The following is a 61,234-nucleotide window of genomic DNA, read 5'->3' on the forward strand; positions in this document are numbered from 1 at the left end:
GGGCATTTAGCCCATTTACATTCAGGGTAACTATTGAAAGATAGGAATTTAGTGCCATTGTATTGCCTGTAAAGTGACTGTTACTGTATATTGTCTGTGTTCCTTTCTGGTCTATGTTGCTTTCAGGCTCTCTCTTTGCTTAGAGGACCCCTTTCAATATTTCTTGTAGGGCTGGTTTCGTGTTTGCAAATTCCTTTAGTTTTTGTTTGTCCTGGAAGCTTTTTATCTCTCCTTCAATTTTCAATGACAGCCTAGCTGGATATAGTATTCTTGGCTGCATATTTTTCTCATTTAGTGCTCTGAATATGTCCTGCCAGTCTTTTCTGGCCTGCCAGGTCTCTGTGGATAAGTCTGTTGCCAATCTAATGTTTCTACCATTGTAGGTTACATATCTCTTCTCCTGAGCTGCTTTCAGGATTTTCTCTTTGTCTCTGAGACTCGTAAGTTTTACTATTAGATGTCGGGGTGTTGACCTATTTTTATTGATTTTGAGAGGGGTTCTCTGTGCTTCCTGGATTTTGATGCCTGTTTCCTTCCCCAAATTAGGGAAGTTCTCTGCTATAATTTGCTCCATTATACCTTCTGGCCCTCTCTCTCTTTCTTCTTCTTCTGGGATCCCAATTATTCTAATGTTGTTTCGTCTTATGGTATCGTTTATCTCTCGAATTCTGCCCTCGTGATCCAGTAGTTGTTTATCTCTCTTTTTCTCAGCTTCTTTATTTTCCATCATTTGGTCTTCTATCTCACTGATTCTTTCTTCTGCCTCATTTATCCTAGCAGTTAGCGCCCCCATATTTGATTGCACCTCATTAATAGCCTTTTTGATTTCTACTTGGTTCGATTTTAGTTCTTTTACTTCTCCAGAAAGGGTTTCTCTAATAACTTCCATGTTTTTTTCAAGCCCAGCTAGTATCTTTAAAGTGATGATTCTGAACTCTAGATCTGACATCGTACTAATGTCCGTATTGAGTAGGTCCCTGGCAGTCAGTACTACCTCTTGTTCTTTTTGTTGAGGTGATTTTTTTCCATCTTGTCATTTTGTCCAGAGGAGAATAGATTAATGAGAGAACAAAATGCTAACAGGGTAACAATGTTCCCAGAAAATATACTCTAAACAAATCAGAAAAGACCTGAAGCAGTGGGAAAAGAAAGGGAAAGAGAGAAAAAAGAAAAAGAAAAAAAAAAGAAAAAGATAAAGATAAAAACAAACAAAAACAGAACAAAACAAAAAAAACCAGAATGTGATCAAATATGATCAGGCTGGTATATAGATCAGTGCCACACACTAGATTTTGGGTGTATTTTGGTCTCTTAGAAGAAAGTGCCTCCCAAAATTTTAAAGAAAGAAAAACTTATATATGTACAAAAATAAGGGTTGATATGATGAAGGGATGGAATATGACTGTAAAGATGGAAATTATAAAAAATTTTATAAAAGTAATTGAAAAGAAGTTGTTTGAAAAAAGAAAGAAGAGGATTTTTAAAAAAAAGAGAAAAAAAAAGGGAGAGAATGTGATCAGGCAGGGGAGTAGAAAAAAACCATACACTAGAGATTTAGGGTATATTTTGATCTGTTAGAAGAAACTATCTCAAAATTTTAAAGAGAGAACAACTTATATATATATGCCAAAAATACGGGTAACTACTATGAAGGGATAGAATATGACTCTAAAAACGAAAAATAAAAATGAAAATAAAAAAATTTTTTTTTTAAAAAGGGATTGATAAGATGTTGGTTGAAAAAGGGAAAAAGAAAAATTCAAAAAAAAAAAAGACAGTTAAAAAAAATTAACTTTGAAAGACTACAGAATCATGGTAAAAAAGCCATGGATTCTATGTGCAGTATTCCCCTAGCGCTGGAGTTCTGCCGTTCTCACTGATCGGTAAACTTGGTCTTGGCTGGCTGTTCTCGCTGATCTTCTGGGGGAGGAGCCTGTTGCCGTGGTTCCCAAATGTCTTTGCCGGAGGCGGAATTGCCCCGCCCTTGCCGGTCCGGGCTAAGTAATCTGCTCGGGTTTGCTCTCCGGAGCTTTTGTTCCCTGCAAGCTTTCCGTACAGCTTTGGAGGCGGAGAGTGAAAATGGCGGCCTCCCAGTCTCCGCCCCGGAGGAGCTGAGAACTCGGGGTCCCGCTCCTCAGTGAGCCCCCAGAGAAAAGCCGTCAGTCACTCCCGTCTCCCCGGTCTCCGGCCGCACTCCGTGCTCACCCGGCCTGTGACCGCACGTTTCTATCTCTGGCCCCCGACCCCGGGTGGAGTCTCCAAACCCAGCAGATCCCCGCGGTGCACTCCCGCGCCGCTCCTCCCGGGGGAGGAAGGGGAGTCTCCCCGAATCTGCCGCTTGTTGGGTCCCTGCTGGAGGAGCAGTGGCCCGACTGTGCCGCGGATCACGGTTTATGACAACCCCGAGCTGAGAGCCCGTGCCTGGGCTCCGTCTCTGCAGCCGGCTTCCCCGCTCCGATACCTGGGAGCTCTGCCGCACTCAGGCACCCCCGGTCTTTCTGTGACCCCGAGGGTCCTGAGACCACACTGTCCCGCGAGTGTTCCACCCCCCGCTTAGCCACTGGAGCGACGTCCCTCAGCAGAGCAGACTTCTAAAAGTTCCGATTTTGTGCTCCGCGGCTCTATCACTTGCCAGAAGCGGCCGACGGAGGCCCCTCCCCCGCCGTCTATCCTCCCGAATATCGCCTCAGATTCACTTCTCCACACGTCCTACCTTCCAGAAAGTGTTCACTTTTCTGTTCAGAGAGTTGTTGCTATTCTTTTCTTCGATCTCCTGTTGAGTTCGTAGGTGTTCAGAATGGCTTGATCCCTATCCAGCTGAATTCCTGAGAGGAAACGAAATCCAGGTCTCCTACTCCTCCGCCATCTTGCCGAGGCAGATCGTTAAGTGTGTTTTGACAAATGCATAATACCCTACAGTCACAATGGCAGGATGATACAGAATGGTTTCACTGTCCTGAACTCTCCCCTGCCTTCACCTAGTTGGTCCTTCCTCCCTTCTTCCAAACCCGTGGCAATTGCCGATCTTTTGAACTGGTTCTATAAGTTTGCCTTTTCCAGATGCTGTAGACCTGGAATCGTACAGTATGCAGCCTTTCAGAATGATTTGATTTGTAACAATTTGAATCCTCTGTCTTCTTCTCTCAGGGAGTCAAGCCAGAGGTTGGTCACGTCTCTTCACCTTTTCACAGAACAGACTTTTGTCTGCACCGATTTTCTCTATTGTTTTTCTATTAGGAATTTTATCGGCAGGTAGTCTTTACACCCAGCGTGGGGCTGGAACTCACAGCTCCAAGACAAAGAGTCGCACGCTCCACCGACTGAGCCAGCCAGGGCCCCTCTTATTTCTCTATTCTGTTTCATCTCCTCGCACTCTGTTCTCTCTTATTGCCTTCCTTGTGCTTGCTTCATGTTCGCTTTGCACTTTCTCTAGCGTGCCAATGTTGCAGGCTGGATTTTGGGTGGGTTTGCTTGCTTACTTGCTTGTCTCGGCGTGGGCTTACAGCTGTAAATGTCTCAGTGCTGCTTTTGCCCCATCCCATAAGCTTCGGCACGGTTGCTATAGTGTTTGTTCGTTTCAACGCATTTTTCTGGTTTCCCTTTGTTTCCCCAGTGTGACCCACTGGTTACTGTTACGGCCCGAACTGCGGTCCTCACCGAATTCATAGGTTGCAGCCAGGCCCCCAGCACCTCACAGTGTGACTGTTGCTGGAAATAGGGCCTCTCAAGTGGTGACAGAGTTCAAAGGAAGCCGGTTAAAATGAGCTCTCATCCAATATGGCTGGTGTCCTCAGGAAGGGAGTAGATCAGGACATATCGAAAGAGACACCGGGGGTGGCATATGCACGCACGCAGGGGCGGCTGTGGGAAGGGGCAGCAAGAGGGCGGCCACCTGCAAGCCACGGAGAGAGGCTGTCAGAAGAACCCAGGCCTCTGGCACCTGGATCGTGGACTCGCAGTCTTCAGAAGTGTGAGGAGTCAACGTCGGTTGTTCAAGCCATGCAGTGTGTGGTCTTTTGTTCTGGCAGGCGTGGCCGACTAACACGGTTATCTGGGAACGCGCTGCTTGACCTCCCATCCATTTGCAAGTTTCCCGCATTGCCTTCTGTGATGCAGGACTACTCTCCTTCCTTTGTGGCCAGACAACATGCCTCGTTGGATGTCAATCCTTTGGAATCCTCTTCGGTTTCTGGAGGGATATGCTGTGGTCAGGCACATGGACTTCCCTGGAGAGAGTGCACTGGAGAAGCCTATTTAGACTGTCGTTGGGGGGAGTTCTCCATAGCTGCCCTTAGATCCCGTTGTTTCGAGGGCTGTTCGAGTCTTCGAGTCCCTTGCTGAGCTTCTGGCCAGTCATTCTCTCCTTCACTGGAAGCAGGCTGTGTCGGCCAGCTCGGGCCGCTTAACGGGACGCCGCACACTGGGCGGCTTACCCAGCAGACGTTCACGTTCTCACAGTTCTGGAGGCCAGAAGTCCCAGACCCAGGGGTCGGAAAATTTGTTTTCTGGTGACAGAAGGCCTCTCTCCCTGGCTTGCAGAAAGCTGCCTTCTTGCTGTGTCCCTCCCGTGGCCTCTTTTCTGTTCACCAATGGGGCGGGATGGGGGGGGTGGAGAGAGAGAGAGACAAAGGTCTCCGCTGTGTCTCCCTCTTCTTACAAGGACACTAGTGCCATCAGATTAGGGCTTATGACCCTTATGACCTCCTTTACCCTTAGTTACTTCCCTAAGGGCCCTCTCTCCAAATACAGTCACATCAGGGCTTAGGGCGGCAGCGTATGAATTTGGAAAGAGGACACACAATTCGGTCCCTCACACGGGGTAGTGAAGTCTCCAGCTTTGGCTGTAGAACCGTCTGTTTCTTCCTGCACTTCTGCCTGGCCTTGCATTGTTCATTTTGGGGCTCTGGTAGGGTTCTCAGGAGATCCCCCTGGCCTCCGCCTGCTGTTGGCTGGTGACCAGCAGGCGTGGGAGCTGCCACCAGGGGAGACTCAGGGCTCCTTGGGCTCGGCGTGCACATAGCAGCCCTGGTACCTAGGCTCAGCTGTCCCCATAGCCCCGCTCCAGCAGTGTTTGTTTGGGAAAGGGCCCTGGCTGTCCCCCGGTCCCCGGAAATGCCAAGGGGTCCTGCCCAGGTCTTCAGCTTCCCTCGGTGCCCTGGGGAGGCGGCGTGCCCTTAGCTGTCGGTGCGCCGGCTCCTTCGGTGCTCTTGAAACATCCCCCGTGCAGCGGGCCATCCTGTGGCTCGTTGTCCTCACCGAGCAGACAGGCTGGGGCCTGTCCAGCTCAGCTGGGACCCAGCACATTTCTAGAACGTAGGCCGTGGACCAGTGAGAGCTCGGTCCGTTGAGTCTGTGGAGACCTCGTGCTGAGGGCTCGGGGGCCTCGTCCCATCTTGTGTGAGAACCGCAGGCCCCGAGCGAAGTGTGACAGCAGCTGAAGGAAAGGCCTGGCACCCTGGGGGCGACCATCGGGGCGACAAGCTGCCCTGCCTCCTTGTCAGGTGGCTGTGAGGGGATCGCCCAACCATCGTTGCCCCAAACAAACTGAGCGTTTTTTTTGAGTGAGGGCCCCCACCATGCAGGAGTGAGTGCATGGGGACCGTCGCTCCTACTTGGGACAGCAAGAAGGTGTGCAAACATTTCAGCAAGCACCCAGGCAAGACATAAGCCCGACAAGCTTCGGCGCGGTGCTCCCAGTGAGCATTGGCTTCTGCCCTACCCAGGAATGCCAGTGAGGTGCCGCGCTGTTGGCCTGTCTGCTAAGGGACAAAGAGGCTGACGGTGTCAGCTCCAAGTGGCCTGACAGAAGGCCCGCCCGCCTTCGGGGTGGAATCAGAGGCCGCTGTCCACAGAAGCGCGGCTGCAGCCTCCCCCCCACCCCCACGTGGCGCTCAGTAAGCTACTCCACGTTCCTGTCTCCCCAGTGCCCCCGCCTCCCTTGTGCTCCTCACATGTACTAAGGCAGGAGGACAGGGTCCCTAATAGGTGACAAGGTGACAAGTAAGAGGGCTGCCAGTGCAGGCTCACATCGGCCTGAGGCAGTGAGGGCGGGCCCGGCTGTGCCCCGAGCGCTCCGAGGGGCCCCTGACTCTCTTCGCGGCCCTCGGGAAGAATGAAAGGCCAAGGCCCCCGAGTGCCTCCTTCCCTGGTGGTCTGGACAGACGGTTTTCCTGGCCCCTCTTGTCCATAATGGCATGAGGTGGTCTCAGGTATGGGGGAGGGGGTGTGCGAACACGTGAGCAGCCTGGGTCCAGGTCCCCGTTTGTCTGGCTCTCCCCATGGAGAAGGCGGGGGACCGAGGAGGTGGGTCCCGGCTGCCCTGTGCCCATCCACAGGGAGGTTCCTGGGCGGCTGGGGCCGCCTCTGGCCCGGGTCTGGGACAAAACCTGCAAGGTCCATCCTCCCGGTGGCCTGGGTCCCCAGCCCCCCAGCTGGACCCCAGGGCCATCACAGATGTCAGAGGTAGTGGAGAAGTTGGGGGTCTCCCGAAGAGCAGGTTGGACTTCTTTGCCAGGACTGCTCTGGGGGCTAAGAGGATCCTCTGCCGGGTGGGTGGGGGGTGTGTGTGTGTGTGTGTCAAGGGTCCCAGGGACGGGCCGGGGGCGGGGGAAGCCCACTGGGCCTGGACCTCCGGGGGCCCGTCCGCGAGATCAATCAGTGACAGTGTGGACCACCCCTGCCCATTTCTGAGGTTCTGCCCCTGGCCGAAGGCTGTAGCCTGGGACCCGTCTCTGCGCCTTGTCACCACACCAGGGATCTTGCTTGTGCTGGAGGTGTGGACAAGCCTCTGGCTGTGACCTCTAATCAGCCCTGCCTGCCGGTCTGTAGAGCACGATTCATTTTGGCGTCTTTGCTCATAAAGGTTCACGCCAAACCCTGCCAGCTTTCGTCCGCCGAGAGCTTGGTGCCGAGGCGCCCGCCGGCTTCAGTCCCCAGAGGCTAAGCCCTGTTTGGTCCAAAAGCCTGACGTGGCTTGACTGCAAATCCAGCTGAAGAACTAAGAAGGTCAGAGCCGACGAACCTCCGCAATTTAGCAAAGAACAAAGCAACCAGGGTGTCCCCGGCCCCTGCGATGTAGCCGTTTCCTAAGAGCTGTGGGCACTCACACTTGGCAGTAGCATCCTCCTGTATTCGCAGGCGCCGTGGGACGTCTCCGAAGTGGGTTCCTAACAGTGGCATTGATGCCGTCGTCATGGCGACCTGCGCTTCCCACACTTGAACCTGCACTGTCATCCTGTGGAAGCGGACCTTTTCAGCTGGTTTGTGTATTTGGGAAGGGGAGGGTGAGGTCCTTCCTCCGGATCCTGCCTCGCAAACTGAGGCGTCTGAGGCGTCGTGAGCCTCACGGTATCTGGTGGAAGCACTAGGCAATCCGGTGAGGGGGTGGGGTGGGGGAGGGGCCAGGGTCTGCGCTTGGAGGCCCTGTGGGCCCTGGGGCCTGGTCCTCCTTTGCGTGAGGCACTGTGCTGGCCCCTGCAGGCCGTTCCGCCACCTCCCTGGTCCCTGCCCTCCGGTTAGCAGGACCGTCCCCTCCCCCCTCCGCCCCGCTCCCCAGTGGGGACCTCAGGAATCTCTCCAGCCCTTGCCCTGTGTCCTCAGCTGGGGGATCGCCCTGGTGTGAGGGGTTGGCGCTAGGTGAGGACCGCTCTTCCTGGGGACTGAGCAGGGATTTCCAAGGCTTTGCTGGGGAACGAGGTCTTAGTTCTTGGTGCCTCTCTCAGAGAGCCCTCTCTGGGGTCGCTGCTTCATGTGCTGTCACAGAACCACGTGACAGCCCATGCCCTGCTTTGGGGCGATGACCCAGAGCACCCGGGCGGTCTCTCTGCACTGGTGATCTGTGTTTCACACGGTGACTCTCGTGATGAGCGTGAACCCCAATCCTCCCCAAGCCCTCCAGGGCACCCGGGCAGAAAACGGCCCGCATGGCTCCACAGGACACGCGCTCCAGGACGGACGATGACAGCACTTCTTTCTCCTGGGGTTGGGCATTCAGTGGGGGAAAGGCTCCGGCTCCTCCCCGCTCCCGCCATCACCGCTTGGCACCTTCACCCAAGAAGGGACAGAGAGAAAGGGAGCCTAGCGGAGATGGTGGGGGCCCACTGAGGAACAGAGCAGACCCCAGCCCAGCAGGAAGGAGGCTTGGACAGCGTTCTGTGGGACATGAGCCCGCGGCCACCAGAATCGCCCGGCTCTACCACTTGGGCATCAAGGGTCCCATCTCTGGTACGTTGGAGCCCACTTCCCACGGCCCTCCTTACGCAGCCTTTGCTGTTCGAATTGATTCTCACTTTCCTAGATGCTCTCACCTAGGACGGTATCCTGGGAACAAAAGTTAAGATCCAGGGGGCGCCTGGGGGGCTCAGTCGACGGAGCGTCCGACTCTTGGTTTCTACCCGGGGCATGAGCTCGGGGTCCTGGGATCCGCCTGCGTCAGGTTCTGAGCCCAGCGTGGAGTCTGCCTGGGATTCCTTCCCCCTCCCTCTGCCTGCCCTTCAGCTCCTCCCCCAGCCCTCGCTTGCTCGCTCTCTCTCTCTCTCTCTCATAAATAGAATCTTAAAAGAAAGTCAGCTGCAGTGCTCTGGGCCTGCACGGCCCCTCCCCTGTTCTCACGAGCACCGGTTGTTTCCAAGACTTTCTTTGGCCGTTTGGGCCCAGCCCATGGGAAGCCTTTCACGCTCAGTTCCCTCCTGGGTGAGCTCCAAGTGCTGCCTGCTGGCCCGGCCCAGGAGGGCTCGGGGCCAGCCCGTTGCCATCAGCAGCGTTAGGGTCGACATGCAGACATGACTGCGTGGTGTGAAGGAAGTGTGGGACGGGTCTGCCCCTGACGTCACGCAGTCTAGGCTTTGTACCTACGGCCACACGCCCTTTATGAAGAGCGGACAATGGAGGTGCCAGATGGGCACACTGGCCGCTTTCTGTAGAGATTTGCTGACGTCAGCAAGTTTCGCACGGGTTTAAGTCTATAGGAGAGTGCTGGTCCAAACAGTCTGGGCTTCGGGATCGGGAGGCATACGGAAGTCCGGGATACAGAGGGAAAACAACAAAGGCAGCTCCCAAGAGCTCAGGAGTTCCCAGGTTGATGACGCTTTGAAAGGGGAGGAGGACCCATTTGTGAGTGTCAGTTCATCAGGGAGCAGGCTGGGACAGGCTAGATTTGGCAGCGGTCACCTGAGCGCTAGCCTCGGGGTGACGGGTGCCCCTGTTCCTCCGTCGCCGTGTGCTCATTCTCTTGTGCACTCTCCCCCTTCTCACGGGGCCCCCCTACCCGCTGTCCGGTGGAGAGTGGAGGAGAGCTGTGTCTCTTGTTCTGGTGGACGGCTGCTTTTCCCTCCGCCCAGCTTCAGAGCCCTTCCTGCGTTGTCTATGCCCCATTATTGCTACGGTGAGAGCACGGATGCCCGAATGCCGGTGCTCCTTGAGACAATCGCTCTTTACAAGAGGCTCGGCGAGGACAGCCTGCATTCTATGGATGCTGGACACCCCAGCAACCAGAGGTTGCTTCTTCCCAAGTCGAAGCGTGGCACGCCCGACATGTTTAGTTCCAAAGAGGAAGAGAAGGAACGGGAAGGAAAAGGGGAAATGTCACCAGCTCCTGTACCTGCAGGCGAGCCAACCATAAATCCTGTGGTCCAGACCCCAGCGAGCCCCCTCCGCACCGAAAACCTGTAGGACCCTGGCGGCAACTGTCCCCACCCTCATCTGGGCGCTGGAGAACGGTCAGGGCCCCTTTTAGCCCTCTTACAAGGTGAGCCTGGACCTCTTCTTGTGGGTAAAGTGAAGGTCCTGTCACACAAGGACTCCAGCACGACAGGGAAACATGCCTGCATGACCGGGAAAACATCGCCATCATGCTCGCCAGGCCACCGATGCTCGGTTCTGGTACCCGTCAAGCGCCATATAGAGCCTTGTTAACGATGGGATGCGGAACCTCCGAGGGGCCCAACCGGAGGTCTCCTGGGCCCCTGCGTTCTGCCGGGAGGGGCATTGTGCTTCACTCTTCACCACGCCAGCAGAAAGCGAGCGGAGGGCTAGCTGCTGAGAAAGAGACATCGCGGAGGCCACGAGCACCGGGGGTCATCGCGGAGGCCCCGAGCTCCGGGGGTCATCGTGGAGGCCACGAGCTCCGGGGGTCATCGCCGAGGCCACGAGCACTGGGGGTCATCAGAAAAGGGCTCCCTTTCTGAAACGTTTTATTGGCCTGCCTGTTACCCGACAACAAGACTGCCCCTAGCTGCTGTAGTGTGCACAGTGGGGGTACTCGGGGGACCCATCGGTAGGTGGCAGGTATTCGGGGGAACAGCGGCAGTCCGGACAGCAGTGGAAGGGGTCTGGGGGATGAGGAATCACAGTCCCGGGGGCGGCAGGTGCAGCAGCCACGCCGGGTGCCCAGGGGTGGCACACGGGCAGCAGCCCAGCCCTGGGGAGCTGCGTGGTGGGCTCGGGGAGCAGCACGGGGGGCCCGGCGGCCAGGCCCAGCAGCAGCCCGAAAGGGTGCATCTGCGCGGAAGGCAGGGGAGACAGACCCAGGGGAACGCCGCAGACTCGGCCACGTCAGCCACGAGGGTGACGGGCGCCTGGGCACCCTGGGGCCGACTCTCAGGGTGGGCCTGGCCGCCGCCCCGAGCGTGGCTGGAGGGGCCGACTGGCTCCTGCCCCGGGCAGTGGGGCTGCCCTGCTGTCGGCTGCTCAGCAGCTCCCGCTGGTCCCCAGCAGAGGACAGGACTCCCTCTGGTCGCGGGCTGGCTCTAGGTGCTGCCGGGGGGACGCTGGGGCTTCGGGCTCGCTCTCCATCTGCCTTGACGCGGATTTAACGCCCACTCTCCTCTTCATCCTCACCAGCAGGTGCGGGCAGTCTCTCTGAAAGAAGGGGCTCCTGTAGAACTGTAACTGGGGTGCAAACTGTAAAGAGGAAAAGAAAGTCCCCATCACAACAGAGTTGATGGCAAGCGGCAACCACGATCGAGGCCCCTCTGCGGCCTCATCCAGCGGTCGGCCCCGAGGCCTCTTGCGAGAAGGTCACAGTCCCAACAGGAAGCTGCGCGCTGGCTTCTGCACCCTCAACGCTCGCTCGCTGAGGACTCCCACGTCACCCATGGGCAAGGACTACAAGTGGCCGGCGGGGGTCAGCGTCCGAGTCCGAAGAAGGGGGGCGTGGAGTTTGCAGACGGGGCAGGAGATGCGGTGGCTTTCGGAGCCCACGTTGGCTGGCCGCAGAATCGCGCACCCCCCCCCACTGCCCCCCCCACCCCCGGGGTGGGAGTCCCTGGCTCTGGGCCTCCAGGGGCCCGCTGAGCTGGGGAAGCACGCCCCTTCCTTCAACCCTCGACAGGCTTCCCAAAGCGCTTTGGGGCTAGCACGGCCCCCAGATGACCAGGGGACACCGCTGGTTCACCAAAAGGGGCCCGCCTTCCCGCCTCCGGGGACGGCTTAGAGCCGCGGGGTCACGCGTGCACACACACAGCCGCTGCTGACGCGGGGTTCCCGCCCCCAGCGGCAGGGCAGGAGGATCCCCTGTTTCCGGGGCTTTCCGGGGCTGGGCTGCACAGGCAGCCCTCCGCTGGGGGTGGACGGAACGATGCCTTCTCTTACATGTGCTGTGAAGCGATGACCGCGGCAAGTTTAGCTGATGCCCAGCATCTCACAGAGATACCCCACCAGAAGAAGCAAAGACAAAGAAATAGGAAAGGGGGGGCAGAAGAAAGGAAGGAAAAAAGGAAAAGACCCTTTCTTCCTTGTGAGGAGAACTCTTAGGACCCATTCTCTTAGCCATTCCCCGTGCGCCTTCCCCGCCCCCCGCCCCCAGTGTCAGCTCCGGTCAGCATGGGCTACAGCGCAGGTGTCCTTGAAGGAAGCACCCCGACACACAGCACTCTCCCCACGTTCAGTCTCAGTCGCTGTCACCAGCGCCCAGAGGCGGACACGGGCGCCCGACTCCCAAGAGGCGGTCCTGGGGGCTCCCGCCCACCCGACCGCAGCACCCCGGAGCCTGGCGGCCCATGCCCCCCGCAGGGGCGGGGGCGTCCGCCGTTACCTTGCTCAGGACGTGGACGGGTGCCCCTCCGGTGAGAAGTGGGGAAGGCTCACGGATGTGTGAACGTCCTGGCGCAGTTTGCTGAATCCATAGAGGTTGAGCTGGCGGACGAAACTCTTCATACAGCCCGTTTCAGACACTTTGTTGGGGCCATCCCTCTCCAAGATCTCCTTCTGAGACAGCTTCCCGTTGATGCCTATACAAGTGCCATCGCTGTCCCACCAAATGGATGCAAACTGGTCGCTGTTGACGATTTTCCACAGCTTCTTGGGGAAGGGCAGGCAGAGGAGATGGCCTGCCCCCACGGGCAGGGCGTCCCGGGTGGTGCGTGGCCTTTTGAACAGAGGCTCTTGGGGCAAGGCTCGGAAAGCGTTTTCCTCGGGCAGCAGCCTGAAGCCAGGGTCCCCAGCTGACACCGGCTGGGCCAGCGTGGCGGCAGGGGCGGCTAGAGGAGTGCCGCTCTCTGAGCCCAGGGCGGGAGCCGCGGCTCCTGCGGGGAAGGGCAGTGGCCCGCAGCCCGGCGCCCGGCCCGGCCGGCGACTATCCTCCTCGCTGGCCATACTCAGCGGCGGCGCGTTACTTGGGGGTGACATCACAACACAGCCAGCCGGTGACCTGATAAAGGGCCAGCCACGCGAGTGACCTATCAGCGCGCCAACATTCTGGTCACTCACGGTCCTTCACCGGGACAGCGGACGCTCGCCTGCCGCGTTAAAACAACACGCCAAACATTCGGGGCAAACCCCAAGCCATCTTTGTGTCCTGCATCCCTCTCCCCGGGGGCCCGGCTGACCCACCCTGACGGGCCGCCTAAAGGAGGTCAGAGGTCATTCTCTGAGCCCGTGGGCCTCGAGAGCCCCGAACAAGATGCACGCTTTCAAGCCCGGAGCAAAGGCCCGGGTGAGGGGGCAGACGTGGGGGGCCATCCCCGGTCAAGGGTGCGGGCCATGTGGTCCTTTTAGCATTGTCCCAGCCAGGGCGCTGAGGTCCTCCCCAGAGACCGTCCTAGTTTACCCACGCCCTGGGTCCCCAGAGGCCACGTGGCCGACTGCTGCTTAGGGGACTGCATTAGCCAGGTGTCCCACCGCCCCCTTGCAGAGCGAGGAAGAGGAGGAGGAGGAGTGGGAGGAGGAGGAGTGGGAGGAGGCTTTCTCCTTCCTTGCCTCTCGTCAGCCTGCAGGTGGCCCCCTCCCCAGCCCGCCGCCGCCTCCCAGGCTGACTCCCGGCCCTGCCGGGACAGGCCAGGAGCCGCTGGCCCCACACTGGCTTACTGTCCTTTCCTTGACCGACCACGGCAGGGACACCTGCCCTGGTCGGTGCCCAGGGCTTGAGCTCCGCCATCCTTCTTTGGGCTGTGGGGCTGGGAGCATCAGTAAGAGGTGGCCTTGCAGAGAAGCCTCTCTAGCACATTCTCCCCACGTGCAGGGCCACCCCCCCCAAAGCCCCCCCCCCCCCCGCCAACTCCATTCTGGGCATGGAACTCGATGATCTTCCAGAGATCCATGAAGCAGAAATGCCTCCAAGCTTGAGGCTATTTTGTCTGAGAGTCTGTGGCCTTTGGCTCCCTGCAGGGCCTCAGTCCACCCCCAGCAGGTACAAACCGTGGGCTGAAACGCCGCCTGTGTTGAGTGCCCGGTAAAATGCAGGCACGGCCAGGGCCGGCCAGACAGAAATCACAGGGTAATTTATGTAACCGGAAGCCCTACTCAGCCGCTGGTGTCACCGGGCGATGCCCCAGGACCGCTAAAATGCCCATTGCGGGTTTAGACTGGCTTGGGCCTCGAGAATCCTCTCGGAAGGCTCCTAAGCTGTGGCGGTGTTGGCAGGGTGTTCCCCAGCCGCTGGTCAGGTCTCCAGGGTGTCCGTCTTGCCCTCCACACTCTGTACATTCAGGCTGTGCCCGAAGACTCATTAGAGATGTTCACCCACCCCCAGGCGCCTCGGCCGCCGGTGGCCCGTGGAGGGCGTTTTCATGCTGGCTGAGAGCATTCCAGTGGCCCGGCCGACATCTAAAGTAAGATGCACACAGTACCATGGAAAAGGAGGAACCAGTTTATTGAACAGCTGCAGGGAGCAAAAGTAGTGGATTGCGCTACATCTGTGACACACCAAGCAGGAAAGGTTTTGCCATGCCGGTGTCCCCTCTCCCCCAGACCGCAGGCTCGAGCCCGTGCCAGGTGGTCTCGTGTGTGCTGGACACCAGCTGAGCCCGGTTTGGACATGGCAGCAGCTGCCCACGTGAAACCGTGCCCCCCTTGTCCGGGGTGACAGCATCAGTGCTCCTCGTCCCTCCTGGAACGAACGGCCCTTAGCCCGGAGCGTCCGCTTGCTTCTGCTCTGCCTCGGGCTCCAGCCGCAGCTCCTGGAGCCCCGGCACTGCTAGTTCAAGGCCCGGGCCCAGCCGGCACGATTCTGGTTGCGGACAGACACGACGCCTCGGACCTTAACAAATCCACCCTTCCAGTGGCTGTTTCTAGTCTCGGCCACTTTGTCCAGTATTTCCGGCTTCAGGTCACGCCCGGCGGTTGTCTGACAGCCGATATTCCCACGGCGCAGGGGAGCCCCGAGCGTTCCTTGCTTTCTGTGGCTTTCTGGCCGTGGCAGCCACGGTGTGTGTGGAGGATTCCAAGGGGGACATGGTGATGTCCCATGAAGGCGTGACACCCCCCGGGCACGAAAGGCGTGCCAGCAGCATCTACTTCTGCGACAGAACACGTACGTCTCCGATACAGGCTCGTAAAAAAATACTTTAACAGAGTATACTGTACAGAACTAGGATTGGACACGGTATATTACAAGGCTAAAAGGTCCGTATAAATACTGTACAGGCACGGAGGCCCTCCGCTGGAAGCGGCTCGCCGGGGGGCCGGGAACACCCGCCGTCAGCTCCGCCAGCTCTGCCCGCTCGGACGCGGCGCCGGGCTGCAGCTCCACCTGCTGCTCACTACGCCCCGACGGCGGCCTCGAAGCTACGTGCTGGGGCCAGCCTGGCTTCAGGTGACGTTTCCGAAGAGCACTTCCGATGGGAATCGTGGCACTGTGAAAACCAGTTCCTTCTCTGGCCTGATCAGCCATCCCTACCAGAGCCCAGCCAGCTCCCGAGGCAGCCGCCCGGAGGAGGGGATCGCCCTCTCCTGGTCGCGCACGCTCCCTCCATCACGCCCACAGCCGCTGACGCCCACCCCCAGCCCACACTGCGCGTGCCCGTCCCCGCCACGTGTGCGTCCGTCACGGTGAGTCACTGGTAGGCATTGAGTGCAAACAAGGCATGAGATGGAAGTCCCCGGAGCCCTGGCTCCAGCTCCAGTTCCGGGCGGGGTAAACAAAGAGGCAGAGGAGGCTAGAAGACAGCGTGCGTCCTGGTCCGCTTGCGCTCCGTTCCAGGGAGTGGCGTCTAATCTGGCATTTCAATATTTAATTTGGGAGGCGGGAGGACGTATTTACCAGGGCTCTGGGTGATAACCACCCTGGTCTTCTTCCGAAACACTGGAGCAATTTTAGGAGGTTCTGGAACTGGGGTTTCTTCCATTTCCTCATTATCTTCATGATGGAGGTCGTAGGAAATGTTTCCATATTCTCTCAAAAACGGGAAGATTTCAAGCAGAAACTGACAGAAATCCTTGCGAATCCCAAACCACCCTGAAAAAGAAGGATGTACTTTTTCAAACCCTGGCCTCCACTGAATCTCCTGTCACTTTACTTTCCCGATCATGAAGTTTTATTCGTACAACGTAATGGTTCACCCTGATGCCTTAGAAATGAAGATCGAGTGAGGCCTGGATACCCACTCAGGGCAAGAAGAAAGGCCTGTGGCTCCCTGGCTCTGCGAGTAGGCTTCCCAGACTGGCAGCGACCACAGGGCGCGCTGCGACCTCGCCAGAGATCAGGCAGTGGCTGGGGTGGAGGTGTCGCCGGCACAGGCCTCCAGCGGATAGGACTGCGCTAGCACGTCTCCGACGGGTACCTGCGCTGTCAAGGCTACGTCACCGTCCTCTCGTCTTCCCCACCTGGGATGTGCTGACACAGGCCAAAGAATGTCAAGCATGTCAACCAAAAAAGGGACTTCTGTCAGCATCTGGCAGCCACGCTGGTCCAGGCCAGCAGGCAGCCTGAGCTCCCGGGGCCCCCTCAACGCTGCTTCTCTGAGGCCTGCTCTTGCTGTCTGTACCACGGGACCGGCAGCTCGGTGCTGGCTCTCCCAGGGCACACCCCCACCCCCCCCGCCCCGCCCCCTGGCTTCCAGAATGGCACGCTCCGGCGCTCCCTGCGCAGAGGCTTACAGTCTAGTAAGGAAGGGACCGTTGTCAAAGATCGCTTCAAAACCGAAATGTGCCATCGTGCAGGTGGGCAGGAGAGAGGGCAAGCAGGTCACCACTGACAAGCCACAGTGATGTCAGCAATGTCGCTGGGGAGAGCCAGAGGACACAGAACCTAAGAGCACTCCCAGGGTTTGGTGGGTGACATGGATTTTGACCTAATCCTTGGGAGCCTCTGGGAAGCAGGGCTGAGAGGCTACCTAGCACGCTCAGCCCTACCTCAGATGGCAGAGTGCGCCATTAGGGAGGTCATGGTACAGGGCATGGAGAGCAAGGGTGACAGCACACCCTTCCCTTGGAAGGTTCCAGGTCTTCCTCGGGCGACCTCCTTAACTGGGACCCTCAGGCTCATCCTTTCATAGAGTGGGGCCACACACACTCACGCACACACACACACACACACACACACACACACAGGTCAAGGGCTTCTGAAGTGCTGAGTACGTACAGTGGTTTCCTCCCTTCTGTCCAAATGTGGTTGCCATCAGAGTGATCAAGGAAAGCCAAAGAGGGACAAATATCGGGATACAAGAGAATGCGTTGTGGCCGTCCAGTTTGTGAACCAACAGGATCTGAGGAAAGAGAAATAGTTGAGGTTCTATTGATAAAGCATCTGAGGATGGACAATGGCTGAGGTCAGTCCACCCTTCCCTTGTCAGGTCTCGTAAGGGGGAAGGTCGGCTCCACGGGAGACTGGAGAAACCCTCTATTCTGGGGGGAAGCGCAAGGTAAACTCTCATATCCCTCTTTAGGACGAAGGAAAATCTGTCCACTTGGGAAGTTTCCACCACCAGGCTTGTTATGGGAAGCTCCTGCTGGTGTTCGTTCTAAAGCGTCAACAGTGCCCAGTCTCTAATTCTGCACCAACTCCCTCTTCCTAGATGTAGACACATCAACACACACTGGTGCATCATGGCTACAGAGACTCACTGCTCGCCCCCTTCCCGAAAAGAAAGGATGCTCTAATTCTACCATCATCCTCTCCATCCCTCCATCCTCTGCGGTGCTTTCGGAGGGCTGTCACAGGGAAGGGTGGGATTCAGGGCCTGAAGAGTTCTGCTGTCGAAATCTTACCTCAAAAGTAAGGAGAGGCACGACGATGGTCATCCAGCTCAGTGCCATTGTTATGTGTGTCCTTCGCTGTTCTGCAATCACATCCATGGAACGCAGGAACAGGACAGACCACACGATGTAATAGAGGACCACCAGGCACAGAAAGGACATGAGAATCCACAGAGGGACACACACGACCTGAGGGAAGGAGACAAAGAAGTCGGTAGGGTCTGTGCCCAGCACCTGAAGGCGGGCCTAGCCACGCCCTAGGCGGACGGCCGCAGTGAGGACGGCCCAGCTCGGGGCGCTGAGGACGGCCTGGGGCCGCCGCCACTCCGGGCCACACTCCGCCACGGGCCGCGCTCGGGGTGGAGGGCCCGGCAGCTGCCCTTCTAAGACAGGACCTCACGCGGCCCGCACCTGGCTCTGCCCCGAGGGAAACAGGGCGGCCTGCGCCCCCCTGCACACTTGCCCCACCTTACCCTGACAGCCCCCCACCCCCGGTTCACGGCTGTTTGCCCGCCCAGCCCGAGGCTGCCCTCCGCTCACACGTGCAGGACGCCGAGAGGGCTCTGCAGCCCGGTCCCTGCCACCTCACCCAGGCGGCTTCCACGCCTGCGGCTGCCGCACCACAACTTGCTTCACCCCCACACGAGCGCACAGGAGCCCCCGGGGCCTCCCCAGGCTCCCCTGTGTGGTCTTCCTCCCTCCTGCACTGGCCCTTGGATCCGTCTGGCATCCCTCTGTCTCGCTATCAAACAGTAAATCGACTGTTTTCCCTTGGTGGACAGGTCTATGACTTTTCACACACACATGTGCAGAGCTGTGTACCCCAGGCAGGACACAGGACAGCTGCTTCACCCCACGGGACTCCCTCGTGCAGTCCTTCACGGTGTCATACCCTCACCCCACCCCCAACGCCTGGCACCCACTGACCCATTCCCTCTCGCTACGCTTCGGTTGTTTCAAGAGCATCCCACGGCACCGCTGTCTGCGGCTGCCTTCTTCCCTCAAGCCAGTGTCTGTGAGGCTCCCCCCTCGCTTGCTGCGGGTGATGACAGGCTATTTCTTTTTATTGCCAAGTGGCGTTCCAGAGGGTGGATGCGCCACTGCCCGTGCGTCCAGCACCCGTAGAAGGAAACTGCGGTGCTTTCCCACATTTGGCTGTCCCGAATAAAGCTGCTACCAACACTCAGGCACGGGTTTTTGTCCGGCCCTACAGCGCCATTCCTCTAGGGGACATACCCCGGATTGGCCCTGCTAAATCGTATGTCAACTCCCGTGTTTAACTTGCCATGAAACGGCCCAACTGTTTGTCAGAGCACCTCTACAACTCGGCATCCCCACCAGCGATGTGCAAGTGTCCCCGTCCCTCCCCACCCTCCCCTGGGCTCCGTTTCGTGTTTTAGCTCTGCCTTCTGTGAGTGTATCCTGGGATCTCATCCTGACCTTGATTTGCCCTTTCCTACTGGGTAATGATGTCCTGTCCTTGTGCTTATTTGCCATATGTATATCCTCTTTGTGAATTGTCTTTTCAAGTCTTCTGTCAATCTTAAAATTAGGTTGTTTTTTGAGTTTTGAAAGTTAAGATGTTTTGGATCCAAGTCCTCGTTTGGACACGTGTTTTGCGAATATTTTCTTTTACTCTGTGGCCTGTCTTTTCATTCATTTCATTTCAGTTCTGAGCTGCTCTTATGGACCTTGTTGTTAGTGCCACTTATAGGGACTCCTGATCTAACCCCAGGTTCCCAAAGATTTTCTCCTATGCTTTCTTCAGACAGTTCTTTGGTTTTCCATTTTGTTTTTAGAACTATGACTTGAGTTGGTGTGTGATTTTTAATCCTCTCAAGTAGCCTGGAGTTCCTGATGGTAGGTTTTGCTGTACAATCTATGGAGGGTCTCTTCCCAGGGCCCCTCCTCATTTAGCAGCACTCACTTAGCCACCCCCCCCCCCCCCCGGGATCACAGCGATCATAGCAGCTTCCCTCGGTCTCTCCTGATCACTGTGAGAAGCATGCCATCAGACTGTTCCATCTGCTGACTGGGGCTGGAAAAACCTCTCCGCTCACCTACAAAAAACATTTATAATTCATCTTTTTTTTTTCTGATTGCACCTTATACTAAAATGTTGGTCTTACTTAGATTTCTTTTCTCTATATCACAACAGAAAATCCTGAACCCAATTACCTTTCTCCAGATATACCACCCTAAAGATGGAGGACAGGTACCCGAACATTTTGTATTATGACTGTTTTATCAAAGACTTTGGGCAGAGATGATGAGTTCTGCCTTTATTCATTATGGAGGTGACTATGTTCCCTTATTTTCTTCCCTGTCACCAAATGAATATTTTCTCTTTTTGCTATACTTGGTACTTTTTTTTTTTTTTTTAAGGTAAACCATGTTCATAACAGAAAATGTCTTATGTGCAAAAGGACACATCAAGCAGCAGTGGGAGTGGGGACCCAAAACCCCAGCACGACCTCACCTCCCAGAGGCCATGTGCCTCCTCTCTGTCGGTTCTCACCTGCCTTCTAGGCATTCATAGCAGGAAGTCCAAGTCCTACTGGCTTATCTGTAGCTTGCCATGAATATATAATGACATGTGTACGTACCTATATCCACCCCCCTTCCCATCCCCTTCTATCCATCTACGCAATTTCAACCAAACACCCAGGAACTGAAGCCACAGGTTCTGAGCAGGAGTGTACAGTGGCACAACTTTTTTGAAAAGCAAGTTGGGAGTGCAGTCTGTCTTCCAAAATCTCAAGTTCCCACCCTCTGGCCCAGTAATACTGTCTTTGGAGTCCTTCCTAAGAAAATAATGAAAAAAATCAGGCAAAGATTTTTAGGCACAAAAATATATGTTACATCATGATTTATAATCACACTGGTATCAACTTCAATATTCGGAAGGGGATGTTTGGTAAATGCATTTGAAGAATATTGCATCAATTAAACTTTAAAAATTATGTTTATAAAGACCTTTTATTGCCAGGGGAAAATGCTCATGATGCGTTAGGATGAGAGCGCAGCGCACAAAACCGTGTGCACCGCACAGGCTCAGCTGCCTCCCAAAGCGGTAACATCCGGCACAGGAAACCCCGGACACTGGCCATGCTCTCTCCCAGTGGGTTACGGGGCATTATCATTCAATTACCTAAGCTGTCTGTCTTTTCCAAGTTTTCTACAATGAACACAAATTACTTTTATAATTAAAAAAAGAAAAGTTTATTTAAGGATTTAAAAAGTTACATACAAGCCAGGGCCAGTGGATGATCTTGTCCAGTCTTAAGGCAATGAATATAAACTGCAGGATGTTGACAGAACACAGTATTTCTAACTAAAAATGAAGAGAAGAATCAGTTAAGCAAAGTAAAAGTTGTATTGAATACTGCAATTATTTGGTTAACAAACTAAAAGGCAATGCAAATTATAATACGGGAAAAGTTTGATGAAGTTATACTGGGACCTCCTGATTTTCTGCACCGGGGAGCGAAGCAACGCGGCGACAGCAAGAAACCTGCCCGCCGGTCTCCTGCCTCGGCCCCTCTGCTTAGCGGCTGCCTGCCCTTTATGCTCTACCAAACAATAGCCTTGTTTCTGGGCTCGCTGGGTAGAGGCAGTCCGTGGCAGACAGCGCAAGCGTCCTTCCTGCCCCTACCCGTAACATACCTGCACTTCTTTCTTGTACCCAGGACTCAGCTCCCCACCCCTTCCTTTCTGGCTCCTCGAGGACCTTGTCACATCAAGACATCAATTACGGATTCTTTATTGCATCGTTAACCTCTCCTGTTCCACTGATCCCTCCCAGAAGCACAGACACAAGTTCAACTCATTCCCATTAAACACAAAAGAGCCCCAAGACCAAATGAGCCCCTCCCTCCCTGGAGCCAGCATCCGCTCCCAGCCCTAGCACTTTGTTACCATCCAGCTCAGTGAGACAGCGTGGACGCTCCAGCCCGTGGCCTCCCCATTCCAAGCTCCCAGCACTGCGATCCGGCCTCCAGCCCCGACCACTGGCAACTGCTCCGTCAAGGTCGTCAGTAACCTCTACGGCATCAGACCACCTGTGTCAGATCATCCTACGGGGCATCTGTGTGGCATCTCTTTCCAGGAGCCCGGCGCAGTCTCGCCCTCCTCCTGGTGCTCTTGCAGCTCCTTTTCAGTCTCCTCCTCTCCTTGAACCCTGATGCCCCCCAGAGCCTTCAACTTGGTCTTCTGTCCGCACTGGAGAGACACGGACACGAACACACAGGCTTCCCCTCGCTCGCCCTGCTGTCTACCCAGCCCCAGCTTGGGTGGCCTCCTGCTGGCTGTTCCACCCGGCTCTGTCTCTGATTCAGCCTTCCTGCTGTGGCCCAGACCCAGCTCTCCCAGAGGTGCCTCAGCCAGAGCCAGTCCTAGACTGAGTCCATTAGCCCCTCACACCTTCACCCCGTCCCCCCTCCCTTGCTGTAAGGCACCGCGGCGGCCCAGCGACCCAAGGACCCAAGCCACACCACCAGCAAGCACCATCTCCTCCTTTCCCACTCCTGCATGCTCCGTCACCACGCCCTGTCCTCTCCACCAGCCCGACGACTACTGCCTCATCAGGCCTTTCTCTCTTCACCAGCCACACCCCCCCCCAATGCCTCCAACAGCCCCCTGACTAGCCTCCCAGCCTCTAGTCTGGAAGGCTCTCTGCTCCCAAGTACCCGCCAGGCCGTCTTCCTTCTGGCGGCAGCACTCGCTACTCTTCCGTGGCTTGCCACTGCCTACAAAATGAAAATCACAGGAAGCCGTCTGATCTGGCCCAGAGCTTCCCGAGTTCTCGTTCACAGGGCATTTTGTGAGGGAGCAATTCTTTCCGAGGCCTCTGGGCTGAAAGAAATCCTTAACAGTTCCACTGGGTTAAGTAATTAGATCTAAACTTAGTATTCCTGTCCTAAGTAGCCATCTAAAAAAAAATAATAACTCCCATAAATCAAAAGAAAAATATGATTTTTACTTCACTCCTAAATAACCACGACTAATTCCCATGAGGTCGTGCGTGCCTGTTGGGCGCCGCACCCGCCATCCTCATTAGCTGTTCTCCACACAGAGTTCTGCACAGCACGACCTTCTCCTCGCGGCAACTGCCAACAACCCAGCTTCTTCTCCAGTATCATCAAAACTAATGTAGGGTGACCTAATAATAAAACTGTAAACTACTTGGAGGTATCCCCACAGCTGGTGGGTATCATCGCTTTTCCCTCAAAAATGTCCACTATCCCATGGTGCCCTGGGAGTTCACTATGGCGGCCTGCGGCAGAGCTCAGCACATGCCTGAGGACTGAGGATCTGGCCCCTACGTGGCCCAGTTTCTCTCTACAGCCTTCCTTTCCCCCAACTCCCACCACTCTCTTTCCACTTCATGCTCCAGGCAATTTTTTTTTTTATTGTGGTAAAATACACACAACAGAAAACTTCCCGTCTTAACCATCTTTAGCTGTATAGCTCAGCAGCGGCACTAAGTACATTCATACTGTTGTGCGACTGTCACCAACATCCATCTCTAGAAGTCTTTGCATCTTGCAAAACCATGCTTCAGTCACATTGCAGTCACCAGAGTTCACTCAGCATGACAGATTTTTCTCCTGCCTCTACGCCTTTGTATGTGTGAGTCCCTCTGTCTGGAAAATATCATCCCCTACCCCACCTGCACAGGGCGCCCTGGCAAACCCCACTCTTCCTTCATGTCTCTGTGCAAGCCTATCCCCAGGCACCCCTAGCAAACGTAGTATTCTTCCTCCTGGGACACAAGCACCAAGAGGGAGCTCGACTCCGGACATGGCGCTTCTTCCCCTAGGTAGGAACACCCAGTGTGACTACATGAACGACTTAGTTTTTGTAATTCCACATTAGGAAAATATGGGTTCATGCCCAATGTAATCCTGGCCCTTGTATATACTTTTACTTTCTAAGAAACAAAGTTCCAAATTTTTACATGTATCTTAAACTTCCTCCTCAGTCCCTATCCAGCTACATTTAGATGGCTCTCTCGGTGCTTTTTGACCTGGGCGCCACGGCCCCTGCCCTAGGAAGAGGCTAGGAACGGTGCAGGGGTGCCCCTGGGTCTCTCACACACTTATGGGGAGAGCCCCTCCAGCAGCATTTAGTGGGCGGAGGTCAGGCAGAGGCGTCCTGCAATGCGTAAGACGGTCCTGCTCGACAAAACATTTCCTATCCAGAAGGCCACCGGCACATGTCCCTCCCCCACCAAGAAATGTTGAGCCAAATAGGGACTCCTGGAATGTGTGAGCTCAGTGACTCTGTTTTATGTAAGCCTTTGCCAATGGTTTCTGAAGCCTGGTTTGGCTCCGCCCGCACAGGTAGTAGAGAAACCACGCAAGGCAACGGGTGGAAATGGTGCCTTGACCAGCACAGAGATACGGAGTCAGGCGACGCTGGAAAAGGAGTCCAGAGCTGGCATCAAAACCTGAGTCCGACCACGTGAATTCAGGAGGCGACAGCATGGAAGTGGCAGTGGAGACAGGAAGTAAGCAAGATCATCCGCAGTGTGGCTCACAAGTACGCACAGTGAGGACAGAAAATGCCCAAGCCTAGAATCCTAAGCAGCAACAAAGGAGCCAAAGCAGAGGGGGCCAGTCTAGTCAAAGGCCCAGGAGTGTCAGGAGCCACAGCGTGCCTGGTGGCCAGAAAAAAAGGACTGGAAGGGCCCACTGGATCTGGCCAGTGTCCTGGGAGTGGGGGAGCTGAGCGGGGAGCCAGAGGTCAGAAGGGCTCTGCTGGAGGGAGCCTTTCTGTGAACGAAGAGAAAGGCACAAGAGCCAGACAGAGGACTGAGAAGCTTTTGCTGCTGTCGTTTTGCTTTCTCTTTCAGATGCGAGAGCCCAGTGTTACCAGACAGAGCGTGGATGGACGTAGGAGCAAATGCCCGGAGGAACCGGAAGGGGTGAGGGTCTGCCTGCAGCGGGGAGGAGCACCATGCAGAGGCCTGACAGGTACCAGGTTGCCCGGGGGCGAGGAGGGTCTCTGCGCTTCCCAACCTTGCTCTCAGGACTGTCACCCAAGGAATCTTTCAGACATCTTTTTCCAAACTGTGCTCCCTCAAGAAGTGTTCGTCCCCCTGGAAAGCAGCCAGAGGGGCCTTGCAGACAAGTGGCCGGGTTGAGGAAGGCGGGGGGGGAGGTGGGCCCTCAGATGGCCCTCCCTCCATGGTCGCTGCTGCGGGACTGGCCACGCTCCCCTGTGCCCTTGCCCTCTCCCCGGTGGAGACTAAGCGTCCTGGTGCTCAGGGCTCAGGGTCCTGTTCCATTGGGTTCCCACAGAGCCTTGCTCCCTCACCAGCCCTCTCTATGGGAGCCTTCCAGCCCCACTGCCACTCTCCTTCCTCCGCTTGTTATTCACCCAGCTCAAAGCCAAGCCTCCCTCGCATCCAGTTCTCCCCTCGCCCCATCCGTGTAGGGCTTTGGGCCCTCAGCTTCTGTGCGGTTCGGTGTGCAGGCTCTGGGGTCAGGCTGACTGACATGTGATCCTGGCCCCGGCCCTGCCCCTTAACGAATGGCCAGGAACAAATCCCTTCCCCTGTCGTAAAACAGGGGTGGCCGCTGCATCTACTTCACCAGGACACTACCGCCCGGGGAAGAAACCAGCCCGGGGCCCGGCGCACGGTAAGTGCTCAAGAAATGTGACCTGCCGTCACCTTCCGTACTGGTACTAGGACTGCTCACGCCGCTTTTTGATTCAGCTGCGTCTCCCCTATGTCGAGGCACAAAGGGCTCGAAGCGAACTGGGGAGCAGATGAAACGCTAGATCACGGGGTCTGCGGTGGCGCGGCGCTCACTCTGAGGTGCCCGTGTGCCCGGGCTACACAGGACCGCTTACTGAAGCGAGCACGAGTCTAGGTATTGCTGTGAAAGGACTGCCTTTCAGTAAAGACCATCCTTGAGACTGTGGGTGGTTGCATCGACTGAGTTAGAAAGCCTGAGGCTTCCTGGAGAGGACGAAATTCTGTTTCCAGACGCCAGCATCAGCTCGGGCTGCATCTTCAGCCTACCAGTCCGCCCTATGAATTTCAGACTGGTCAGCCCCACCAGTCCATGAGCCAGATCCTTAAAAGTAATCAATTGCACTCTCTCTCCCCCTCCCTCCCTTCCTTCCTCCCTCCCCCCCCCCTTTCCCCACCTCTCCTATTGGCTCTGTTTCTCAGGAGAAGCCTGACCAACACTGGGGACTAGGGAAAGCCATGGAGCTGGACGGAGCCTGCGTTCTAAGTCAAGAAAGAGAACCATGATTATTTCCATCAGCTTTTGTTTCCTTACATACCATAATCCAGAGTTACAGACTAATCTCTTCCTAACAAAGGGCAAGAAATGTACATTACAATAACAGACCAAAAGATTTTACTTTTTAAAACATTCTTGAATATATGAAATCTCACCTCTAGTGACCTGTCATGTCGAAAGCCCCAAACACAAGCTGCAACGGACACCGGGGAGACAAAGAACAGCGGCATGAAGACCAGAAGCCAGAAATGGCTTCCTCTTTCAATCCTGTCACAGACCAGAACTTCAAACATCAACAGGAGCAAGTGGATGCCCACTGCAATTAACATGGCTTTAAACTCCACACACGTTTCTCCTTCTGCTCTAAAAAGAGACATCAGAAGAAGAAGAAGAAAAATACTCAGTTCAGAATCTCCAAAACAGGCAGGCAGTCCAGGTCAAATACCAACTTATGTTGATACTATGAGCGATATTTATAAATCTGACAAAAAGCAAAGGAAGTTAGGTAAAAAGCGAACTTACACTTAATCTTTAATAGGCAATCTTTCAAACGCCAAAGAACTACTACATGACAATAAATGAACATTACAATCAAACCAGACAAAGTTTTAACTGGATAATGACATTCTCAGAAGTGACAGCCAGAGTTATTACTCCCCTGACAGTAAACATAAATGCTTGTGTTCATAACTTTAAATTAAACTACTTCCAAGATTATTCAAGCTGATTGCTTCTACTACTAAAAACGGACAAATATCCCTTAAATCTCATGATCCTCATCTCTCAACAAATTAAAAACCATGTAAATCACATTTCATGCAATACTATAAAAATAACTAGCTTTATGAATAAGTGTGGGTTATATTTCAAGAAAATATAGTAACTATTGTTAGGTGCTATTTTAAAAATGCCGATAAAATTATGAACGTCTTTTTATTTTCCTTTCTATTCCATGAGGATGAATTAACACCTGCAGATGAAAGAGAAGGAAGAGCAGTTAAAACTGTTTTTAAACAAAATCAGGTTAATTAGCTGTTTAAGTACCATGCAGGAACTCATCAGATTAACAACTGAAAAATAATTAGGCTGCTAAACAGGGAAATGCTTAAAAAATGCATTTGGAAGGCCTACAGTGTTTCATTCAAAATACAGATAAACATTTATGATGTATCTTCTTGGTGATAAATACACCTGAGGTTAGGACACAGAGAACATGAAGCCAGTGGTCACCTGTGCAGGACCCACCAACATCCCACCGGAGAACGTGAACGCCGAATGGCCATGCCTGCACACTCACTACATTCAACTACACACACACAGTTCCTTTTCTCGCTCTAAAAATCTTAAATTAAACCAACAGGGCAAAGCTCAAATAGCTTCTCAATATCAATTAGTGGAACCTAAAATGTTTAGTTATTTAACTTTTCATTCTTTGAGTCATAAATATTAGATATCTGAAAATATCTCATAAAAAAGAAAAGCTTTGCCAGCTGAACAGGTAATCTTAAAAAAGAAAAAAGGAAGTCTAAGGACTTTCAAACAGCTACACACACACGTCCCCCATCTGCCAAGGCTCTCTGTAGGACTACTCTAAGGCTCTCAGCTATGCCTGTGGCAATGTATGTGACACATACACATACCTGCCCTTCTCGCACGTGAGCAGCTGCCCACGTGGCACTCCTTCCCTCCCCGTCTTCCTGCTGAGGGTTGAGAATAGCCCCTCAAGTGTCCCTTTTCCCTTTCTGAAGTGCCAGCCTCTGAGAGGGAGAAGAGACTCTTTGGGGCCCAGCAGCACTAGGCTGCACACCGGAGCTGAGCCAACTCCAGGAACCTGAAAGAGCTGCAGCAGCCGAGAAGAAAGGCACAGAGGGGTTGAAGGTAAAGCTTACCCCTCTGCCTGGCCCCCAAAGGTTCTGCTCTCCTTCACAGCATCTGGGCCTCATCTTGCCCTGTCTCAGCGACACACTGTTTCCTGGCCAAGCTACCCTCCCAACACACATACTGCTAACGGTCCTAAAACCCCAGGACTAGGAGATTGGGACAAGGGGAACCCCAATTCCAGGACTGAACTGGAGACAGATATATCCCTGATGACCAAAGCCAGGCTTCTGTTTTATAGAACTGCTCCTGCAAACATGATAGTTTTATACTTCCTAGCCCAGCATGATACAACAGTTCGATATTTTGGATGCATTTTCTATTACGTTGGCTTTTGTGGGCTGGCTAGGATCTCAAGCACCCCAAACGACACTGCTTTTATTTAAAAATGCATATCAAACCCCTAATTTTTAAACTACTTAGAAGAGAACTCAGTTTGCCTATATTATAGTTCTTATAAAACCCCAGATAGGCTGAAAAAAATAGTCCTTAGTCAAAAGTGAAAAACAAGATATTGCTCCCTCAGGGTAGAGACCAGTGGGTTTTATAAAGCAGTATTACCGATATTGGGGATTTCGTGCCCAGACTCCAGTTCCAACTGAGGCTCCAACAATAACCATCAACTTCCACAGCCATATTGGAGCAAAGACAGCCCAGTAACTCCACTGAATGATGCCATCCAGACGAAGGGCCAGCAGCACAGAGAACAGCAGGAGACAGGCATAGATGAGGAATTTACTAGGAGAAAAGTAAAATGATTAAAGATGACTCATTTTTACAACTATGTGATACTGAAAGGGAGAGTCATAACAGCAGTATTTTTGAGCACGTGTGAAGAGTCACTAATTCAACAATCATATATTGAAAAGCTCTACGTAGTAGACATACTGTGTTAGGGGATTCTGGAAACATAAAGGAGACTAAAATAAGTTCCCTGCTTTCCAGGGCTTTCTGGTAGGAGGGAGGCCACACAGAAACACAGACTTTTAATACAGCATGGTGTGTGCCAGAATGGTGCGAGGGTAGAGCGTGACGGGAACCCAGAAGAACAAATCTGGATTCTGTCTGGGGGCACTAGGAAGCAGAGAAGTGATGCCCCTGGAGCTGGTTCCAGAAGATATGTGGAAAGCTGCCAGGCAAGAAAGACTGAGATGAGGAAGCATTCCAAGCAGAAGGAACTAGATGTACCAAAACATGGAGACTGAAAAAGGCTGACATGTTTAGGATATGGTCAAGTTTCGTCACTGGCTAATTATTTGATTCTATTTTTAAAAAGATATGGCATTTTTAATCTGCCGTGTTCAGATACAGTAACATTTTAGTACATGTATTATACTTTCTGTGACTGAACAGATTATATACACACACACACACACTCACATTTCACATAAAAGGGACTTCCTGAAGAGGATGTCCTTAAAATATTAATTAGAAATTACACTGTTGAGGACTTCTAGTTCTAGCTTTGATGAAGTAAGAGGAATGGGGCTTTTCTTCCCACCTTAAACAATAAACTGGACAAAATATAGGAGACAAGAGTTTTCAGATACTGGACAACAAAGGCTGTGTCCAGCAAAGGACTGTGATGACAGGAAGGAAAGAAAGAAAGAAAGGAAGGAAGTGAGTTTAATTACTGCTCCAGCTTACTGCCTAGAAGCAGTTCCCAGGACCAGCAAGAAGGTAGTTAACACCCAACCCTATTGACGATTACAAGAAATGTAAACGGTTTACCAGTTAAAAGACAAGGACTGTCAGATTGGATTAAAAAGCAGGACAACTATATGCTATCTAAAAGAAACCCACTTCATCTGTCTATAAAATCACAGATTAAAACTAAAAGGACAGAAAAAGTTATACCAAGCAAGCACTAACCAAAAGAAACCTGGAGTGACATATTAATATCTGTTTCAGTCTTCTGTTGCTCTAACAAATCACCACAAACTTAGCAGGTTAAAACAATACAACTTTATTATCTCACAGTTATATATGTCAGAAGTCCAGACAAGCTTGGTTAGTTTTGCTGCTCAGATGCTTATAAGGCTGAAATCAAGATGTCAGTTGGCTGGGCTCTTATCAAGGGATTCTGGGAAGAATCTGCTTCCAAGTTCATTCAGGTTGCTGGCAATTTGGTTTCTTGTGGCTGTAGGACTGAGATCCCAGTTTCTTCACTGGCTGTCAGCTCGGGGCTGCCCTTGGATCCTAGAGGGCTCTCTCTGAGGAAGCCTTTACATCTCAAAGCCAGCAGCAGCATACTGAATCTTTCTCACACTTAGACTTCTTCTGACTTCTCCTTCTGCCACATTGCTCCTGCTTCCAGCAAAAGTTCTCTGCTTAAGAGCTCACGTGATTAGACTGGGTCCACCTGGATAATCCAGGATACTATTCCTATCAAGTCCATAACTGTGGTAGGCAGAATTCTAAAGATATTCCCCCAAATTCCTGTCCCCTGGTTATTCAATCAAACACTAATCTAGGCACTACCAAGAAAGGACTTTGTAGATGGAATTAAGGTTACTAATCAGGGGACCTTAAAATAGGGAGATTAACCTAGATTATCCAGGTGAGCCCAATGTAATCATATGAATCCTTAAAAGCAGAAAAAGGAGGCCTACGAGTCAAGAGAGATGTAGCAGAAGCGGAGAGATGGGTTAGAAGGGGAAGTCAGAAAAATTCTAAACATGAGAAGGATTCAACCTGCCTTTGCTGGCTTTGAAAACGGAGGAAGGGAGCCATGAGCCAAGGAATGCAGGCAGATTCTAGAAGTTGAGGATGATTCCTGCTGACAGCCAGCAAGAAAAATGGGGTTCTCACCTCTACAACCGCAAGGAACTAAATTCTGACAACAACCCAAAGGGTCTGGAAGCAGATGAATCCCCAGAGCCCCAGAAAGGAATGCTGCCCACACCTTGATTTGGGCCTTGTGAGACTCTAAGCGGAAAACCCAACTTAGCCCTGGTATACCTGTACTTCTGACCCACAGAAATGTGAGATAATAAGTTCTGTGTAGTTTTAAGACACTAAATCTGTGGTAATTTGTCATGGAAACAATAGAAACTAGTACTATAACCTTAGATACTTCTGCAAAGTCCCCCTTACCATGTAACAGGACAGTAAGAGGTTCCAGGGCTTAGGGCCTGGATATCTTTGGGGGGCTACTCTGCCTGCCACAATATAAGACAAGTATGTTTTTGAAGAAGAAATATTACCAGGAACAAATAGGGGCAGTTCATAATGATAAAGAGGTCAATTTGTTGAAGAGGATCTAACAACTGTACATATTTGTGTACCTAATAACAAAGCTTCACAATATATGTAGAAAATATTAAGGAAAAATGGAAAAATCCATAATTATTATTGAAAATTAACACTTCTCTCTCAATAACTGATAGAACACATAGAAATTACTAAACCTGTATCAACCAACATGACCTAATTGATACTGATAAAGCATTCCTCCTACAACAGCAGAATACAAATTCCTTTCAAATGCACATGGAATATTCACCAAGACAGACTGAAATCTGGGTCATAAAACAAGACTCAACAAATTTAAAAGGATCAAAATCATACAAAGTAAATCTCCATACACAATGAAATTAAACTAAAAATCAACAACATAAAGATATCTGGAAAATTCTCAAAATGCTTGCAAATTAAATAACACTATTCTAAATAATCCATAGGTAAAAGAAAACAAACACAAGGAGAATCTGAAAAATTCCAGACTAAATGAAAGCAGACATACAGCTTACTAAAATTTGTGAGCTCCAGCTAAAGCAATACTTAAGGGAACTTTATAGCATCAAATGTTTTCGTTAGAAAAGATCTAAAGTCAATGATCTAAGATGCCCCTTAAGACACTAGGAAGAGGGGCACCTGAGTGGTTCAGTTGGTTGGGCATCTGCCTTTGGCTCAGGTGCTCAGTGGGGTGTCTGTTTCTCCCTCTCCCTTTGCCCCTCCCCCTACTTTTGCACTCTCTCCAGCTCCCTCTCTCTCAAATAAATAAATAAAATCTTTAAAAAAAAAGAAACTAGGAAGAGAAGGAAATTTTAAAAAGTATGCAGAAGGAAGGAAATGATAAATACAAGTGCAGAAAAAAAAAATCAATGAATCTAAAACCTGGTTCTTTGAAAAGATCAAGAAAAATAGTAAACCTATAGCCAGAGTGATCAGAAAAAAATAGTAGACAAAAATCACCAATATCAGAAATGAAAGCAGGGACATTACTACAAATCCTACAAACATTACAGAGATTAGAAGGGGATATTATGAACAACTTTATGCAAGTAAATTTCTTGAAAGAAAGACATTATCAAAGTTCACACAAGAAGAAATACTTTCACATCCCTATATCTATGAAATAAATTAAAATTGTAGTTAAAATCCTTCTCACGAAGAAAATGTCAAGCTCTGAAAAAAAACCTATCAAATACATAAAGAAGAAATAGTACCAACTTTGCACAAATTCTTACAGAAAAAGATGGGAGAGGGATATTTCCCAATTTATTTTATGAGGCCAGCATTACCCTGATACCAAAACCTGATCAAGAAAGAAAACTATAAACCAATACCCTTCATGAAGATAAATGCAAAAACCCTTTAAAGATTATCAAACTGGGGGGCGCCTGGGTGGCTCAGTTGGTTGGGCGACTGCCTTCAGCTCAGGTCATGATCCTGGAGTCCCGGGATCGAGTCCCGCATCGGGCTCCCTGCTCAGTGGGGAGTCTGCTTCTCCCTCTCCCGCTCCCCCCTCTCGTGCTCACTCTCTCTCTCTCAAATAAATAAATAAAATCTTTAAAAAAAAAAATTATCAAACTGGGGTGCCTGGGTGGCTCAGTCATTAAGCGTCTGCCTTCAGCTCAGGTCATGATCACAGGTTCCTGGGATCGAGCCCCGCATCAGGCTCCTTGCTCGGCAGGGGGCCTGCTTCTCCCTCTCCCACTTCCCCTGCTTGTGTTCCCTCTCTCGCTGTGTCTCTCTGTTAAATAAATAAATAAAAATCTTTTAACAAAATTATCAAACTGAATCCAGCAATATAAAAAAGGATATTACAGTATGACCAAGTGTGGTTTAGTCAGGATTGCAAGCTTGGCTTAACATTTGAAACGAATAATGTAATTCACTGTATTAACAGAATGAAAAAAAATGATTATCTCAACAGTTTCAGCAAAAGCATTTGACATAATTCACTACCCATTCAATATAAAAGCTCTAAACAAATTAGGAACAGAAGGGTATCTATTAAAATAATGTTTAATGGTGCAAGACTAAATATTTTCCCTATAGAAACAAGGCAAGGACCTCCACTTCAATACACCTATTCAACATTGTACTGGAGGTCTAGCCATAACAATAATACATGAAAAAGAAATAAAAGCAATAAAGAATTGAAAGGAAGGAGTAAATCTGATATTTGCAGACAACATGACTATCTGTGTAGAAAATCCTCGCTAATCTACCCAAAAAAAAACCCATTTCCAAATCAAATAAGTGAATTCAGCAAAGTTGCAGGATACAAGGTAAATGTACAAAAAATATTACTGTATTTCTTTATGCTAGCAATGAAAAATTGGACACTGAGATTTAAAAAAAAACAGCTATCATTTACTGGGGCGCCTGGGTGGCTCAGTCATTGGGCATCTGCCTTCGGCTCAGGTCATGATCCCAGGGTCCTGGGATCGAGCCCCATGTCGGGCTTCCTGCTCCGTGGGAAGCCTGCTTCCTCCTCTCCCACTCCCCCTGCTTGTGTTCCCTCTCTCGCTGTCTCTGTCAAATAAATAAATAAAATCGTTTTTTAAAAAACCTATCATTTACTGCAACTTTCCTATAAATCTAAAACTATTCTAAAATTAAAAGCTCATGAAAAGACTGCCATTTACAATCATCAAAATATGAAACACTGAAATAAACAAAATACGTGCAAGACTTGTACACTGAAACCTACCAAACACTATCGAGAAAAATTAAAGATCTAAATAAACGGAGAGATATACCATGTTTATAGATTAGAAAACTGAATATTGTTAAGATTTAATACTCTGTGTATTAATTTCCTATGGTTGCTATAACAAATTACCATCAACTTGGTGGCTTAAAATAATAGACATTTATTCTCTTATAGTTCTGGAGGCCAGAGGTCCAAAATAGATTTCACTATTTTCACTAAGGTGTCAGCAGGACCCATTCCCTCTGGAGACCTGGGGGAGAATCCATTCCTTGCCTTTTTCAGTTTCTATAACTATATTCCTTGCACTCCTTAGGCCTCTTTCTCCATCATTAAAACCAGCAGTGCAGCATCTTCAAATCTTTTTCTTTGCTCACATCACATTGCCTTCTTGTGTTAATAGTACGTCCTTCTGCCTCCTTCTTATATGGAAACCCATGATTGCATTTAGGACCCACCTAGATAATCCTAGATACTGTCCCCATCTCAAGATCTTTAACTTAATCACATATTTTATGACATAAGCTAATATTCACCTTTTTGCCACAGAAGGTAATATTTACAAGTTCCATGGATTAGGAAGTGGTTATCTTTGACAGCCATTGTTTAGCCTACCACACCCATCAAAGTATTCTAAAGATTCAACACAATCCCAATGAAAATCCCTCTGTAGAAACTGACATAGTGATTCTAAAAGTTATGTGAAAATGAAAGGACCCATAATGGGCAAAATAATTGTGAGAAAGAACAAAGTTGGAGAATCTATACTACATGCTTTCAAGGCTTATTATAAAGTTACAATAATCAAGACAATGTGGTATTAGCATCAGGAGAGATACAGAGAACAGAATGGAATCCAAAAACAGACTCATACATATATGGTCAGTTAATTTTTGACAAAGGTGCCAAGGCAATTCAATGGAGAAAGGATTGTGTTTCAACAAATGGTGTTGAAACAGATGGATAGATAAGGAACATGCACCTACACTCTTAACGTCATGGCTCATACAAATATTTATGTGAAATCGATCCCAGACCTACACATAATAGCCAAAACTATAAAACACCTAGGAAACAAAGGAGGGAAAAACACTTGCCACCTAGCGTTAGGAAAAGATTTCTTAGATGGGATACAAAACTGGACTTCTTCAAAATTAAAAACCATCAATCTCCAAAAGAGACAATTTAAAAAATGAAAACCCACAAGCCACAAACTGGGAGAACCTATTCTGAAAACATATATCTGACAAAGTACCTGTACCCAGTACATATAAAGGACTTTTACAACTAAAAAATGAGAAAACAATCTAATTTAAAAATGGCCAAAAAAGATAAGAACAGACACTCCATCAGAGAAGTTATATAAAAGGCAAATAAGCACATGAAAAGATACTCAGTATTTCCAGGCATTAAGGAAATACAATATCAATGCAATAAAATAACAAGATAAAATGACACATTCACCACAATGGCTAAAATTAAAATGATCAACTTAGACAATTATTGCTAAGGATGTGGAACAACTGGGATTCTCATGTATTGCTGCTGAGAATGCAAAACAGTATAGCCACTTTAGAAAACACTTTCGCAGTTTTTTTAAAGGACATACTCTATGGCCCAGCAATCCCAGGCCTAGGTATTTACTCAAGAAAATGAAAAGTACATGTCCACACAAAGACTTGTATTCAAATGTTCAAAGCAGCTTTATTTGTAATAGCCACTGGCACCAACCCAAATGTCCATCGACTGGTGAACAGTTAAACTAATGGTGGTCTATCTGTTCAATGGAATTCTAATCAGCAGTAAAAAGGAACAAAGTAGGGATGCATGCAACAACACGCATAAACCTCAAATGCACTACGCTAAGTAAAATAACTCAAACTGAAAACACAACATACCGTACAACTCCACTTAGTTGATGTTCTGGAAAAGGCAAAAAGTGAAGATACAGAAAATATATCAGTGTGGTTACCAGTGGCTGTCTGGGAGGAAAAAGTTGACTACAAAGGGACATGAGGGAATTGTTTTTGCAGTGATGGAACTGTGCTGTATCTAGCTCTTTGGGTGGTGGTTACACAAACAGATGGATTTATCAAAATGCAGAGGACTATGCACTAAAAAAGGGTAAATTTTACTGCATGTAAAATATAGTTCAATAAACCTGGCATATCTATTGATGTACCTATGTGTACACACCCCCCCTTAGTAGCTGACATTTACAGGACGTTTATGACATGTCAAGACTGAGCTGCTTTTCATGCACTATCTCACTTCAGCCTCACAGCAGCCTTGCGAAGGAGGCACCTTCACTGTTCCCATTTTACAGATGAGGAACGAAGGCTTAGAAGTTAAATAACTTGTCCAAACAGCTGGCAGTTCACAGAGCTGGGATTCACACTAAGATCTATTTGACATTTGACCCCAAAGTCCTTTTAATACTGACATTATACTGATAATTCAACATTCTTGGAAAAGCATCTGCAGAGATACACACTGAGAATTAACAATGATCTCCAGTGGGGAGGATTAAGGACAGTCTTTACATTCTTATGACTAGTTTTTTTTCAAGGTACACGTACTGTACTTGCATTATGAAAAACAATGTAAGAAACTTCAATTGGAAAAAAGGGGAAGGTTGTAAGGAGATGGGACCTACAAAAGTCAACTCAGAAGCAAACCTCCAAGAATGTAAACCACAGTGGGAGGACCATCAGATTTGGAAAGGTTGCTAACTGGAATATATATATTGCCTTTTTGTGCCATAGTATTCTCGTGTATAAAATCAGAGTAATATATACCTCATAAGGTGGTTGTGAGTACAAGATAATGAATATGAAAAGTGCTTTGTGTAAAGCACTACATTAGTGGTTCTCAAAATATTTTGTATCAGGGCTCCTTTACATTCTTAAAAATTACTGAGGAACCCAAAGAGCTTTGTTTATATGGGTTATACCTACTATTATTCACTGTATCAGATTTTTAAACTTATTTTTGAAATATTTATTAATTCATTTAAAAATAACAATAAAGTCATTATATGTTAACATAAGTAACATAATTTTAATGAAAAAAATTATTTTCCAAAATTTGTACAGTTTTGAAAATTTTTTAAATGTCTGGCTTCATAAAAGACACCTAGGTTTTAATATCTACATCTGCATTCATTCTGCTGCAATATGTTGTTTTGGTTCAAGCATATGAAGAAAATCTGGCTTCACAGAGATTTGTAGTTAGAAATGAACTGAGTATTTTAATAGCTCTTTCAGATAATGGTGGATATTCTTCTTTGACAGGATACCAAAAGTCAACCAGTGGTAGTTTCCTGAAGGTTAACTGTGATGTGGAATCTGAAACCCTATCACTGAACTTTTTGTAGTCTGCTACATTAAAATCCATTGGTCTCTCTGGCACTTTGAAGGAATGTTTTATCCCTGCATAATTATAATACCATGTAGGTTGATTGGAAAATATTAGTTCACTAATAAAGATCTTTCAAATGCTGACACATTTCACTATACAAAGGCAAAAATCACATTAGTTGTTGTCATAACCCATTTCATCAGAAATATGTAAGTATTGGGAGGCTGTCAAGTTCATGGGGGTAGATAAAACTTTTCAAAAATTCTGATTTTCCCTTGAAAGCTCAAATTTTACTGTTTGCAAAAACACCATCAGTTGTTCTCCTTGTTGAAAACACTGAAGGCACTCCAACAAGTTTTCTTTTACATTTTAAGTTAGATTTGTGTTTATTGTATATCAGTGCTGTTATTTCCAAGTTACAGGTTCACTTGGATTTTCAAGGAAAATGTCTGCCAAGTGTCCTAATACAAACAGCCATAGTCTTGCCTGTGAGTTGTCCTCCCAGGTAAAAACTGTATTCCATGAAGAAAGGCAGCTTGCAGCCCAGGCACACAAATGGATTTTTTTTGTTGTCGTTGTTTGTTTTTTTTGTTGTTGTTGCTGTTGTTGAAGTAATCTCTGCACCCAACGTGGGGCTTGAACTTACAACCCTGAGATCAAGAGTCACACGCTCTACTGACTGAGCCAACTGGGCGCCCCCACAAGTGTTTTCCCTTGAGTCAACCACTGTACTTCAGTATACAGCTGACAGCCATTCTGCATTCTTCCTATTTTGTCACACAGAATATTAAAATGGATGTATACTCAAGGTCAGTATTTAGTGAGACTGGTATTTTTGTATGCTTTAAGGACATCCTTAGGGGAAGCTGGCTGTTTTGTTTTTTTTTTTTCCCACTGCCAGCGTACTGCATTGAAGAATCCAGTGACTATTGGTACAGTTTCGTGTCACCGGCTTGATTTGTGCTCAGGTGGCAGCAGTTTACCCAGCACTGCTTTGTCCCATCAGTGCAAATGTCAACCCAGAGAGAGGCAAACAACATCTTAGTATTATGAAAACAGTTGTGGCCTTGCAGAGCCCTAGAAAGGTTCTCAAGTGCCCCCCCCAGGGGTCTGTGAAAAATGGTTTGCTAACTGCTGCACTGAATACATGTTAGTTATGATTATTAATGCTCAAAACTAAGGGAGGCTTTTACGAGCTGCTACAAAGACAAAGAGAGCTACCACTGAAAGACACCAAGGTAAGAACGACCTCACCACTAGACACTGGAGAAGAAAAAGGCTTGAGGGGGACGCACAAGCTAATAGAAATGGAGTGATCACCACAGAGAAAGGAATCAGCACAAGCGACTTTTTCTTCTCTGAAAGCCCAGGGGGGAATAGTGCAAAAACTAGAAAACCAGAACCAATTTGTCAACCAAAGCCTATGGCTACACATATCATTACCAGAAACAATGGATTTGAAAACAGATAATTTTTGTTTAAAAAAATAAGTGAATTAGAACATTAACAAATGCAAGGACAATGGTAAACATAGGATTCATAGGTAAATTAAATAATACATGGAGGTAAAATTTTTCTAAAGGATTTTCAAACTATAAACAAAAAATAGATGAGGTGCAGGGAGAGTAAACCCTCTGAGCTAAATTCATGATCTTCCCTAAAAGAGAGGTTTTTTTTTTTTTATTTAATTGAAGAAAATACTAGAAATACCAAAACGTTTAAAATGTTGGGAAAGTGATTACTTTATAATTTTTGATGTAATTTAAAAGGAAATTAAGAGTTCAGGGTCTATTCCATGAAAAATGAAAAACAGAAACTTAGAACAGATAATAATACAAAAATATAATTCCTACTTCAAATACTGGGGTTGAAAAATTATAAATAGGATGAAATGTTCTTGTATTACTCTCCTATTGCTGTCATACAAAGTTACCACCAACCTTGTGGTTTAAAAAGCATAAACTCATTATCTTTACTGTTCCAGACATCAAACGTCTGAAATGGTTCTCTCACTGGGCTAAAATCAAGGTGCCATCAGAGCTGTGATCCTTCCAGAGGCTCTAGAAAAGACTGTTTCCCTGCCTGACCAGCTTCTAGAGGCTGCTTGTAACCCGTTGGCTCATGGCCCCTTGCTCCAGTTTCAGAGCCAGCAGGGGAGAGTCCAGTCCTCCTTACAGCAACTCACTCTGATCTCCTCTTCTGCCCTCCCTCGTCCACATTTAAGACTTGTGATTATCAGCCTCGCCAGGGAATCCAGAATAATCTCCCTATTTTCAGGTCAGCTGATTAGCAACCTTAATTCCATCTGCTACAGTAATTCCTCTTGGCCATGTAATGGAATATATTCCCAGGTTTCTAGAATTACGATGTGGGTATATTTGGGGGATCATTATTCTGCCTACCAGAGACCTATTATAAGAAAGTTCACTTACTGGATTAAAAAATAAAATCTAAATCTGTTGCATTTAAGAGTCACATTTGCAACCAATATCAAAAGTCAAATCAACTACAAGAAAGTAGAGGACAAAGGTTTATCATGTTTGGGTAAGGACAAGAGAAGCAGTTTACTAGTATAGTAATTTGGTAGATTTCAAAGATAAACTATTAAAATACTGAAATGACTAACAATGAAAATGTAAACAATGGAAGACTAGCAACTTGGCCATAGAAGATAGCAATAATCTGACCATTTTTCTATTAAGAATATACAGAGATTTCTTCATTGTGGGCTTCTTTCTACATGCTACTATTAAATAATCACAGATAAAGTAGACAAAATTCCTAAGTAAACTATGGAAATGAACACTACAGTAAACAAAAAATAGCATGGTTCTATAGAGAGAGTCAAGTAGCAGGACAAAAATTACACTTTCTTTACATACATACAGATTTTTCCAGATGGGGGAGAAAAAGGATCATGGGCACTGATACACAATAAACACAAATGTAACGGGGGCACATGATGTAATGAGCATTGGGTGTTGTATGCAACTGATGAATCACACTAAATTCTACCCCTGAAACTAGTAATACACTCTATGTTAACTAACTTCAATTTAAAGAAAATCTTTAAAAAATTAAATTAAATTAAATTAAAAACTGTTTGAGTGCCTTCAAAGTAAGGAATGTATAAAAATGAGGGGTGCCTGGGTGGTTCAGTCGCTGGGCGTCTGCCTTCGGTTCAGGTCATGATCCCAGGGTCCTGGGATCGAGCCCCGGATCAGGCTCCCTGCTGCATGGGAAGCCTGAAACTCCCTCTCCCACTCCCCCTGCTTGTGTTCCCTCTCTCACTGTCTCGCTGTCAAATAAATAAATAAAATCTTTTTTAAAAAAAAGAGGAATGTATAAAAATGAGAAAGGAAGTCTCTGCCCTTTAGTTGCTCAAAGACTAATAGGAACAAAGGGAGGTGATCTATCAACATGTAACTTACTGTATCATCGTACACCAGTACATGGAAAATTGGTTTCTCTGGGAGAGCTGGGAAGGGAGGTGGGATTTGGGCAGTAAGTTGGGGACAGGGAATTCCAGACAAAGGGATAAGATTGTATAAAGTATGAAACAGTTTTGTTGTATCCCAGGGGACTGGAACATGCAGAGTAAATTGTAAATCTTGGGGGGTGAGGAGCTAGGCAGATAGGAGGAAAGGCACCAGAGAAATAAGAGGAAAGTATGCTGGGGTAACAAGGTAGGGGGATTTGAATATTAAGGTAAAGTCCTTGGAATTTATTAATAGGCAATGGGAAGCCACTGAAGATTTTCTGAGCAAAAGAAAGGCATAGAAGGCACAGAAGATGTACGGTAGATTATAATTGGCAGAGACTGGAAGCAGAAAATCTACACAATTCATAATAAACTGACAACAATGGATTTAACATTGCCTAACCATATGGATCTTTCTCAGTGTTCACTTGTGAAGCAGTGCAGCAGAGCTGAAGAGATCATTTGTGCAACTCTGTTTGAACTTTCGGTTCTTCATGAGCAAAATGCAGATACTACTACCTCTACCAGGCAGTGCTGAGGTAAGAATTAAATAATCTATCAGAAAGCCCCTATTGCAAGACTTGGCGCCAAGCAGGTAATACTCAATAAATGTTCGTTTCCCTCCTTAAGTAATGACTAAATCCATGATGAAACAGAACACTATTGGAGAATATTGAAAATACTAGTAAAACCGAACTAAAATATCAAAACATCCAGGCTGCTGCCAAAGCAAGACTCAGAGAAAACATATCCACTCCAAAAGTGGAACTAAAAGCAAAAAAGAAAAGAAAGAAAAAAAGAGGCAAACGGAAAACTAGTGAACTAAGCTTCTATGTAAGAAATTTAGGGGTAAAAATACCAAAGGAGCTGAAATATGGAAATAATAAAACTAAAAGCAGAAATACAGAAACAAAAGTGGAACTAATCAGTAACAACAACAGCTGGTTCTTTGAAAAAATGAACAACTACAAAGTTGATCAAATAAATTAATATACTCAGAAATTTTAGAAGATGTAATTTATACACACATTTGTAATTGGGGGAGAAGGAACAGTATGTCAACTATACCAATACATTTGAGAGCCAAGTAAAAAAGATGACTGCATATCAAAGAGGGAATTCCAAACCTGATTGGCAAGCAGAGAATATGATGCAGCAATAACACAGTGACAAGAAAATTTATTTTTAAAAAAGTCACAAAGCCTAAACTACTTTGACTCACTTTTCAAGAAACATTTAGACCAGAGTCCAAGTATAAAAATAGACTTTGCTTAATTCTCCACAAACCAGCAAATAGAGGTTCTGCTGGATATTGTGGCATCAACCACTACTTCCTCGATTTCACTTTCCAATTACACTTTTAAAATGGATGTATTCCACTCTATCAACCTGCAGTGTTAGTACACAATCACTAAATAGTTTCACAGGGGTCAAACTACAAAGCTAGTGTCCTCTCTGAAATGTATATGGAGCTTTCTTGCTTGAGGCTCAAATTCCCTCTCTCCACTTTGCCCAGAAGGGAAAGGGACGGAGGGAGGGAGAGAACATACCTAGGAAAGAGAGGACTCTGGTGTAAAAGTTCTAGTATCTGTTTTCTGCAAATCAAAAGAATGCAACTTGGGGCGCCTGGGTGGCTCAGTCGGTTAAGCATCTGCCTTCGGCTCAGGTCATGATCCCAGGGTGCTGGGATGGAGCCCCGCATCAGCCTCCCTGCTCAGCGGGGAGTCTGCTTCTCTCTCTCTCTCTCTCTCCCTCTGCCCCTCCTCTCTGCTCGTTCTCTCTCTCTAATAAATAAAATCTTTAAAAATAAAAAACAAAAAAAAAAAACCAAAAGAATGCAACTGGACTCAGTTTCGATCAGTCTTTCCCAGCTAAATGCAGCACGCACACATGCGTGCACACGCGCGGCGCGCAAACACGCTCTGGCTAACACAGCCCTGCGGGTGCTTCTCTGTCTACAACTCCAGAGAATGGCTCCAACTGACAAACTGCTGACACTCTCCCAAACTGTTAAAGGGACTGTATCTCTTACATTGAGCAGAACCTTACTGACAAAATTTAAGTTCTTCTAGTGGCAATTTTAACTGGTTTTATGTAGATGAAAAATGTTTAAGAGCATCTAACCAGAAGATATAAGAAAGCACAAAAGCCCAATAAAAACAAATCACTCTTAAGGAGGACTAGACTGAGGCCAGGCTGGAAGTTTATCAGCTACGCAATTGTGAGGGGAGGGGGTATCACTCTCTCCCTAAGCCTATCTCCTCCTGGGTTTGTTCACATATTAATTCACTAAGACTGGGGGATGTGGAAGCCCTGTGTAAATGATCAATTTTACCTATTTTTTGCTGCTACTAGTATTCTACAAAAGTTGTAACAATCTCACTTAGCAATCGTTTTTCTCGCTACTAGGCCATAGTTAACAAAGTACGAATCATTAGATATAAAGAACCTATCTCAAGTTCTTTTCAAGGCTTTCATCTTGAATTCTAGTACAAGTACAACCTATGATCAGGCAAGGCACTTAGAAACCCCAAGCTCAATACTGGGAAGCTCAACTCCTAGAGTCATAGGAAACCATCTAAAACTCCTCCCACCCACTCTCTCCCCTACAACAGAGTCTCCAATGGTACATGTCTATTTGTTCTCAACATCTGCTCATTCAGCACATTTATTGAATGCCTCAATATCCTGGACTTCAAAGAGCTCACAGACAAGAAAAATATGTGTGTAATTATCAAGTAATGGGAATGATATTTTTAAAACCAGAAATTACGCATTCAAATGGGACTCGAGTCCCCCTGAGAGGCAATGAGCTAATTCCACTTCATTGCTCAAACCACCTTTGGAGCTTTCCTCCTGGAATCGTCTTGAGAGCCTACAGTCTGTCCTTCTGAATATCCTCAATGGTGCCAACTCTTCACTGAGAGTGAATTCGATTTTTGGAAATGGCCAAAAGTCAGTCAGAGCCAAGTTTAGTGAGTAAGATGTATGATCAAACTAGGTGGCACTATTTTGGTTCAAAAATGATCCATGATTATAAAGCAATGAGATGGATTTCCTTATATGATTTATAATCTGACTCCAAAGGAAATTTCAGATGAGTAACAAGGAATATGAGCAGTGGAATAGGTATATACATATTCCTCTTTTTCCTAAGTAACTTCTTTGAGGGATAACACTCATTTGGATGTGTAAGCTCAGATATAAGGTTTGCTTTGCGTAATCACAACTCATAAATAGAAGGCTCCTTGGGATATTGGACCCATTGTGGCATGGGCGGGCCTGTCACTAAATTAGAGAGGTAGCATGTCACGCAGGAACGAGCACAAGCTTCAGAAGCAGACCGACTGACTCACTTTAGAATCCTGACCTGGCCCTTTGCTGCCTGTGCAACTCAAGGGAAGTCACAAGCTCGCTAAGACTGCGAAAAAGGGCTGATCATCTAACTTGCAGGGTTGTTGAAAAGATCTGAAATAACGCTGAAAGCACCGACACTGTGCCCAACCCGTGCTAGGTGCCCCATAAGTCATACCTATTATTAATAACAACCTCAATATAATTGAGAGGTTTTTCTTACTCTGGGTGGCTTAAGACGACAGAACAACAGATAAACAGACATTTGGGTGGTGGGTGAGTAGTTCATGAACAGTATCAACATACGCTCACTACTAATGGATCTGGAGTGGCTTTAAAAAAAACCCAGTAATATGTAAATGATATTTGCAGTAATCATTCACACTACAGGTACTATTTTTAAATCATATGACATGTGCCACCTGCAGCACTGCCACCACACTGACCTTTCACCACTGTCTGAGCATACCAGGCCCTCTCCTGAACCCTGTGCCTCTGCATCCTCTGTCCCTCCTAACTTGCCTTTCCTGCCCTCTGGTCTGAAAAAACCCTACAATTATATCCCTCGAGATTGAGCTGTGGAACCTTCCCTGACTGCTCTGACAGAATTGGTGGCTCTGCCCCAGCGTGCTCCCACAGCATTTGGTTCCTGTCTCTGCAATGTCTCTTCCTGTGTTGAATTCTAATTACTCTTCCCATTTCTGCTTCTCCTGCCAGGCTTGAGCACAGAGAGGAATTATATCTCACTTATTTTTGTACTTAAAGCACCTAGCACATCTCTTGGCACACAGTAGGAACTCGGGAGATGTTTGATGAATGAATGCTTTAAATATAAATATTTTACAAATGACTGGTAAAGGCCAGGCAGCTGTCTTTTGTTAAGGATTACCAGAAATCACATCCATGTTTCCTAAATTCAAAGAAGAGACAACTTACATAGAATGGTTTTAGAAGTTGCAGCATATGGAACTTTCTAAACACTACTGACCTCCTTAGTACTCCATGCTCACAGGACAGAACATGCAGAGCAGCAGCCCTCAGCCTTCGTCCCAGTCCAGCGCACCTGTGGGATGCACCTCACTGTCAGGAGCTCACTGCCGATGACTCAGAGAGCCTAGCAGAGTTCTCACAGCCTTCCGGCACTGCCTGGCTACCAGGGCTGAAGGGCCTTCTCCAAGCCAGCAACTCCAGCAAGGCTCCATGGTGTGGCCAGGGTGCTGGCTTAATGCCACCTACTCCCAAATCCCCACCTCCTACAAGCACCTCAGAATCGGTCCGCCAATTCTGTATACTGCTGGTAGTTGCCTGTTCAATGAGTAAGGCTCCCTCGCTGTTATGTTAGGAAGCCTCAGGCATTCAGACAAGGACTCGGTGGGTCCAACATGCCTGTTTCAGCGAGTCTTAACCCGTGTAACTAAAAAGAAGCTCACGATCAACCAGTTCTCTGCTAGAGGGAAATAGGCAGAGGGTCAGCCGGCAGCCCTGTGCACCTGAGCGCTGACGTTTGTGAATCATTCTCTGCTACTGCAGTTTTCCAGAGCCTGGGCAATACAACAGTGGGTTCAGACTCACCAAGATCAAAAGGTTGGAAAGGAGAGCTGGAGCCATGGCCCATGCCTTGGGAACCATAAAACCATGATAGTGACTATTTTTGTGACACACATAATCCACAAAGTAAAGGCAGCCACATTCTGCCTTAATGTCATGGTTTTTCCTGTCTCTCTAATGGAATGGCTGCATTCTGAAGGAGGGAAGATGAGAAGAAAGAGGACCAGGCCATAGACCACCACCAGGAAAGCAGTGATTGGAAGAAGCCATTTTAGATTTCTCCTAGAGGCTCTGGAGAGTCATTCATTCATTCATCCATCCATCCATTCCACAGATATTTAATAAGTCAGGTACTATTGCAGGCATACAGGATACCATACTGGGCAGAATCACGGCCCTGGCCCCATGGAGCTTATAGTTTAGTAGGGGAGACAGGCATTAATCGAATAAGCATACAAATATAAGGGTACAAATAAGTGCTATGATGGAAGAATTCAGCATGCTACAGATACTGTATAAACAGGTATCAGTGGACTTAGGCAAGTCAGAAAGGCTTCTCTCAGCAAGGAACAAGTGACCTGAGATCTCAAAGATAAATAAGAGTTAACTAGGTCAGGAGGAGAGGAAAGGGAAACATTCCTGACAACGAGAACAGCATGTGCCAGGGTCCTGGGGTAGGAGGGAGATGTTGAACTGGCTCCAAATTAGAGGCAGGGATAAAGGCAGCAGCACCAAGGTTAGAGGCCCTGGCACAAGGTATCTTCCTGTCTACACCCCCTGGTTTGCACTCCAGCTGTCTAGAAGGCCCTCCTCAGCATGGAACAAGACTAAAGAACAATGTCAAAAACTAGGTGTGCCCATGAGACATGACACATCATTAGCTAAAAAATCAGACTTGCCAATATTACCTGACCACTGTCTTAGCAGTCACCACTGTGAGGCAACACTGCTCACTCCCACTGAAGCAACACTGTATCAGGAAATTGGCGCCCTATAAAAGGTCTTTAAACTTAGAGATGCATTTCAATCCCAGTAGAATTAAAGTGTTGATAAATATATTGATGGTTATTATAAATCTGTTTAGATACCTAATATTTCATTGTAATTTTCATATACCAAATTTTGGGGGGTGGGGGAGAAGCTACAGGAAAAGAAAATGGTTAAGGATGTTCTGTGCAGCACTATTGTGCTTTGGCAATTGTGAGCCAGTTAGAACACCTGAGGCAGTTCTTGGGTTCTGAATTATCTGTCACCTTGCAAAATAGTCCTGGAACTATCTATGTGTAAAGCACTTTGCAATCAATCATTAATTTGGCTTCCCATCCTGCTGAGATTATACTCATTCTACAGATAAAACAGATAAGCGACTGGCTCAAGGATACAAAACAATTCAGGTTTTACTTATCTTTCTTACCACCCTCACCAGTGTAGACACACAAGGCCCTTCCAACTCCAGCGCCAATCCTGCTACCCTGTAGAGCAATCCTCACCCCTAGGAGCAGCAGAGGAAGGTGCTGCAGTCCCTTCTCCCTTACCTCCTCTCAACATGCTCCTCGATGCAGAATGCCCTCAAGGCCAACAACGATAATGACTGCACTGTGACTGGGACATTAGCACTCCAGACTAGAATATGAACTCAGCAGTGCTCAAAGAGGAGTAGAGCACCTAGGAAGCCACAATGACTTGTAGCTTAAAATGGCACTGTCCCCAGGGAGACTGCACTCCCAATACTCTCTCTCTCTCTCCATCTCTCCCAAGACTTCCCTTCATCCCCCACAAGCAGCCCAGGCAGTGGTGTCCACTGGGCTCCCACACTACAACACCACACAGTGCTGTAAATCATCTATTTACTTGTCTTTCTCCGTCCACAAGCTGGAACCTCCCAGCATCTGAAGCACCTCGCATAGGACCTAGCATACAAAAGGCTGACTGAGGGCACAGCTTCCCACCAGCAACTACGGGAAACAGGTACTCCCTTCACAAACTAGTGGACTTAGAAGATCAATTAGGCCAACTCCTTCTTTTTCAGATGAGCAGAGAGTATGTAACTCAGTCACATGGGGCCTGGTCCCCAATCCAGATCTTTTGGCTCAGTTTAGTTCCACAAACATTTTATAAGGGCCTGCTCTGTTTCAAATGCCGTGGGAGGTGCTGGGGATAGTGAGATGTGCAGGAGACAGTCTCTGCTTCAGGGAGCACACAGCCTGGGGGAGGGAACAGAGTTACAGAACACTTGGGCAAGTGCAAGGACAGGCGCTCCATTCCTTAATCAGTGTTCTCTCCACACTGTCCACTGGATATTCCCCAGCTGGGAAATAGGACAATACTGTCTACTTCCCGCAAATAAACTTACAGTGAAGACTGATGAGAAACCGCGCATGGAAAATCGTCAGGCTCACCCCAGAGGCATTATGTAAGGTACTGCCATACCCTGACACCGACTCCGAGGATTCAACGTCGTCTCAGATATCACTCGACAAAGCAGCAAACAAGCGAGGGGTGGGCATACATCCAAGGAAAACCTCAAGGGCTCAGAGGAACTGGAGGAAACAGCTGGGGGGGGGGGGGGGGGGGGGTTGGGTCAAGCGAAACGGCCCCGGTGCGGGGAACGGAGGGCAGGCAGCGGGGTGCGGGAAGAGGGGACGGGAAGGGGGCGTTGGGCCAGCAGCGAGGGTGGGCTGGCCGAGAGGAACGCGGTTCCCGCGGGGCCGAGGTCGGGGGGGGGGGGGCGGCGCTGAAGGCACCCGGCGCGGGAGCGGGAAGCACTGCCCAGCGAGCCGCTCGCACCGCGGGGAGCTGCCCGCCGCCCGCCGCCCGCCGCAGCCTCACGCCCGCCGCGCCTCCCCGGCGGCGGCGCCTCACCTCGGGTTGAAGTCCTGGAAGAGGCCCCTCAGGTTCATGGCGGAGAACTTCGCCGCGGCGGCCTCCTCCTCCCCCCTCCCCCCGCGCCGCGCTGCCTGCGCGTTACAGCGGGTTCATGGTGCCGGCGCGAGCCGCGTCCCCGCCGCCGCCACCGCCGCCCCCGCCGCCACCGCCGCCGCCGCCCGGAGAAACCTGAGCCACCGCCTCCCGCCCCTCCTTCCGGGCTTCCGTACGGCAGCGGCGCATGCGCCCCAGCCCCGCCCCGCCGGCCCGGGAAGTGCCGCGAGCCGCGTGCGACACCGCCTTCCTGGCTGGCGGCGCCCGGAGGCCGCGGTCCTGGGGACGGCGGGGAGTGCGTGGAGGCTGGGAGAGACGGGGAGTCTGGGGGAGGCGGCGGAGAGCCGAGCGGGGAAGCCCACTCGGCGCAGGCCTGCGGGAAGGGAGCGCGCCACCCAGGAATCCCACGGGGAGGTCTTCGCAGACACCTGTCACCTTAGCCCGCGCTACCTTCGGGAAGTTTCCCCTGAGCCTGGGCGGGAAGGGGGATAGTGGCCACGGTGACTCGTTGCATTTTGGCGTTCTCATCCCAGGCTTCACCTGTTAGATCTGTCGGTGACTCCCAAGTCTGCATCTCAATTTCCCTCCCAAGGCCCAGGCCAGCATATGGATACATGCTGGCGGTCCCACACTCAGGTTACCCTGCGCCACAGTCATCTTTCCTCCTAACCGCCTTCCCCTCCTGGGTTGCCCTCTCCGTTGGCAGCAGACCTATTTACGGGCGCATGCCAAACTGGAAATCTGGTAGTCATCCTCCCATTTGCTAACCTAGTTCAGAGACTCCTTGGCCCCTGCCTAGACTTTGGGGTCACTTCTCACCTGGCCTCATCCTCCACTCCAGACCATCCTATTTATAACTGCCAGGTTCATCTCCCTTGGACAAGTCAACATCTTTGGCCTCAATTTTTCTCCTCTGCAAAATGGAGATGATAAAACCGACTTCCTAAACTTGGATAAGATAGTGTGCATAACACTGTTTGGTTCACACCAAGTGCTCAGAGAATGCTCTTGCTCTCTGGTGCTCTTTCTGGTTTCTACCTCCTTAAAAGTCTATTTACTTTTGGAATTAGCTGGATAAGTTCACAGCAGGTGACCTAGCCTACCTTCTTCACTTCCGGCTTATTTAAGACTTTTCCATGAGCACAGCAATACCTTAGACATTAGTCTAGTATCATTATGGATAATAGTTGTACTTTGTTACAATAACAGAGTTTCATGAATGGCAGTTTTTATATGAGTTAGCCCTGGGGGCAGCTTGAGAAGATCACAATTATGATAGTCATACCTTGCCGTGATATACCACCTTTCTTCTGAGAAATTGAAAACATTTCACAAGTGGTAATTAGGCTTCCCAAACCCACTGGAGAATGGATATTATTATAGGAGCTGCTTTTAAGGATGAGTAACCTGAATCAGGTTTGTCAGCCACTGAAGCACCAGAACCCAATCCCAGAGTTTTTGGTCCAGTTCCCTTGCCCATCCTCTGGGTAGAGTCCAGTGTCTACCCCTGAGGAGGTTCCCAATGAACATTTAAATACAGAAGAGAAAGCTGAGACAAAGAGAATCTTGTCTGATGTGCCCTGAGCTATCCAGCTAGTAGAGGGACAGGAGCAAAGAGGCAACTAGGGGTCCTGCTGAAACTGCAGCCCGCGCTCTGTGAAGAAGAGGTACTTGCCGGTGGCCAGATTGGCCAGCACCATCTTAATTACTGGTGACCTCCCCATAAACAGGCATTAAGACTGAGATGGTTTGTCAGTTAAGATATTTCAACAACAGGTACTGTTGCTCTTTCAAAAACTTCACCGACCGAGACCAGGCAGGCTGCTCAGAGTCCAAAGTCTTGATGGCAGGCACTACTTTGGTGAGGTCCCAGGGAGTCCCAGCTGACCCACTGCTCTGCCGCTCACAGTCCCCCAGACATGCCCAGGTTGTGAGGGCTGCCCAGCCCAGGGAACAGAACACTAATACACAAACCAGTTGTCAATGTAGTCTTTTGCTCTGACAAGCCAAATTGCCAAGCGGAGCTTATAAGCCCATGGGAATATAAGAGAAGAACTGGACTACCCCAAGGCCTCATATCACCAATCTTCCTGGAGTGGATGTATCTGGACTGCTGCGGCTTCACTGGAGGCCCGGCCCTGTACTCTACTGGTGCTGTCATGGCAATAAAAATCAGAACATCCAGGGGCACCTGCTTTCGGCTCAGGTCATGGATCCTGGAATTGAGTCCCACGTTGGGCTCCCTGCTCAGTGGGGAGCCTGCTTCTCCCTCTCCCTCTGCCTGCTGCTCCCCCTGCTTGTGCTCTCTCTCTCTCTCTGTCAAATAAATAAATAAATTCTTTAAAAAACATCAGAATATCCAGGTGTCCCTCTTGTCCTCTCTCCAGCAAGTGCAAAAGACCCTGCTGCCCATCTGCTGCCAATCTCAGATCCCTCATTCAGTGTCCCACCCTGAGCAAAGGCCCAAAGCTGCACTGGCTTGCGTGTACAGACCCATGAGTGACCCACTGAGGAAAGACTCTGGGCCATACACAGGTTGATGCCCTCGTCATCTTCCATAGCAAACTTTGATTTGCCACCAAATTTCAGGGCCATCTTACTACAGACTCTCAACATTCCTTATACAAAGGCATGAAATGGCTCAGGATTGAAAAAGCATGACCCCAAACAAGCCAGAAAGCATACCCATGTGGCTTTGGAGTGGGTACATGTTACAATGTCCCAGAAGCATCAGTGTATTTCTGGACCATGGTTTTGAAGACTACCTTGGATTTGTAATACCCTTCTGATAAGTTGGTGGCTTGTCCAATCCAACATTCACATTGGCTCCAATGTGATGGGGTGGAGGGCAGGCTTCTGAAGAGCAGGGATGTGAAGGAGAGAATCCTGGTACATTCAGACACTTTGGTCATGGAAGACCTGGGTTAGGGGAAAGAAGTGGCTGTGGCCCAACTCTCACACCACTGGGGCTCCTCCCCTGGGCTGCAGCAAGGTGGGGAGAGCACAGAATTAGAAGACTCAGACCAGCTTCACCATTGCTCCAGTGGAAGGAGGGACAGCTGGGATCCAATCCAGGGGAAAAGCCAGCAGGCCTACTAAACTTCCTGCAGGACCAGCTTGGCAACTTCTTCAGCCAGGAGACTCAAGGCGCTGGCTGAAGTCTGACCCTCTCTCATCCCGAAATTCTCCACTCTAAGTTCCCCGAAGTCCATACCCCGAATTCTACCAATTAGAAATCACTGGGGACTCCACTTGCAAAATGCACCCCTTGCTTCCTGAGAGGGCCCTTTGTTTCTGGCTACTTTAAGTTGCCTGGGTAAATGTGTAGTCTTTCTGTTCCTGAGATCTCCCTGGGAGATGGTTGGAGTCTAGACATAGCTGGATCTGGGGGCTTGAGGAACTTGGGGTGGAGGCTGGGAGCAATGGAAGAGACCAAGAAGGTAATATGTATGGTTCTGCTTGGATTTGCAACTTCCCCTGGTCTTCTTCAAGAGCCCAAAAAAGAGCCCCTCTTCATCATGGAGGTGTCCCTGAAGACAAGTGGGTCAGCATCCTTTCTGGAGCAAGCTTCCCAGCAAAGGGAGCAGGGACTATTTCCTGTTGGGAAGTGGAGTGGGCAGGCTGTGTCTGGGCGCACAGAGCCACCATGGTGTCCCTGTGTTATCCCCCCTTGACCTCTTCTGTCACCAGGGGCTCCAGGAAGGCTTCCCAGGTGGGGAGGAGGCTCCTGGGACCCCCTCCTCCAGTGAGATGTGCCTGGCAAGCCCAGGTCAAGTACACGTGGCCAGACCTCTTGGGCAGACAGGAAGAAACGTGCCTGTGAGAGGTCACCAACCAGCTGCCCACACAATTCCCTTCTCTCCTCAGCCCTGTCCTATTCTCATTCCTGTGTCTCTACTCACTGCTTGCCTTTTGTCCTTTGTGCTTCCACATTGGCTTTCTGTTCACTTTTCTCTGGGACCCTCTGCCCTTACTAACAAGATGCCCCCTTCTTCCCCATGTCTTCTCCTGATGCGCCCTTTTGGCTGGGGCAGCCTGCCACCTTCTTTGCTCCTCTGTCACCCTCAGCTAATGTCTTTTCTGAAGCATCCACTTTGTGTCAGGTGTTGTGGGAAGCACTGCTAACACATAGTGTTGTATGTGATAAGCTTCCAGGACAGGAGAACCGCTGAGCTGAACCTGAAAGGACACAGAAGATTTCCAGCCAGGAAGAGAAGAAAGGGGATTGCAGGCAGAAATGCCTTCTTGCAAAGGCACAGTCAGCCGTGGAGGCAGGTGGACCCTTCAGGAGAAAAATGTCCTCTATGTTCATTCTCTGTGGAGTCCCTGGAACACCCTCCCTTCAGGTAGGCCTCTAGTCTGGGCTCTGAGAGCTCATCGCAAAAATGTTTTCCCCAGACTGACCCCTCGACCAGAACAGGACTCAACAGAGGCCGTGCTAGCTTCTGTGTGTAAACACAGCATACGGAACCAGGCAATGTGAAACGACATCTCAGTGAGGTTGTTCCATACACTTCTAATACAAGTAGATTGCTTTGTCTCAGTCTCCAGTCTAGCCTGGGATCCTGTGGCCTCCTAAAATGATTGTTTTCTCTGGCTCGATGTATAGCACGCTCCCCTGCCCTGGCCTACTTGTAACCCTAGGCTTATGGGCAGTGAGGACTCAGCTCAGGAAGCCTGCTCAGGGAGTGCTCATGAAATGAATGCAGGAGTCAGGCCATCCCAAAATCCCTTCAAACAAGCAGGACTCCTTCCCCATACCTCATACTGGGCCCCCAACATCTGCCAGAACAATGATCTGTTATTCCTCAATTAGTAGTAGCTGCAGGCATGATCTATGGACTCCCACTCTCCCTTTTTCCAACCACATTCTCCAGGTCATTGAGATGCTGAGGGTTTTTGAGTCTTGTTATAGAATAAGTTGTACCATGTTTGCACATGGCCATCCATTTGAGATGGGCCATCCATTTAATAGCTGATTGGCAAAGGAAAAAACACTGCATCAATTAATTTACATGTGGACTGTAAGACATAAACTGATTCAACAACATTAAAATGTGGGGAAGAATGTACATCTTAGATGCTTAGTAATAATAGCTCCTTCTTACTGACTACCTACTTTGAGCCAGTCATTTTATATACAGATGACACCTTGTATAATCTTTGTTAGGGTCTGAATTATACTCCCTCTAAAATTATGCTGAACTACTAATCCCCAGGACCAGGGAAGGTGACCTTATTTGGACATAGGATCTTTGCAGATGTACTCGAGTTTAGGTGAGGTCATTAGAATGGGCCATAATGAATCTGACTGGAGTCCTCATAAGAAGAGGGAAAGTTGGACATACACATGTACAGAGGGAAAACAGCCATGTGAGAAGGAAGAGACTAGGGTGATGTGACCACAGCCAAGGAAAACCTGGGGACACCAGATGCTGGAAGAAGCAAGAATAGAACCTCCTCCAGAGCCTTCACAGGGAACATGGCCCTACCAACACCTTGATTGTGGACTGTGAGCATCCATAAATGTGAGAGAAGAAATCCCCCCACATCCACTTTGTGGTACCTTGGTAGGCAGTCCTAGGAAATGAGTACAATCTCACATCAAGGCACAGAGGTTGTACTGTTTTATCTTCCCCATTTTACAGAAGAGAAAACTGAGAGCGCCACATACTGGACCAGCCCATGTGTCCTTTCCCAACCCCATCGGATCACCATCTATCCTGAAATGGAGATGAGGAGCAGTGGGCTCTAAGACAGAGGGTGTAAGGATAAAGTTTCTACCTGGAGGTGAGTGTTGGAACTATGGCCACCGAAGGCTGCTCTGGGGTTCAGGCATGGCCCCGGCTCTCCCATGCCCCTGCCCGGTCTGCTCCCCTTCTCTCCCAGCCGGCTGGGTGGCCCAACATTGTCCTGCAGGCTCACTCCCCCGGGCAGGCTGGACGCCAGACACACAGCAGGCCAGCAGTTCAAAACACCCACCCACCGGGTCTAAGGACTCTCACTGCCTCCCCACAGTGTGAGTGTCTGAAGGGGTCTTTGGGCAGACCCCTCATCTGAGTGCTAGGTAAATGTGACTTTGCCCCTGGATGCTGTCTTGTGGGTGTCCCTTGGTGTCACACCCCATACTTGCTCATGAAGAGCCCTAGGGCAGCTGCCAGTGACATCTGCCACAGAAGAGGGCAGGTGAGAGCCAGGCAGGAAGTCAACCCCTTGCCAAGGAGCCTGGAGTTTAGAGCAGGCTTTGTCATACCTGGGGGATGGGGGCTTCTCAGAGAAGCAGCACCATGGCTGAGATGCCTCACAGCAGCCTGTCGGGGGCAGGCTCAGGTCATCTACAGAACATCAGATCTTCCTGCTAATGGTCACAGGCTCTCCTGTCTGGTACGCCCCACCCTGGCCACAACTGCTGGGGACCTGGGTGATGTGTGTCAGCCCAGACACGATGCAGAGAACTTGCATCCTGGAAATGCCTCCCTGAAGGACCCTTGTGGTGGTGTGTGGGGCACTGTGAGTGCTACACCCCAGCAGTCCATGATGGCCTGGATCAAGCACCAGCCCACACTCTCTAAGTCCATTCCCTCCAAGGACAGCACGCAGTGGCCCTGCTTCCATCCTGGAGTGCTCCCTGGGCTCAGGTCCCGGGACTTGGGCCAAGAGCACCCAGTTCATGATGTCATCTAGGCTCTAGCTCACTTTAGCCTCATCTGTGCTCCCATGACCCTCCAGTGCTCAGTCCAGGGCAGTCCAGATGGGATCTGGTGGGTGCTCCTCCTTCCACCTCTCCTGGGGCAGCCGACCCTCTGCACAGCCCACCGCCCGGGAACCCGAAGGCCCCTCCTGCTCGGCTGCTTTCAAAATCCTCATTTGAATCTGGGGGTGTCTGGGGTGTGTGGGGGGGAACGTCCCAGGGACCACCACCGTCATCTGCTAGTCTGTCCTCTGTTCCAACTGCCTGATTGCAGACAGCAGGGTCCCAGCTGGGGACGGCTGCCAGGTACACATGCCCTCTCTGGCTCAGCCTCAGGATGCGCAATCTCAGAGTCCCCTTCACAAGGCCCCCAGCTTCATGAAACATTTGGTATTACATAGGGAGTTATTAGAAAATAACTCATAATCATAGTGATTTGTCACACAGTCACATGGCAATGATTATTATTTACCAACTTCTAGGAGACTCACCAAGATGCTACATCAAGTCATGCTGGCTCTACCTGAACCACAGCAATTGTGAAAGGGCATTTTTCCCCCTGCACTGTCAAATGAAGGTAATTGTTTATGAACATCAACATTGAGCTTCATGGTCAACATTCTCCAACTATCAGGACCCAGTTCCCCATCCTTGTCACTCATTTTCTCTCACTGGGGTGGAGAGGATGCTTGATCCTACAAGGAGGAAAGTGGGGAGAGGAGTACACTGTCCTCATGGGTGGTCTTGTCTTTGCAGCTCAGCCACAGATTCCTGTGTATGTTCCATTTGGGCACCTGTAATTGTCCTGAGTGGTGGTACAGTCGGAAGGACCATAGAGCGGCCAAGACCACTCCTGGGAGCAAAGGAGCAGGGATGTGCCCTTTTTCTTTCCAACCCAGGATGCCACATTACATGCAGTCATTATGTCCCCTTAATGTCTTCCAATCTGTGATAGTTTCTCAGTAGTTCCAGTTTCATTGAAACTGTATTATTTCCCTAATGCTGATGTAACATATCACCACAAACTTAGTGGTACAACACAAATTTATTAGTGGAATAACACAAATGTATTCTGTAACTGTTCTGGAAGTCAGAAGTCCAAAAATAGTCTCACTGGGCTAAAATCAAGCTGTCAGCAGGGCTGTGATCCTTTTGGAAGTTTCTAGGGAGAAAAGTGTTTTCATGACTTCCAGCAACCAGAGGGTGACCACAATCTTTGGCTCATGGACTCTTCCTCCATCTTCAAAGCCAGCAATGGGCAGTTGAGTCTTTCTCACATGGCCTCCCTCTTCCACATTTGGACCATTGTATTAACATTGGGTCTACCTGGATTATCTTGAACAATCTCCCTATCTTAAGGTCAACTGATTAGTAACTTTAATTCCATCTTCAACTTTAATTCCACTTTGTTGTGTAACTTAACATTTTCCAGCTCGGGGCATTAGGATGTGGACATCTCTGGGAGACCAGTGTTCTGCTTATATCAATGGCGTTGACACTTCTGAGGAGTACTGGTCCAGTTTTGGTAGAATGTCCCTCAGTCTGAGTGTGTCTGATGTCTTCTCATGATTAGGCTGGCCTTTGGCATTATCATGGAGGACAGCACAGAGAGGAAGAGCCCTTCTCATTGCAAGTACAGTATTTCCAACACCTTGAGATGCAAGGAACAGTATGTGCAAAGGCAAGGAGGGCACCTGTATTCTGGCAATGGGGAGAAATCCTAGTGGTTGGGAGTATTTTGGGTTTGAAAGTAACTTTGCAAACCATCTTGGCTACCCCCCTTCCTACTCTGTCTAGGGAAGTCTCATCAAGGTCATTGGTGAATATGGGTGTGCTCTCCAGACCATACCCAGGAACCAACAGGCATGTGCTGTGTGACCTGGCTATTTGTAAAACATTTTGTGGCCCAACCCAAACCCAAGGCTATGTGAGTCCTTGACTGTAGCAACTTATAGATCCAAGCCAACAGGAAAGAGGAGCAGAGCATAGGGGCGAAGGCCATAGCTGCCTGCTGGCAGGAGAGAATGTGCAGGCAGCCATAGGTATTCGGAATCCTGACATGCTGACTTCCCCAGAATACCAGGAGCATAAACCAGGGACTGGGGCAAGGGGTCTCCAGAGTTCCCAGTAAGCTCAGTTACTTACCTTGTCCACAATCCAATAATAAGAGGATGGTGGAAAGCATTCAAACTTTGCCTGTTTGGGTAGTTGTGGGGGTTAAAAATGCCAAGGGGGTTTAGAGAAGAGAGGCTCCAAATACTAGGACCTTGGAGCTGGCAGTTCTTTATTCATTCTCAAAATGAATGGTGAGCATGTACCATGTGCCAGGCACTGCTCGAGGCTCTAAAGATACGGCACTGAACAAATTCACTGCCTCTGTAGTGCTTATAATCTAGTGTGTGTAAGGATGTAGACTTGAAATGAACCGTGGAATAAAGTAAAAGGTGAAGTAGGTTGAATAGTGATCAATGCTATGGAAACAAATTGAATCCACAGAACTGAATAAGGAGGGTTGGAGATGGAGTGGGAGGAGGGATTGTAATTTAGGATCAGGTATTCATAGAAGGACTCATGGAAAAGGTGACATTGAGAGAGAGACTTGAGGATGTCTCAGGAGGAATACTAGCAGCCTGACAAAAGCAGATGCCCAGGGGAGAACAACACATGCAGTAGTTCAGGGCCTTGCAACAGAGAGTAGGAGGCAGAGCTCTAGAGAGGCTAGTTTGGAGGGCCTGATCCTCCGAGCCAAAGGTAGCCTTGCAGCAAGATCAGTGGCACTGGTACCATGAACTGGCTTGTTGCATTCAGGTTTTTAATCTTAGGTTTCTGGCTTAACCTAGGAGATAGGGAGCAAATGTAGGTCTAAGCATCCAGGGACCATTCTCCCAGGATAAAGGGAATGGCAGACACCATTGACTTGGAATAGGCAAGGCTGCTGGCCTGTATTGTGGCATCACTGTGGTAGGCAGGAAAATGGTGCCTTTCTTGAGCAGACTAGGTGCAGAACAAAGCAAACACCTTTCTGCTGATGCCTAGAGCTCTTGTCACAGAACAGACCCTGTGCCTTCACTGAGAGGCATGGTCACTTTAACAGAGAGCTGTATTTCCTGCCACTGTAAGTTCACCCCAGCAGGAGGCCAGAAGCAAGTTCAACTTTCTTGGGAGAAAAGTACTCCTAGGTGGTACTGTGTTCTTCCTAGTGCATTCTAACAGAAGGCATATCACTTCAGGTTCTTCCACTGTTGATCAGAGTGTCATTGAACAGAGGATTCAGGTGGTGACACCTCATGCCTTCATTGTAGAGTGCCTCATCAACCTTTCACCAAATGGTTGCATCCATCAATTATCATGGACTACACCAGTTACATTCCTGGGCTTGCAAATGGTCATTTTCTTTTTTCCTATCATGCCTTGCACTTTTCTCACCTAGAATCCTCCAGTAAGAACTCTACTGCATTTACTACAGCTATTGCAATATCCAGTAATAGAGTTAGTAGAAGAAAAGCAAGATAAAAGCTTAATTCCCTTGGAGGGTCAATTCTCAGAGGAAGAAATGATTGCCCTTGTTACTTCCAATGGGGTCCAATGAGTGACTTTTATTACATTTTTTTTATTTTAAAAAAGTTTTCAATTTACAAAATTATCATAAACATAGTACAGAGAATTCTCATATACCTTGCATCCGGTTTCCCCTATTGTCATCATCTTATGTTATTATTGTACATTTGTCATAATACAAGAGAGAGGACAAAAACAAGGACACCGGAGGAATCGAAGCCTCTGGCACCTATAGCTACGAGAAGTAACACCCAACTCCTAGCCAGATTAACATAAAACGACACGTGAGGCATAATGATCTCTGTTACTATTACCCCACACAACACATTCAACTCTAAACAAAAAATTACAAGACACACTAAAAAGCAAGAAAATACATGATTTGGACAGACAATACAAGCATCAGAACTAGATTAAAATATGACACATATGTTGGAATTAACAGACTCAAATATGACAATAATTTTAAGATTAACAGAGGATTAAAATAACTATGTTTAAGATGTAAAGCGGCTCTACTGGGAAAAATTGGATGACATGGAAAGACAAATGAATAATGTCAAGGAGAGAAATGTTGTATTCACTGAAATCCACACAATGGGAAACTGGACAGAAGACAAGGGGTGTTTCATTTTCAACAAAATATTTGCCAAGCAAGAGGTGATGAGGGAGAGCCTGTATATTTAAAAAGACTTAAGGATGTGAACAATCAAAATGTACAGAACATATTTTGATACTGATTCAAAGAAACTGCATAAAAAGGACCGTATGCTTGCCAGAAAGGTGTGAAAAATAAATACATTTCACTGTATTAAAGAGTTATTTAGTGATAAACATGATGAGTTTATGTTTTTATAGAAGAGCACTTATCTTTTTGAAATGCATACTAAAGTACTGAGTAATGAAAAGGTAAACTTTGGATATACTCTACAATATTCCAGTACCTGAGATACCAGGTAGGTAGGCGTAGAGTTGGAACCCGATTGGCCATGTATAGAAGATTGTTGACCCTGGGTGTCAGGTATATGGGGTTCATTATACTATTGCCTACTGTTTACATGTTTGAGACTTTCTGTAATAAAACTTTTTTATTTGTAAATATCATGCTACTAAGTTTGAAAACCTAAGTAAAATGGATTATGTTTTTTAGACAAAAAATTGACAAATTGCTCCATAAAGAAAGAGAAAACCTTAATTGTACATTACAAACTGAAACCATATCATGAGTTCAAGCAACCCTCAAATGTTCCGGGGCAAGGCAGTTTTCAAGGCTAGTTCTACCAAATGGTTGGGGAGAACTTGTCATTTTAGGTAAACTCTTTCAAACTTGAGAAAAATAGGGGCAATTTTTTCAATTCATTTTCCCAGGCTAGTGCTCCTGGATGTAAATGCTAGAGGAGAAACCCACCTTGAAAAATCACACATATAGCAGCAAACATCCTAAATAAATGTATGCGTATTCAACATAGTAGTGAATTAAATGGACAATAGGCTGTGCCCAATGAACACAAATATGCCCTAACATTGGAAAAATCTTTCAACTATATTTATCTACATTAACAAAATAATGGAACTAAAAATATATGATCACAAATGGGTACAGAAAAATCCTTTGAAAGATATTCAACACTAGTTAATGGAAAAAACTTTGATCAGAGTAAGATGAGAAAGGAATTTCCTTTTTCATTTCTGTACAACTAAAACTACCCTTAAAAAACTGAAGTCTTGAAAAACACACAGAGAATGAACAACAATGTCTGAACAATAAAATAGGAGAAAGCCCTGGGGAAAACTGAAGACTGCTGAGCTGGTACTTCTGTTTGGGTTGGGGGCTCAGGTCACATCAGGGATGTGGGGACAAAATGTAGGCTGCATAAATGCAGACAACAGGATTGATAGGGGGACCAATTTCAACTTATGCTTCTGCTTCCCTGCACATATCTGAGGCAGGATCTCAGAGCACACATGACAGTAGCCCTGGGGTAATAAAAGGACACAGGGAAAGATGGGATGAATGACGCATTTGACTCCAGACTCTGTGCTAATAACCACCTGAAATCATCTTAGTGGTAAGGAATGCCCTTTCAAAAAAATTATTTAAATAGAATATAAAGAATCAACCTGAAATACAATAGCAAATATCAAAGCAAATCATATAGTAAGACAAGGTATTTTTCATAAAGTATATAAACACTCTACAGATATATAAATAATTTATGAACACATAAAGTGAACCTACATGCACATATATATGTTCATGTCCATATCTATGTGATATGTACATACATGTGTATTTAAACACATATAATCTACACACATTATATATAAGTATATAGTACAAAAGCTAAGTACAGACTGACAGTGTGTTTCTTACGATGAACGGCGTGACTAAGGACAACTGCCTGCAGCAGACCCTGCAATAGTGGATAACCCTAAAATCGTCGGAACTAACCCCAAACCTCCTGCAGCTGCTCAGCCTCTTCAGTAAACTAAATCTTTAACCGAATGTTTCTGAAGTCTGGCCGCCGGCCAAGGGACCCCTTGGGAAGGAGAGCTTCTCCTCTGACCCTGCCCCAGGGTCAAGGGCACTACAGCTTCACATCAGGCATCTGCCCCATGACTGTGTGTGCCACACAAGGGTAGAGGAGGGCCTCCTGGGTGAGGACAGAGAGGTCACATGTCCCAGAACACTGGGGGCCACCGAACCCTGCGGTGTCCCTGCCAGCGGCCCTGAGAGACCCCGGGCCCTGTGAGCAGGGGAGGCACAAGCCCCGCCAACCATCGCTCAAGTGCTCAAGGATGTCGGAGACTGAGAGCGTTGGTCTAAGGGG

At 48.7% G+C, this 61,234-nt stretch overlaps 1 protein-coding gene across 3 annotated transcripts; it reads right to left on the minus strand.

Moving 5' to 3' along the window:
• Positions 1 to 10,724: 10,724 nt before the first annotated feature.
• On the minus strand, positions 10,725 to 48,254 carry TMEM185A (transmembrane protein 185A). Of its 3 annotated transcripts, none has more exons than XM_032397484.1 (7): positions 48,098 to 48,254; positions 28,110 to 28,286; positions 25,826 to 26,033; positions 20,660 to 20,743; positions 17,422 to 17,598; positions 16,796 to 16,919; positions 10,725 to 10,899 (listed from the first exon to the last, which is right to left on the minus strand). In XM_032397484.1, the coding sequence occupies exons 1-7, from the start codon at positions 48,133 to 48,135 to the stop codon at positions 10,808 to 10,810; spliced, it is 900 nt and encodes a 299-aa protein (XP_032253375.1). In that variant the 5' UTR covers positions 48,136 to 48,254; the 3' UTR covers positions 10,725 to 10,807. The 3 variants fall into 3 exon arrangements, with proteins under 3 accessions (XP_032253375.1, XP_032253374.1, XP_032253373.1); XM_032397482.1 differs by lacking the exon at positions 10,725 to 10,899 and adding an exon at positions 15,425 to 15,670; XM_032397483.1 differs by lacking the exons at positions 10,725 to 10,899; positions 20,660 to 20,743 and adding an exon at positions 13,591 to 15,670.
• Positions 48,255 to 61,234: the final 12,980 nt, after the last annotated feature.

The sequence above is a fragment of the Phoca vitulina genome, unplaced genomic scaffold, assembly GCF_004348235.1.
Source record: "Phoca vitulina isolate PV1807 unplaced genomic scaffold, GSC_HSeal_1.0 scaffold99, whole genome shotgun sequence".
NCBI lineage: Eukaryota > Metazoa > Chordata > Mammalia > Carnivora > Phocidae > Phoca > Phoca vitulina.

Coding starts and splice junctions, on each gene's coding strand:
- TMEM185A (XM_032397482.1), bottom strand. CDS start 48,135: ATGAACCTGAGGGGCCTCTTCCAGGACTTCAACCCGAG. Junction 16,920..17,421: donor TGCCTCTCCTTACTTTTGAG/GTAAGATTTCGA, acceptor CTCTTTCCTCAG/ATCCTGTTGGTTCACAAACT. Junction 15,671..16,795: donor ACAGAAGGGAGGAAACCACT/GTACGTACTCAG, acceptor CTTCTTTTTCAG/GGTGGTTTGGGATTCGCAAG.